General features: G+C 47.2%; 3 protein-coding genes across 23 annotated transcripts; 1 reads left to right on the top strand and 2 right to left on the bottom strand.

Annotated features, from left to right (window-relative positions):
• The first annotated feature begins 386 nt into the window (after positions 1 to 386).
• On the top strand, positions 387 to 13,923 carry MTFR1L (mitochondrial fission regulator 1 like). 15 transcript variants are annotated; one of them, XM_015440580.3, is made up of 7 exons: positions 387 to 458; positions 2,988 to 3,097; positions 3,611 to 3,715; positions 6,609 to 6,718; positions 6,924 to 7,135; positions 10,280 to 10,492; positions 12,896 to 13,923. In XM_015440580.3, the coding sequence occupies exons 2-6, from the start codon at positions 3,083 to 3,085 to the stop codon at positions 10,444 to 10,446; spliced, it is 609 nt and encodes a 202-aa protein (XP_015296066.1). In that variant the 5' UTR covers positions 387 to 458; positions 2,988 to 3,082; the 3' UTR covers positions 10,447 to 10,492; positions 12,896 to 13,923. The 15 variants fall into 15 exon arrangements, with proteins under 15 accessions (XP_015296066.1, XP_015296058.1, XP_005544439.1 ...); XM_015440572.3 differs by having other exon boundaries at positions 10,207 to 10,492; XM_005544382.3 differs by having other exon boundaries at positions 10,171 to 10,492.
• Positions 13,924 to 14,981: 1,058 nt separating this feature from the next.
• Positions 14,982 to 41,073, bottom strand: AUNIP (aurora kinase A and ninein interacting protein). Of its 5 annotated transcripts, XM_005544388.5 has the most exons (4): positions 40,902 to 41,073; positions 40,226 to 40,450; positions 18,707 to 18,848; positions 14,982 to 16,811 (listed from the first exon to the last, which is right to left on the bottom strand). In XM_005544388.5, exons 3-4 carry the CDS (start codon positions 18,819 to 18,821, stop codon positions 15,976 to 15,978), a joined length of 951 nt encoding a protein of 316 aa, XP_005544445.2. In that variant the 5' UTR covers positions 18,822 to 18,848; positions 40,226 to 40,450; positions 40,902 to 41,073; the 3' UTR covers positions 14,982 to 15,975. The 5 variants fall into 5 exon arrangements, with proteins under 5 accessions (XP_005544445.2, XP_005544442.2, XP_073872432.1 ...); XM_005544385.5 differs by lacking the exon at positions 40,226 to 40,450; XM_074016331.1 differs by lacking the exons at positions 40,226 to 40,450; positions 40,902 to 41,073 and adding an exon at positions 35,678 to 35,696.
• A 2,117-nt stretch (positions 41,074 to 43,190) lies between these two features.
• On the bottom strand, positions 43,191 to 57,804 carry PAQR7 (progestin and adipoQ receptor family member 7). Of its 3 annotated transcripts, none has more exons than XM_005544378.4 (3): positions 57,416 to 57,804; positions 52,257 to 52,373; positions 43,191 to 45,562 (listed from the first exon to the last, which is right to left on the bottom strand). In XM_005544378.4, the coding sequence occupies exon 3, from the start codon at positions 45,538 to 45,540 to the stop codon at positions 44,500 to 44,502; it is 1,041 nt and encodes a 346-aa protein (XP_005544435.1). In that variant the 5' UTR covers positions 45,541 to 45,562; positions 52,257 to 52,373; positions 57,416 to 57,804; the 3' UTR covers positions 43,191 to 44,499. The 3 variants fall into 3 exon arrangements, with proteins under 3 accessions (XP_005544435.1, XP_005544437.1, XP_065383440.1); XM_005544380.4 differs by having other exon boundaries at positions 56,663 to 57,477; XM_065527368.2 differs by lacking the exon at positions 57,416 to 57,804 and adding an exon at positions 52,934 to 53,003.
• Between the last annotated feature and the right edge of the window lie 2,028 nt (positions 57,805 to 59,832).

The raw sequence follows: 59,832 nt of genomic DNA, 5'->3' as shown, positions 1-59,832 counted from the left end.
ATGAACTGCAAAGGGGGCCAGGGTGAGGATTCTGAAGTTTGCCCTAGGGGTAGGAGCATACTTTAGGGGATGAGCGACACATCCCTCGGCTTCCAGAAGTCGTATGGGGCTAAACGTGGAGAGTAACAAGCAGGGAGACGCGACGAATATCAGGCTCAGGGATCTCCAAACGCAGCCAACTCCTCCCGGGGACACAGACCCCGCGGAGACACAGTCTCGACAGAGGGGGAGTGTGCTCCGCGGGATCTGAGCGAGCCCCCGCCAGCGCCCCGCCCACTCGGGGGCCGCCCTCCTCTTGCCACCCGGCTGGACCCGCCTCCCGACGGTGCGCGGAGGTGCGGCTCGGTGCGCAGCTGCGGAGGATCGCTTCCGGGGGGCGGGTCAGCGGAAGTGAGGGCGGTAGCCCACGGTGGAAGGAGGGGCCGTGAGGTGAGAGAGTCCCGGAGCCCGAGACTGAGGTGAGAAAGGTTCTAGGGCGGCGTGGAGACGGGAGTGCGGCCTTCCAGCCCGTTAGTAGACTGGGTCTAGGTGCCAGGCGCTGTGCGGAGCTCGCGGCTCCTGTTCCCGCGCGAGTTCTCGCGGGAGCCGCTGGTGTCCGTTTCACTTGGCCCGGGGGAAACTGAGTCCCCGAAGGGTAGTTGCTCGTCGGAGTACCCCAGCAAACAGTGACCAAGCCAGACCTGAGACTTCTAGTTTCGGCTTCGCTGCTTGACGGGCCGGGCTGCCCCGCCGCGCATTCTGAGACCTGGCCGTGGCTCGGAGGCTTCCGCGCACTCTGGTCCAGGCCTGTGGGTCCAAGGGCCGCTGGGCAGGCGGCGAGGACTTGGCCGACCTTGGCCCAGGTCGGGGCGGCTGCCGCGGGGGAGGGGCGGCGCGCCCTGACCGGTCCCCGCAGGGAGAGGGTCCACGCGGGTCTCCGGGCGCTGCTGCGAGCGGCAAAGTTTCACTGAGCGCGGCGGCCTCCGTGGGGTCCCCCGGGACCAGGGGTGCTGAGCGGGGCCCTGCGCTGGAGGAGCTCCCGGTCTCCTGAGGGGGACGCCTGTCAATAGACAGCAACGGCAGCCTCAGTGACAAGACCCACCGGTGCTGCCAGAGAACGGGGGAAGATCTTCTAGCCAGTGACACTTGGGGGCGGGGGTGACAGCTGAGTTGGTGTTCTCCTTCATTCGGTTAGTTAGTTCGGCGCGTTGAAGCGCTTACTGTGTCCTAGGCAGACACCGTGCTGTGCGCGGGGATCACAGTTATCTAGTTCCTCTCGCGAGGACTCCGAGGGACAGGCAGGGTGCTGCGGAGCGCACAGGAAAGGACCTGACCCTGTCGCAGGGAAGGAAGGTGATGCTTGAGCTGAGCTCTGAGGAATGAAGAAGAATGAGCTCGGCGAAGGGGGTGCTGGTGTTTGATGCAGGGCTCAGAGGTGGGCCCAGTGTTGGGGGTTGAGGGCCAGTGTGACTGGAGGGCAAGGGGGAGAGCAGGAGGGCTGGCTGCGAAATGTGCAGGCCTTGGTACTCGGTGTGGTCTAGAGAGGGCAGAGAAAGATGGGTTTGGGACTGATTGTGGATTTTATCCTGTGTTGGCTTTAGTAAGCCAGTTTTAAACGGAAGAGCGATGTGATTAACAGTGTGTTTGGGAAGGATTCCTCTGGCTGTGTGTGAGGGTTAGGCCCAGCTGGGTCTTTGGAGGTAAGGTCGGAGAGAAAGTGGCAGTAAGCATTGTTAGTGCAATTCGTGGCCGACATGGACATTCAGCACAGAGCCTGGCACACAGAGGGACTCTGATAATAAAGGCTTGAACTGAGCCGAGAAGATGGAGCCCAGGCAGGAGGTGGCAGGACCTGGACCAGGCTTTGGGTGCTTTCCACTGGCATGACCATTGAGTGACCTTAGACAAGTGCCTTCCCCTCTCCAACTTCCTTTCCCCATGTGTATCGTAAAGTGAGTGACACCTCCTCTCCTATGGGTAGAAGAGGGGACCCTCCATGGGAGGTCTCCAGAAAGAGCTGCTTTGTCAGTCTAGTCTGTCCCCCGTTCAGAGCCTGTCCAGGGCTCCCCCAGTGACCTCTCACCCGGACCTCATGACTTGACCCCTACTTTAGTAGCTTTATCATGCTCTGCTCCTCTTTCCACATCCTTCACCCTCCTGTGCTGGACCTGTGCTCTTGCTGTTTTGTCTTCATTTCCTACTCCCTCGAAACTCACTACAGGGCACTAGGGCCAGAGCTCTGACCTCATCTGGCCACCTGCCTAGTGATTTTCAGCCTTTGCTAGAAGTACGTATTCATGTCCTATCACTCTGCTGGACAGCGAGTTCCTCGAGAGCATGACTGTGTCTTACTCCCCCCATAGCCCCTACAGTGCCCAGCACAAGGCCTGGCACAAGTGGGTACTGTTGGTGTTTGATGAACAAGTGAATGAACGAGCACACTGCATCTGCTCACCATGCAAGAACTGCTATGAAGAGCAGTCAGATGTCACCTCACCCATCTGTGTCATGTTTTAATAGTTCATTAAGCACTCAACCCCATTTCACTCATTGACCCTTAAGGTAGCCTCCAGTGGCAGCTTTTCCTGTCCCCTTTTCCCAGATGGAAAAACCAATGTTCAGCAAAGTTAAATAACTTGCCTGTAGCTACACAGCCAGGAGGTGGCTGAGCCAGGATAAACTTTTTTGGCTCTTTTCCTCTATAGCTCGGGAGACTGAGATTGGCAAGAGCTGGTGTTTGTTCTCCTATTTTCTCTGATCTCTCTCCTTGCAAGGGCCCAGGAGTGCTTTTACATCTCATCTTCAAGAATGAATCCTGGGCTTGGATAGTACCTATAACTTGGCTCGATGAGCTTTCTAGCTACCAAAGGGTTCTATTTGCATCTTCAGAGAAGTCTTGGTGTTAGTCATGGCTCTGCAGGGCCTGGTTTTGTGGGGCTTGTGTGGTGACCATTGAATCCCCACTGTGGGGGGTTGTTTCACAAGAGGGAAATCTGGTGCTCCTCCAGATGGCCTGATATGAAGGAGTCACGCCTCCCACCTCCCGGAGCTGCCCTGTGGCTGCCTTGTCCTTCAAGTGCAGGAGCTGGTTCACGTGTCGGGAATGGAAGCCAGTGTGGTAAGGGGCATTCCTACGGCAGGGGTATGGTGGGGGAAGGTTGCGTGCTGGGCCTGCTGAGGTACAGTATAAGGTTCTGAGACTCTCCAATTGAGCACTCCTTTCTCCAGAGGCCTGGAATTGGAGCAAGGCCACCATTTCACTCCCCTGCCCTAAGAAGAACCAACTATGATCCTGGGGCACTTCAGAAGTCAGTGTATGTCTGCCTTTCTGTACAGAGGGCTGGAAGGAAAGCCTGGATAATCTCTACACTTAGCTACTTCCTCTTCCCTTCACTGACCCTCCCAACATTGACTGCCTTAGCAGCAGCAGGTATTCCCTTGGGTGGCTGGCCAGGGTGTAGGCTGGCAACTGGGGAACCTGCCCTCACTATAATTGAGAGTTGACTTGCCCCTAGAGTGTGCCCTGTCCCTAGGTTTGTGGAATTCAGTCTCCCTGCTAGAGAGAAGAGGACAAGGACGGTAGTTGGATTCAGTCTCTGAGGTTGTGACTGTCTCTCTTTCTTTGCTCCAGACCATACCAATCTGGCAAAACAAGCCGCATGGGGCTGCTCGAAGTGTAGTAAGAAGAATTGGGACCAACCTACCCTTGAAGCCGTGTCCCCGGGCATCCTTCGAGGTGAGTATGTTGGAAGGGCAGGAGGGTAGAGGCTCAGAGTGCTGCTTCTGTGCCCCAAACCCCTTGGTACTGCCCAAGTAGGTTGTTTCCTGGTCACTTTTCATTCTGTTATGAAATATTTGTTAAATGCTTATAATAGATCCTGGTCACTGTGCCTTCCTGAGTGCATACAAACCTGTGACCACAAGGAACCTGATAGGTCTCCACATGGGACAGTGAGTGTTGTGATTTTTGAGTTGAACTCTGCTTTTCTTCACCAGCCCTAAGAATTGGCCATGTCGCCAGTCTTTTTATTTATTTTATTAATTTTTTAGATGAGGTCTCCCTATGTTGCCCAGGCTAAGTCTTAAACTCCTGGGCTCAAGCAGTCCTCCTGCCTCAGCTTCCCATGTAGCTGGGATTACAGGCACAAGCCAAGCTCCACTATTTTTTTTTTTTTTTTTTTTTTTTTTTTTTTGAGACGGAGCCTCGCTCTGCCGCCCAGGCTGGAGTGCAGTGGCCGGATCTCAGCTCACTGCAAGCTCCGCCTCCTGGGTTCACGCCATTCTCCGGCCTCAGCCTCCCGAGTAGCTGGGACTACAGGTGCTGCCACCTCGCCCGGCTATTTTTTGTATTTCTTAGTAGAGACGGGGTTTCACCGTGTCAGCCAGGATGGTCTCGATCTCCTGACCTCGTGATCCGCCCGTCTCGGCCTCCCAAAATGCTGGGATTACAGGCTTGAGCCACCGCGCCCGGCCACCAAGCTCCACTATTTTTAGTGTTTCTCTGAGGCCATAATTCCTCAGCCTGCTCTTTTTGGCCAATCTGGGCCTCCTTTACTGGGGTGCTTCGGTCTTACCTCTGTGTCTAGGGATCCTTTAGCACCCACTCTGCAGCAGAGATTCCTGCCTGGCCCAGGTTTCTTGAGACCCCTTCTGTGGTAGAAAGCTAAGTAGCATTTATTAGTCCCAGCTTCCTCCCTCTGGGAACTAATGGTTAAGCACCAGCCCCAAACTATGTGGTTCAGATGTGTGCATTTGGGGAGCTGGGACACAAAATAAATACTTCTGCTTTCTACCCACACAGAGGAGATAGAAATATGTGCATAAAAGGATGTGGCCCAGGTAGAAACAGAAAGGAGGGAGCCAAATCTGTATAAAAGATGCTAAGCAGCAGTCTGTAGGAACTGGATCTGGAATTAGATGAGGTGTCAGGGTTGATATTAGGTCAGGAATGGTGTTGGAAGTATACATGTTGCAGGGGTGGGTGGCAGGAAAAGCTGTCCCAATATTCAGATTGCCAGCTATCCAGAATTGCCTAAAGGTCCTGGGCAGGAACTGGTCCTAACTGCCTCAGAAGCATCAGGAAAAAAAAAAGGGAGACAGCTAGGGAGTGTGGCTCACTCCATGGAGGCTGCCCCCACACTTGGCTGTACCCTTTGGCCAGATGCTGGCAGAGACGGTCAAGGGGACAGGCTCTCACAGAGCAGGAATATATGTGAGTAGTATTAGTAATACTAGATAACATTTACTGAGCACATACTATGTGTCAGGCACTGTGCTGAGTACTTTGTGTTTACTCATTTAATTGCCAAGAGCAAAGGAGCATTCAGCGCTAATCAGGAAAACAAATGGAGGCTTCCCCGAATGGCCTGTTTTAGCACTAGTTCCTGGGTCAGTGGAAGTTCTCTGTGTGACCTTGGAGTATCACTTCACTCCTGGGAGTCCCAGGTTTCCTATCTGAATGCAGGAGCTATCAATCCTGGATCCATCCACCATACCAAATAATTTGTAGCAGAAACAGCTGAATTTTACTTGTATGTAGATATGCATTTATTACTATTATTAAATTACCTTAAATATTAAGGGACTCTTACCAATTTATTTTGAAAATTTAAGCACATGAAATTTAAGCACATGAAAATATTAAAATTTTGAAGAGTAAAAGGAAAATAAATTACCTATAATTACACAGTAATAATACAGTAACTATTAATGTCTTAGTGTAGTCCTCTCTTTTTCTAGATGTTTTTTACTTTGTTGTAATCATAGTCAACATGATTGAATCCTAATTTTTCACTTTACTCATCTCTAGGTTGTTGCTCATTTGGGTTGAGGAGCTATTTTAAGAAATCCTATTATGGTTCCTTTTGTATAATTAATTTCTTTTTATTTAAATCTAAATATATTCAAATTATCAGGTTTGTTTAAAACACCATTGCTGTGACATTGTCAATCTCAATTAGCTATACAGGATTATAAAGAGCTAGTCAGGAAAAATTTCCTATTGCTGTAACAGGTTGTTGATGACCTTGTACTTGTATTTTCACCAGAGGGCACAGTGGTTTTAGACAGTAGCCATCTCTATTAAAAGGTGACTCAGGCCTGTCCCACTGAAGACACAGAACTGTTTGTAATCACATGGACTCTCATGCATCTGGCCTCTTTTTGTTTTTATTTTGAGACAGAGTCTGGCTCTGTTGTCCAGACTAGAGTGCAGTGGCGCAATCTCGGCTCACTGCAACCTCTGCCTCCCAGGTTCAAGCCATCCTCCCACCTCAGCCTCCTGAATAGCTGGGACTACAGGCATATACCACCATACCCAGATAATTTTTGTATTTTTCTTTTTGGTAGAGCAGGGTTTTGCCATGTTGCCCAGACTGATCTCAAACTCTTGGTCTCAAGCATTCTGCCTGCCTTGGCCTCCCAAATGCTGAGATTACAGGTGTGAGCCACCATGCCTGACTATCATCTGGCCTCTGTTCAATGTTTTCGACCAGGAACCTTCTTCTGCCCCGTCTAGGAAGCCTTCCTGACTCCCAGTGCCAGATTAGGTACCCCTCCTGTATATTCTGCAGTTTCTGATTGGCTTATCATGGCGCCTGTAAATGTTGATGAATTTTGCTTCTCCATAGACCCTGCCCAACATCTCTGACCTGTGTTTGAGAGACGTGCCCCCAGTCCCTACCCTGGCTGACATCGCCTGGATTGCTGCAGATGAAGAGGAGACATACGCCCGGGTCAGGTAGTTGAGGCAGTAGCTGGTCTGCTGAGGAATGGAGAACTTCCCAGAAGAGGTGGCAGGCAGCAAGGAGAGAGGAATGAGAACTGTGGGGGCTCAGAGAGGAGCAGAACCTTACTGTGCTACTCTTATAGGAGTGGGGGAAGGAACTTAGGGAGCACAGTGGCCTGCCATTCCTAACTGACCTACTTGGTTTTCCCTGGTCCAGGAGTGATACGCGCCCCCTGAGGCACACCTGGAAACCCAGCCCTCTGATTGTCATGCAGCGCAATGCCTCCGTTCCCAACCTGCGTGGGTCCGAGGAGAGGCTTCTGGCCCTGAAGAAGCCAGCCCTGCCAGCCCTAAGCCGCACCACTGAGCTGCAGGATGAGCTGAGCCACTTGCGCAGCCAGATTGCAAAGATAGTGGCAGCTGATGCAGGTAGGAGCCCCTGTGCCAGGGCCAGAACATAACAGGCTGTTCCTTTCCCCTGGCTCTTGGGCAGGATGGGGGTAAAGAAAATGGTAGTCCTTGGTTTGGAGGTACTTAGATTCCGGGCCCTGGAGTTGTCTTGAAACCTGGCTAGCCTATAGTGCCTCTTAGATGGTTTCTACCAGCCATTTTGGGCTGAATGGTTTGGTTAGGAACAAAATCTTCACTTAACCTGTGACCCCAGGCAGAGTCCCTCCCTTAGCCCCAAAACTGACACCCTCTTCCAAGTGTCTTTAAGATCACATCTTACATAAGCCCACAGTAGCTTTTTTTTTTTTTCTCCCTCAGTCTTGCTCTGTCGCCCAGGCTGGAGTGCAGTGACACGATCTCGGCTCACTGCAACCTCTGTCTCCCAGGGTGCAAGCGATTCTCCTGCCTCAGCCTCCTGAGTAGCTGGGACTACAGGGATGGGCCACCAGGCCTGGCTTTTTTTTTTTTTTTTTGAGGCGGAGTCTCGCTCTGTTGCCCAGGCTGGAGTGCAGTGGCACGATCTCGGCTCATGGCAACCTCTGCCCCCCGGGTTCAAGCGATTTTCCTGCCTCAGCCTCCCCAGTAGCTGGGACTACAGGCGCCTGCCACCACGCCCGGCTAATTTTTTTGTATTTTTAGTAGAGACGGGGTTTCACCATGTTAGCCAGGATGGTCTCGATCTCCTGACCTCGTGATCCGCCCGCCTTGGCCTCCCAAAGTGCTGGGATTAGAGGCATGAGCCACCGCACCAGCCATAATTTTTATATTTTTAGTAGAGACAGAGTTTCACCATGTTGGCCAGGCTGGTCTTGTATTCCTGACCTCAGATGACACCCGCCTCAGTCTCTCAAAGTGCTGGGATTATAGGCGTGAGCCACCAAGCCTGGCCAGCTTTCCTTTTTTTGGAGACAGGATCCTGGGACTTGGTCTGTTGCCCAGGCTGGAGTGCAGTGGCACAATCTTGGCTCACTGCAACCTCTGCCTCCCAGGCTCAAGCGATTCTGATGCCTCAGCCTCCTGAATAGCTGGAATTACAGGTGTGCACCACCACGCCTGGCTAATTTTTGTATTTTTAGTAGAGACGGGGTTTTGCCATATTAGTTAGGCTGGTCTCGAACTCCTGACCTCAAGTAATCCACCCAGCTCGGCCTTCTGAAGTGCTAAGATTACGGGCATGAGCCACCATGCCCGCTGGCTTTCCTTTTCTTTTTGTTTTTGAAACAGTCTCACTCTGTCACCCAGGTTGGAGTGCGGTGGCATAGTCTTGGCTCACTGCAACCTCCACCTCCCGGGTTCAAGCAATTCTCGTGCCTCTGCCTCCTGAGTAGCTGGGATTATAGGTGCACACTACCATGCTCAGCTAATTTTTTGTATTTTTAGTAGAGATAGGGTTTCGCCATTGCCCAGGCTGGTCTCAAACTCCTGAGCTCAAGCAATCTGCCTGCCTCAGCCTCCCAAAACGCTAGGATTACAGCCATGAGCCACCGCACCCTGCTTTCCTTTTCAATACAAGTAAACATATCCCCCACCACTGCTGAGACTTACCCTTTTTAAGCACCTATCTTCCCTCGCCTTGTCGTTTCTACCAGGGATCACAAGTGGCTTCACCACTTCAGTTCTCATACTGCTAGTGACATTGTCCCCATGCCCCACCCTTCAAAGTGGGGAGTTGCATGACATTATGTTACGTTTTCTTATCTCAAATTAGTGGACTTTTTTGGTGGAAGGAGAATTTCATAAAGTTGGAGATTTTGGCCTTAAAAATACAGTGGCCGGGCACTGTGGCTCACGCTTGTAATCCCAACACTTTGGAAGGCTGAGGCGGGTGGATCACCTGAGGTCAGGAGTTCGAGACCAGCCTGGCCAACATGGTGAAACCCTGTCTCTACAAAAAATACAAAAATTAGCCGGGCGTGGCAGTGTGTGCCTGTAATCCCAGCTACTTGGGAGGCTGAGGCACAAGACTCACTTGAACCTGGGAGGCGGAGGCAGAGGCAGAGGTGGAGCTTGCAGTGAGCTAAAGTTGCACCACTGCACTCCAGCATGGGCAACAGAGTGAGACTTTGTCTCAAAAAAAAAAAAAAAAAAAAAAGGTCCATTATGCAAACAAGCCTTGTAACCCATCCCTCCAGCTTTCTGTCTACAGTTAAGGCAGAACCACTGGAAATGGATGGGAAGCCTGCCTTGACCAGAGGCATGGACAACCAACAGGTGGATCTCTCTCAAGATGCTCAGGGCTTATCTTCATATTCCTCCCATCCTCATTTTTTCACTCTGCATTGACTCAGAGTCATAGCTCCTAAATTTATCAGTTGGTAGGACGCATGAAAATCATGGTATTCTTTGAAATCTTCATGTATTTAATTTCTTCACATGGAAGTTTTATGAAGAATTGCACTGAAACTCCATTTATATTTCTTGGCTACTTTTTTGTCATCCAAGAGACAAACTGAAGTAACACGTTTTTTAGAAACATAGTTTTTAGTGTATTTAGTGTTTTCAAAGTATTTTTAGAAATGTAGAAATTAAGGAAATTCTCTCCACTGAAATTTGGGAAGGTTGGGAGGTCTGTCACCATTCTCGTTTTGCTCGGAACATGTCTTTTAGTTCACAGATAGCAAGATACAAAGGAGCACAGTCAAAAGCACGAGCCTAGTTAGAGAAAAGGACAAATTCAGGCCTTAGCTGTCACTGCTGCTTTGGCCTATGACAAGGCTATCACTCCACAGCCTATTGTGGAATGGCAGTTTTAAATGCCAAGGCCTTTATGGGCTGGGTTTTCCTGCCCTCCTGGAACACTGGAAAAGCCCAGTGCTTCTACAGCTTTCTGAGCCCCTGAGTGAGAAGCATAGTGGAATGACCCTCCAGTGGCTACAGATACCATCCTGGCTCTCCCAGACTGTCATGGCGTCAGCCCAGGAAATGAATGTTCAGTAGGCAGGGCTGTGGGGAGAAGATATTCCTACTGTGTTCTAGCCCCAATGTCCATCCATGCCTATTGTTTTCTCTTTCAGCTTCGGCTTCATTAACGCCAGATTTCTTATCTCCAGGAAGTTCAAATGTCTCTTCTCCCTTACCTTGTTTTGGATCCTCATTCCACTCTACAACTTCCTTTGTCATTAGTGACATCACCGAGGAGACAGAGGTGGAGGTCCCTGAGCTTCCATCAGTCCCCCTGCTTTGTTCTGCCAGCCCTGAATGTTGCAAACCAGAACACAAAGCTACCTGCAGTTCGTCTGAAGAGGATGACTGCATCTCTTTGTCCAAGGCCAGCAGCTTTGCAGATATGATGGGTATCCTGAAGGACTTTCACCGAATGAAACAGAGCCAAGATCTGTAAGTATCTGATGAGGAGCTCTAGTATCTGTTTACTCTGAGTTGCCCATGGCCAATGATCTAATGCAACATAGTAAGTTCTTAGTAGTACCATATGTTATGTCATTCATAAAGCTTGCTGACTACCTGCTTGCCAGTGCCTGGGGCCCCAATTTGAGGAAAGAGCAACACTTTACATTTATTGGGTTAGGTCACCCCAACCAAATATGAGGCTAGTAGGGACTTTTATAAGGCAGCTCATCTAATCCAACTTCTGTCCTCAGGTGGCTTTATCACTTCAGTTCTCATACTGCTAGTGACAGTGTCTTCATGCCCCACCCTTCAAAGTGAGGGGTTGCATGACATTATGTTTTGTTATGTTTTCTTATCTCAAATTGGTAGGCTTTTTTGGTGGGAGGAGAATTTCATAAAGTTGGAGATTTCTACTTTAAAATACAGTGGTCCATTGTGCAAACCAATCCTGCATATTCAGTGATTTGAAAACAAGGCTTTTGAGACTCGCCAGTAGTTCCGAAACGTAGCTGCCCATCAGAATTGCTCGGATTTGTTAAAAATACACCTTTAACTTAATAGTAGAACCCCAAGGAGTGGAGCTCTAGGTTTTTCCGATGGAGTATGAGGGACTTTGGGGAATACCTACCTTGAAAAACTTTATCTGGCAAAGAAGCCTCAGGAAGTCACCCCATTGCATAGTGTTTCTCCAGTTGTGGGTTGTGATTTCAACAGCTGCACAGGACTCACCAGAGGAGCTTGGTTTGAATGTAGGTTCCTGGGCATTGGAGAGCCAGACCTTGATGGCCAGCGCCCAGCTTGTGCAGCTCTGTTTGTTAATGCAGATGAAAAACTGTTTTGGGGACGGGGAAGTGAGGTCTCCTGAGTTGATGTTAAGTTCCTGTTAAAGGGAAAGTTATTTGCCCTGGATCCCTTTTTGTCTCCTGGGATCCATTTCCCTCTGAAAAGTAGACCAAGCTAAGTGACTCCCTCATTGCTTCCTGGCAGTTGACCCGTTTAGGGAAGTCACTCTTAACCTTCCTTCACTGGCCCTAGTCAGGTTGGTCATACTCACCCATATCTCTTTGGTCTTCCACGTTCCCAAATTCAGTTGCTGCTGCTTTTGGTCTTCTCTGAGCTGTTTTCTTCTGAACACAATGTTTTTTAGGTTGACTCTCAAACTTTCTCTTACTTGCCTTTTGGACCAAATTAGATTCAAGACCCTTATTGCCAGCCCCCTCCTCCCACTTGTGTCTTCGGATCAGAAGAAGCTGGGTTAGTGAATAAGACTGGGAAAGTACCCCAGTCAGCAAAGGTTCAGATATGTCACCAACCAAACGCAGTCCCTCTTGTTGCTTTGAAGGTTGAATAATCAGTCTTGGCTCTTATATTTAGCTTACTCCCCAGTAAAACACCTTCTTGAGGATGAATGTATATATAAGTTCACTAGGATTTCTTTTTTTTTTTTTTTTTGAGATGGAGTCTCTGCCGCCCGGGCTGGAGTGCAGTGGCTGGATCTCAGCTCACTGCAAGCTCCGCCTCCTGGGTTCACGCCATTCTCCTGCCTCAGCCTCCCAAGTAGTTGGGACTACAGGCGCCCGCCACCTCGCCCGGCTAGTTTTTTGTATTTTTTAGTAGAGACGGGGTTTCACTGTGTTAGCCAGGATGGTCTCGATCTCCTGACCTCGTGATCCGCCCGTCTCGGCCTCCCAAAGTGCTGGGATTACAGGCTTGAGCCACCGCGCCCGGCCAAGTTCACTAGGATTTCAAGCAACTATTTTCCGGGTATCTAGGACCCTCTTATATGATGTATCAGATAATTTGGGCCTACTTCAGTCTGGAGTTGGTTTTGTTCCAATGCGTTTCTTGTGTGAATGTTTTGCTCTAATTCTGGCTCTCGTAAAAAATCATCTACCCTGAAGGGGAGACCGGGAAGTAGGAAATCCCAAGCACACCTTTTCCCTAGAACTATTAAGGGTTAGAATAGCCAAGAGTCATCAGTCATTTCCCCTGCTGACCCTCTGGGGAAATGCTACTAAGAAAACATAGGGCCAGAAGGCAGAAGCAGAAGCTTAGCCACCAGAGGGCAACTCTAACCGATTGATGGTCCTTTACTTTGCCCACACTTCATAGCTATTTCAGGAAATAGTAAAGCATTCTAGTTAATAGAAGAGATCTGGAACCAGCTAGTTTGGTTTTGAACTCTGGATTCACCGCTTACTTGCTGAGTGACTAGTGACCTTGGGCAACTTGTATAACCTTTCTGTGCTTCAATTTCCTTATCTGTGAAAGGGAATTGTAATAGCACCTACCTAGTAAGATTGTTGTGAGGATTCCATGAGATAATGTATTCAAATATATACAACACTACCCAGGAAAGAGTAAGTACTCAAGCTATTACTGTGTCTCTAGGAACCGGAGTTCATTGAAGGAGGAGGACCCTGCTGTGCTTATCTCTGAGGTCTTACGAAGGAAGTTTGCTCTAAAGGAAGAAGATATCAGTAGAAAAGGAAACTGACAACCCTCAGCTCTGCAAACTCAGTCTCATGCTCCTGGAATACCTTCAATAGCTGCCTTCCTCACCACAGATGTTTCTGCCTCTAAAGGAGAAATCTTCTGCAACAGTCTTGCTAACAAGCTAGAGCTCGGACTGAAAGAGAAGAGCTGGATTATATGTTTCCCAGACTTCAAACCCTGGCAGAAGCTAAGGCTTGTGATTTGACCTGAGACATTTGTTTCAGGTAATCGTATAGAATGAAGTATCTCAGTTTAAAGGGTAAGAGAGAAGTTGTTTCTGGTTTTTCCTTGCCCCTGTGTGAAAACAGGTCCGAAATGACTGACTGACTTCACTGCATTAGACCCTATAACTGGTCTCACAAGACACTTTGTGCCCAGCTGTCACTCACTCTCAGCAGCTTCCTTGCAGCAGAGCAGGGCTGAGGGGAAGGGGCTATAAATGTTTGTATACACGTTCACAGGGCATGGAAAATTTTATGCTGCTCCATCATAAACCTACACCAATGCCCAGCAATCACCCTCCTCACTTCCTTGTCTACATGTAGAGGTCAGGCTGCTGAACCAGCCAACACATGGGCTACTGCTGGGAAGCCTGGGCTGTTTTTTTTCTTAAACACATTTTATATTACTGAACAACCAAATCTACCCTCCATGGCCCTGAGGCCTTATCAGTTCCACTGATTAAAAACTTTCTCTTTCACGGACTTTAAGCCCGGTAGGAAAGAGAAAGGAGGAGGGGGAAAGAGCATACCATCTTTCTTCCAGGCCCTTGACTGCTCCTTTGGGTTGGGCCAAGGTTTGTACCTACCACACCATGCATGACTCAGATGCCCTCAGGTCCCTTTCTCTATGGTATGTATACTGTGTGTGTTTGGGTTGAAGCACTACCTGACATTAAAGGAAGGACTTGGAGAGAGAATGCATTTACTGTGTCCATCTCTTGAGTTGTGATTACCCAGTATCCTTCAGGGGATAGGATTATTGTTCATTTTAAAGTGTATGAACTTAAACAGGCTACTGGCTTCTCCTCTTTCCTTATAAGGTCCTGCCCTTCTAGGGGTTTTCTTCCCCCTTTCTGTAGAGATTTTGCCCTATACTCTTTTTCTTTTTTTAGAAACAGTATCTAGCTCTGTAATGCCCAGGCCAGAGTACAGTGGTGGGATCATTAGCTAACTGCAGCCTCGAAGCTCCTGGGCTCAAGCGAGCTTCCCACCTTAACCTCCTGAGTAGCTGGGACTACAGGTATGCACCACCACACCCAGGAAATGTTTTAATTTTTGTGTAGAGATGGGGTCTTGTATGTTGCCCAGGCTGGTCTTGAACTCCTGGTCTCAAGCAAACCTCCCACCTCAGCCTCCCAGAGCATTGAGATTACAGACATGAGCCACCGCACTAAGCCCCATACATTCTTAAAAAAGCAGGTCTTCCAGGAAAATGACCGGAGAGATGACATAGAACACAAAAGTAGAATTTAACATTTAAATTAGGCCAGGCACAGTGGCTCACACCTCTAATCACAGCACTTTGGGAGTTCAAGATCAGCCTGGGCAACAAAGCAAGACCTCATCTCTACAAAATATTTTAAAAATTAGCTGGGCATGGTGGCATGTGCCTGTAGTCTCAGCTACTCAGGAGGCTGAGGTGGGAAAATCACTTGTGCCCAGGAGGTCCAGGCTGCAGTGAACTGTGTTCATGCCACTGCACTCCAGCCTGGGCAACAGAGCGAGACCATGTCTCAAAAAACTAAAATTTAAGTTAAAGAAAAAAAGCAGTTCTATGTTATAACCTGCAAGTTTGTCCCCTAGAGATTGTTTAAGCCTCTTAGGTACCATATCAACAACAAAGGATAATGCCTTGGGTAGAAGACAGGTCAAACTAGACTCTGGCTCACATCAGACTCAGGGCAATGACAACATACACTATTACAGTTGCATTTTCAAAAATAAAATTGATAATCGTTTAATTACCAGTTACCACAAGAGCCACTTTGTAAACATTTATTTGGATTCATAGTTTTACAAAGGGGATTCCCTCCTATCTTGTGGGAAAAGGGTAACACAGTCACATCCAGATTGTTATATAGCTCAGGCTTTTTAAGGGGTATATTTAAACATAGAGTATATAACTTTAAAGTGCTGTACAGTTACCACAAAAATAAAATACGAAACTAGCACCATTCTACCTCTCTTCTGCGCACACCTGGGTTGTGGGGAGATGTGCTAATCACTCAAAATAAGGGTCAAGAGTAATCATCCCAAGCTTAGGTCGAAGTGGGTTAAGATCAGCCAGAGATTAAAAGCTCACACATCTGGCCCGGCACGGTGGTTTACACCTGTAATCCCAGCACTTTGGGAGTCCGAGGCGGGCAGATCATGAGGTCAGGAGATGGAGACTATCCTGGCTAACACGGTGAAACCTCGTCTGTACTAAAAATAGCAAAAAAAAATTAGCTGGGCTTGGTGGCATGCGCCTGTAGTCCCACTACTCGGGAGGCTGAGGCAGGAGAATCACTTGAATCCAGGAGGCAGAGGTTGCAGTGAGCTGAGATCGCACCACTGCACTTCAGCCTGGCAACAGAGTGAGATTCCATCTGAGGAAAAAAAAAGAGAAAAGAAAAAAAAAAAACCCCACACATCCATAAGCAAGGTCCCAGTCAGACATCTGGAAGGCTCTGTGCAGGCTAAGTAAAAGGTGCTTTCATGGAGAGATAAATACCCACCGTGCTGCCTCAGTGTTCATCATAGACTTGTTCAGGGAATTTATCAGCCACCATCTTCCTGAGGGAAAGCCATGATGGCAAACCCAGTGTCTTAACAATGGTACTGCCCTTTACATAGGGAAGATGCTCAGTAATGATAACTTCATCCCATGCCACCTTCCCACCTAAACAAACTCACTCGCCTCTCCACCCACAACTATATTTTCCTACATCTCTGTCATTTCAAGGTACTTTTAGGAACAAAGCTTCAAAACATTTAGAATTGGTGCCTGATAACTTGATTACCTTCAGAGTCCTGGGTAAAGAGCAAATCAGGCTTCAGATTTTGAGTTGGCCCATCCTCCTGGCACTGAGTCCAAGAACTGTCAGGAAACGGCCCTAAGTCCCAATTCCAGTTATTCGTTACATCTTGAAAAGGAGCTCTAGTGTTGTGGGCAATGACCCGCTGACCTTGAGAATCTTCAGTGAAAAGCTGACTCCAGGAGTCCTTGTCATTGTTTTCATTGTCCCAGGAAAACACAGAAACCGGACAAGAGCTTTGTTTCACTGATTCTACGTTTTCTCCATTCCAGGATTCCCTGTATGTTTGAAGGAGGACAGGGGCCTGCCTGTTTTCTTTGGCAGACACCTTTCTTTCCAATTTAGTCTTGCCTAAAGGCTGACAGCATTTGTCCCCAGGTAGTTTGGTATATTTCTTCATACTGTGACAGTTCTTCTTAGACCCATGAAGCCATTCCCATTTCCTGGCAGAATCCCCTTTTTCTTCCTTTTGGTCTAGCAAACAAGAACTTTCCAAGTCCTCAGTGAAGGAAAAAGCCAATGGGGTATTACTCTCTCCAGCACAGTCTAGAGTATCAGGCTGGAGCAAAGATAGCTCAGTTCTGTGGTGGCCAGAAGTCTGGAGGGACTGAGGAGAGAGTCCAGCTTCCTGGATGTCTGCAGTGGTTGAAGTGGCTAAAGGGGATATCATGCAATCATGTGCTAAGCCTGGGATCAAATGGTCTAGCTGGGTCACATTTTTCTTGGACTCTTTGTTGAGCTGACTTTCTGTATGAGATGAAACACTCTTCTGGTCACTACCATTTGTCTTTCCTAATAAAACAGGAATGAACAAATATTATTCTGCAGAAAAACTGCCCTAAGCAGGATTCAGTTGGCTTTTTCTGAAATCAGTATCAGCTACTATTACTACCTAGTGCAGGAGTCTTAGCCTCTTCACATAATTTTGTAGCCAATCTCCCTGTTTTCAATCTTGCCAGTCTCTCATGAATGAACTCTAAAACATCAGATCTTATATTCCCTACTCAAATACATGGATACTTCCCATCACCTACCTAATAATGTCAAACATCACATACAATCAGACCACAGCCTACTTTACCAGCTGAGTTTTCATTTGTAGGTTTGTTTAACATAGGGCACATCAGTTTTGCTTTTGTTTTTTATTTAATGTAGTTTTTACTAAATGATGATCCTCTGGCCAAATATACATTCCTGGACATTATCCTTAAAGAAACATGCTAAACACATACAAGTTTTGTAAGGTCTTAAAGATGACATTAACCATCCAACTCTGAGAAACCTTCTGGTGACAGTATGAAAAACGTGGGTCCTCCACTCCCCAGGCATTTCATTGGAAAGGGAGTGAAGACACAATTAGGATGCTAAGTCAGTCAGTACGTAGAATAGTGAAACAACTACTAGTGTCCAGCCTGTTAATTTTATCAGGCATAGAGTGGATTCTTTTCTGCCTTAAGATAAGGATGGAGGACATGGAATTCCCAACTTGGCTCAAATTACACCAAGATCTAATTATAAAAACAAAGAAGAATAACTCCAATAAGAATTATACTGCAGAAACTAGGTTTTGTGAGAATTCTCAACTTTTCCTTAGAATTCAATATAGATTATAAAATACACCAGAATTTATAAGTGGAAGAAGTTTTTTTGTTAATTTTTTTTTTTTTAATTTAAATCTGCCCTTACATAAAAGAGTATAAGTTTTTGTTTGGAGGAGGGAGAGGGCATTTTGAAGGTTTAGGCAAAGCAATCCTGAGAATCACTCCCAGCATTAGAGCACTCTTCCCAACACCCTCCAAGTGGCAGGAACCCTGCTGCTTAAGGCCCAGCCTGCTGAGTCAGCTGCTCCCCTGAACAGGGACCTGGAAGCAAAGAACTGCCAAAGGATGAGACATAAACCAACTTTATGTGAGGCTTTCTAAGAACAAGCATCTTTGAACCTTGCACTAATTTGAGAAACTTCACACAAAAATATCAATTACCAATTAACCTTAGACAGAGTACCCATTGTGGCCAACCCAAGATATATACCTCCTAACTAATGGCAGGGCAACTCCCCAGTGCACCTCCAACTCCCAAGTGCACCTCCAACGCCCAAGTACACCTTTCCTGACTGCTCTGTCAGCAAATACAAATATTTAAGTTGAGCAAAACAGAACCAGAAAAGTATGTTTGTAAAAGCACACATATATTGCTTTTCAAAAGGCAATGATTTTTTATGGTTTTTTGTTTTTTTTTGTTTTTTTTTTTTTTTTGAGACGGAGTCTCGCTCTGTCGCCCAGGCTGGAGTGCAGTGGCGGGATCTCAGCTCACTGCAAGCTCCGCCTCCCGGGTTCCCGCCATTCTCCTGCCTCAGCCTCCCGAGTAGCTGGGACTACAGGCGCCCGCCACCTCACCCGGCTAGCTTTTTGTATTTTTTAGTAGAGACGGGGTTTCACCCTGTTAGCCGGGATGGTCTCAATCTCCTGACGTCGTGATCTGCCCGTCTCGGCCTCCCAAAGTGCTGGGATTACAGGCTTGAGCCACCGCGCCCGGCCGATTTTTTATGTTTTATAACCTCTTCTAATAGGCTAAGTTTAACATAATGCACTGGTTTCATCATTTCTCATAAATGTTCTAACATGGACAAATGAACACACTCCTTTTTTGCCCTGGATAATGAAGTATTCCCACATGGGCCACCATACCTGGCTGCAAGGTGAAGAAGGAAGCAATGCTTCTCTGGTGAATGCCTGTAGATGGAGCTCTTCTTTGAGTAAAATAAATACTAGCCTTTCTTTCTCCAGGAAGGAGTGTTAGCATTTTGGTGCCTGGTTTGATTAAATGTGTCTGAGAAAGGAGAGAAAAAAGAATAATGAGCCTATTAATATTAAAAGACAGACAGTAGAGATTCAGTACACACCAGTGACCCTCTGAGAACCACACTAGACCCTCTGTACTCCACTTACAGCCTATTCTCAAGGTAGTTGGTGCTAGACATCATCTTCCATTTCCAGCCATCCTAACGGTGTTTTTCCCAGGAATCACATATTCCAATGATAGCCCAATCTTTCTGCTTCCCCATGGAAATCAGTCATGCTGACTAAACAAACAGGATTTGTTAACAGGATGGCAGAGATTATGCTCTTTTATATTTAAGTATAATTAATGATTCTATATCAGCAGCAGTTGATGCATTTTCAGTAGTTTTTAGGTAGTCACATAGTGATGGTGAAGAACATGGCTCAAGAATCAGTCCTAGTTCTGCCTCTGCCACTTTGCTATGTGACCTTCTCCAAGTTGCTTAATCTCATTCTCAGGTGTCAAGTGGGGACAATAATAGTACCTATCCCTATGGCAGTTACGAAAATTTAGTAAGGCCGGGCGCGGTGGCTCATGCCTGTAATCCCAACACTTTGGGAGGCTGAGGCAGGCGGATCACAACGTCAGGAGTTTAAGACCAGCCTGACCAATATGATGACACCATGTCTCTACTAAAAATACAAAAATTAGCCAGGCGTGGTGGCAAACGCCTGTAGTCTCAGCTCCTTGGGAGGCTGAGGCAGAAGGATCGCTTGAACTCGGGAGGCAGAGGTTGCAGTGAGCTGAGATTGCGCCACTGCACTCCAGCCTGGGTGACAGAGTGGGACTCCATCTCAAAAAAAAAAAGAAAATTTAGTAAATTTATTCACATAAAAGGCTTACACAGTTCCTGGCACATAGAAAACATTCAGTAGCAGTTGGCTAATATTAAGAGGAGAAGCTGTGAAACAGCACCAGTCTCACTACACTTTTAACTCAGGCACTTTTATTCTTTAGAGAATGGAACTGGAAGATAGGCAAGAGAGGTTTGAGAAGTGAGTTGTCAACTAACTATAAATATAACTTCATCCTTATTTAATGTGATTTGTTTTTATTTCTATTTGCTTGTTACAGAATGCCTGAGAAATAGGGCGAATAGGATTATATTCAATTCAATTTTGCTGTGTCTGCCAAAAAACAAATAAGATTTGCCAATATTCATGCAGCAAGTTAGAGGTAGGCCTGAAACTTGAAGCCAAGTTATTTATTCTAACTCAAAGTTGACTTCATTTTTACATTTGGAAACTAAGTTGTACTTTAAGTGGTTAAAAGAAGAAAGAAATCCTGGAGGTAAAACTCATACTTCAACATGTATTACTGGTACAGAATCTTCTCTTCCACCACATACAACCAGAAAACTGGATCAAAGATACATGAAAAAATTGATATAAACAGCAGACAATAGGCAGTAAAGAATTGTGATCCTTGAGAAAAGGGAAACAAGTAAGGTGAGCCCGAAGATCATTCCAGCTTTCTGCCTGGAAGTGCTTTGCAGACCACAGTATATCCTTTTTTGATGAATTGAGTAGACTGAGATTGGAATTTGTAGAAACTGAGGTGGCTGAGATTTGCAGCGCAGAGAAAGACCTCCAGAAGGGAGACCTCCGCATGGGGATCCCTTTAGTTCCATTACTGAATACTAACCTACACATGTGTTAGGTGAAACCCCACAAAGCCAGGCAATGAAACTGCAAACTGGAATTGCAAGCCGAGCAATTCCCAGAGCTCACACAGGCTGGGGGACATCTGTGTTCCCCCTATCCGGATAGGACGACCTTGAATACCAGGGACATTCATTAGAGCTCTAAGGAGAATCATCCTTTAGTAGTAGAACTAAACTAGCCCTAGAGCAAAAACTATTCCAAACACTTACCTTAACAAAGCTTAAAAGCAAGCTTTGAAAGTATCAAGCTGACTAGCAAGTAACTACCTGCCAAAACAATTTTCAATTTTTTTTTTGAGACAAAGTCTCATTGTTGTCGCCTAGGCTGGAGTGCAATGGTACAATCTCGGCTCGCTGCAACCTCCGCCTCCCGGGTTCAAGCGATTCTCCTGCCTCAGCCTCCTGAGTAGCTGGGATTACAACAGGTGCCTGCCACCACACCTGGCTAATTTTTGTATTTTTAGTAGAGACAGGGTTTCACCATGTTGGCCAGGCTCAAACTCCTGACCGCAGGCGATATGCCCACCTGGCCTCCCAAAGTGTTGGGATTACAGGCGTGAGCCACCACGCCTGGCCAATATTCTTTAAAGACAACAATATCCAGATACTTAATGTAGCACTTGTAATGTCTAGCATGCAATAAAAAATTACTAGATATGTGAAGCAGAAAAATACTGTAATTGGGATAGGAGTGATCTGTTAATAGAAACAGACCCAGAAATGTGATAGATAAAGAGAATTAGCTGACAAGTAATAGTTAACTTAAAATAGAATAAATATGCACAAGGATTTGAAGGAAAATATGAACATAATAAGGCGAGAAAATAGAAGATATAAAAAAATTCAACAGATGAGCTTAACAACAGACTGGAGACTACAGAAGAAAATAACAGTAAACCTGAAGACAATAGTAATACAAACTACACAAAATGAAGCAGAGAGAAAAAAATAACTGAAAAGGAAGAAGCAAAGTCTTAATCAGTGAGATATAAAGCATACATTTAATTAGTCTCAAAAAAAAACAATGTGGAGGGGGACAGAAAATATGTTTGAAGAAAGAAGGGCCAAAAAGTTTTCCAAATATGGTGAAAATTAACTGTAACATTCTTTTTCAAAGACAGCCAATACAAGATCTCCCATTTCACATATTCTTCTTATGTAACTATGACACTCTTCCCATCAAGTGATGAAGTCCTTATTCCCTGACCTTGAACTTGGAAAGTACTTTGTGACTACTTTGACCAATAAGGTATGACAGAAGTAACAAACACTATACATGATTTCCAAAACTAAGTCATAAAAATGCCATGCACTTCTGCCTTGCTCTCTTGAGGTGCTCACTCTTGGGACCTACCCAACACATTATGAGGATGCACAAGCTGCCACTTGGCTCTCTAAATTTTATAGGAGCCACATCCTAGATATGTGAGATAATGCGGTTAGTATGCCAACAAATATTTGAGTACCTATATGCTAGGACTGGGAAGATAGTGATGAACAAAATAGACTTTCTGCTTCAGTAAAGTTTATAGCTTAAGAGAGAATAACAGACTGGGAATAAAGCTTTTTGCCAAGTTGGCAGGAGCCGAAGGATGTACCTTCCTTAGGCCAGAGTGAGGTCAGAAGTGATACTGTCCCAGTTATAGCTCTCTTAGAAGACCCATGGCTTCAAGGATCTATGTCTATCTCAGTGGACTGTTAAGACTGTGTGAGAAAAGGTTATTTGGAACTGAGAAAGACCCCAGGTAAAAAGTCCTTCAGCTGATTATCCCTACCTCAAAATAAAGGCAGCTGTTTGTACTTTATACAGTATAGGCATACCTTACTTTATTGCACCTTGCTTTACTGCACTTTGAAGATGTGTTTTGTTTTGTTTTTTACAAATTGAAGGTTTGCGGCAAGCCTGTGTTGAGCAAGTCTTTCAGTGCCATTTTCCAACATCATGTGCTCACTTCATGTCTCTGTGTTCCATTTTGGTACTTCTTGCAGTATTCCAAACTTTTTCATTACTAAATCTGTGATCAGTGATCTTTAATGTTACTATTGTAATTGTTTTGGGGCACCATGAACCACATCTGTATATGATGGCAAACTTAATCGATAAATGTTGTGCATGTTTTGACTGTTCCACTGACTGGCCACTGCCTCAACTCTCTCCCTCTCCTTGGGCTGCCCTATTTAATACTGAAATTAGGCCAATGAAGAATTCTATAATGGCCTCTAAGTGTTCAAGTGAAAGGAGGAGTCATGGGTCTCTCACTTTAAATCAAAAGCTAGAAATGATCATGCTTAGTGAGGAAGACATGTCCCAAGAGGCCAAAAGCTGAGCCTCTTGCACCAAACAGCCAAGTTGTAAATGCAAAGGAAAAGTTCTTGAAGGAAATTAAAAGTGCCACTCCAGTGAACACACAAATAAGAAAGCAAAACAGCCTTATTGCTGATACGGAGAAAGTTTGAGTGGTCTGGATAAATGATCAAAAGCCGCTACAACATTCCCTTAAGTCAAAGCCTTATCCAGAGAGCAAGGCTCTAACTCGAATTCAATTCTATGAAAGCTGAGAGAGGTGAGGAACGCCACAGAAGAAAAGTCTGAAGCTAGCAGAGGCTGGTTCATGAGGTTGAAGGAAAGAAACTGTCTCTATAACATAAAAGTACGGGTGAAGCAGCAAGTGCTGATGTGGAAGCTGCAGCAAGTTATCCAGAAGATCTAGGTAAGATCACTGATAAAGGTGGCTACACAAAACAACAGATTGTCCCTGTAGATGAAACAGTCTTATATAGGAAGACGCCATCTCGGACTTTCATAGCTACAGAGAAGTCAATGCCTGGCTCCAAAGCTTCAAAGGACAGGCTGACTCTCTTGTTAGGGACTAATACAGCTACTGATTTAAAGCCAATGCTCACCTAATATTCTGAAAATCCTTAGGCCTTAAGAATTATGCTACATCTACTCTGCCTATGGTCTATAAATGGAACAACAAAGCCTGGATGACAGCACATCTATTTATAGCATGGTTTACTGAATATTTTAAGCCCACTCTTGACCTACTGCTTAGAAAGTAGATTATTTTCAAAATATTACCGTTCATTGGCTGGGCACAGTGGCTCACACCTGTAATCCCAGTATTTTGGGAGGCTGAGGCAGGCAGATTGCTTGAGCCTAGGAGTTTGAGACCAGCCTGGGCAACATGGTGAGACTCTGTGTCTACAAAAAATTTAAAAATTAGCCAGGCGTGGTGACATGCACCTGCAGTCCCAGCTACTTGGGAGGTCAAAGTGGGAGGATGTCTTGAGCCCAGGCTGGAATGTAGTGAGCCATGATCACTACATGAGCCACAGCACTCCAGCCAGGGTGACAGAGACCCCATCTCAAAAAAAAAAAAAAAAATATATATATATATATATATATAAAAATATATAAATGCTCATTGACAATGTTCCTAGCCACTCAAGAGCATGATGGAGATGTACAAGAAGATTAATGTTTTCATGCCTGCTAACACAATATTCATTCTGTAGCCCATGGATCAAGGAGTAATTTCGACTTCTATGTCTTATTATTTAAGAAATACATTTCATAAGGCCACAGGTGCCATAGATAATTCCTGTGATGGATCTGGGCAAAGTAAATTGAAAATCTTCTGAAAAGGATTCACCATTCTAGAGGCCACTAAGAACATTCGTGATTATCTGGCCATGGTGGTGCTGCCTTATAATCTCAGTTACTCGGGAGACTGAGGCTAAAGGATCACTTGAGTTCAGGAGTTTGAGATCAGCCTAGGCAAAATAGCGAGATCCTGTTTAAAAAAAAAAAAAAAAAAAAAAGGATTCATGATTCATGGGAGGAGGTCAAAATAACATGAATAGGAATTTAGAAGAAATTGATTCCAACTCTCATGGATGACTTTGCAGCATTTAAGAGTTCAGTGAAGGAAGTAACCATAAATGTGATGTAAATAGCAAGAGAACTAGAATTAAAAGTAGACCACGAAGATGTGACTGAATTGATACAATCTCCCAATAAAAACTTTAATGGATGAGAAATTGCTTCTAATAGATGAGCAAAAAAAAAGTGGTTTCTTGCAATAGAGTCCACTCCTGGCGAGGATGCTGTGAACATTGTTGAAATGACAACAAAAAATTTAGAATATTACATAAACTTAACTGAGAAAGCAGAGACAGGGTTTGAGAGGATTGACTCCAATTTTGAAAGGAGTTTTGTGAGTAAAATGCTATCAAACAGCAACATATGCTACAGAGAAATCTTCCATGAAAGGAAGAGTCATCAAGGCAGCAAGTTTCATTGTTTTTTTTATTTATTTATTTATTTATTTATGAGACAGAGTCTCGCTCTGTCGCCCAGGCTGGAGTGCAGTGGTGCAATCTCGGCTCACTGCAACCTCTGCCTCCCGGGTTCAAGCAATTGTCCTGCCTCAGCCTCCTGAGTAGCTGGGATTACAGGTGTGCGCCACTATGCCCGGCTAATTTTAGTGTTTTTAGTAGAAACAAAGTTTCACCATGTTGGCCAGAATGGTCTCGATCTCTTGACCTCATGATCCACCTGCCTTGGCCTCCCAAAGTCCTGGGATTACAGGTGTGAGCCACTGCGCCCAGCCAAGTGTGACCCTTTCTTATGCTCAACAACTCTATTATCAAAAAAGAGCTGGGATCATATACATAACTCCTCTCACTATTAGAAAATGTTCTCATGGTTCCACAGCACTTAAATTCAGTTTAGCTCTTATTTTATCTTTTATCTCTTCTGATAATTTATGAGTTTATCTTAAAGTTTTGCTTCAAACAAATATAATTCTTTTTTTTTTTTCATGATTCACTATGACCTTCAACTCCAGTAGATAATTTGATCTAATTCCTTTTTTCATAATGGTCATTCTGGTCTTAAATTTGTATATGAACTCTCATGTTCCACACATTGACACAATGAAAGTATTATTCCTTTTTGCCATGCTCCTTCTTCCTTTATGCTTCCCAGGGCCTACTCATTCTCCTCCCACTTTTAGAGTCACTGAGAGCATCATCACCAAGTCCCTCTTTCTTTTTAGTCTTTCCCAGCATTAATTTGATAACATTTAGGATGAAAACCTTTCTAGTCAGCACTGTCATGCCCCACTGAGTCACGCTGAAAGGATGACTCTACCTCATAAGCACGCCCTAAGGAGGACTGTTTAAGAAGTGTTACCAAGAAAAGCTATCAGGGGTCTCATCATTATACATCTCCAACAACTTAAGTTAGCTCTGTTGAATTAGTAACAAAGTATTCATTCAAAACTTGCTTCAAAGCTCTCTTAGTTCTCTGCAGAACTAAAAACACACTACCTTAGTTTAGGATCTCATAAACTCTTGCCTAGCCCTAAACTATGACAATAGTCTCTTAGCTAGTCAGGCCTTCATTCACCACCTATTTCAATTCATCCCCCACATAACCTCTAGATTAATCTTAAAGGAAAGCTGTGATCACGTCATCTTGCTCAAAATCTGTCAATAGTTTCTCTACTACCTGTAATATAAAGTGTAGACTCACACTGCACACATTGATGATTCCAGTTTACCTTTTTCTCTACTACCAAAAGCCCTCCATGCATCCCGTAACATAATACCCAACTACATGCCAGTACCTGTTGATGGCCTCCAACCTCCTCATTTGTATGCCTCACGGAGAAAGGCATTTTTCACGCCCAGCTCGGAAACATAGTCTTCAGCTTATCACCAAGCATTCCTGATTCCCCCAGCCATGTGTGGTCTCTTCCTCTTCTGAACTGGCCATTTATCACTTGGTGTCTCAAAACTTACCATCCTACAAAATCCCGGCATCAGCATGTGATCCACATACCCTTTTCCTATCCTGCACAGAATTTAATATAGCTTAATACACATAATAGGTATTCGATTCAATAAATAGGTAGATATGCAGGAAGGATTTCCCATTTTCGTTTTATTTACAGCTACTTATTACATATTCAGCACAACAGCAATAGAGCTGACAGAAAACACTAAGGCTTTTCTAGTGCTGTGATCCAAGCTAAGATGAACTCCTGTCACTATAATTGATGTCACATATAAGGTCCAGAACACAGATAGGATGGAAGTGTACACCCACTGAGAACTATGAAGTTTTCTATCCCAAAGTAATCTAACAACACAAAATTATTGCAGGAATCTTCAAGAACCACCCTGTATTGGTTTTTCATCTAAACCTCATGAAAACTCAACAGGGAAAAGAGAAAAGCAAATTTCTTCTATCACAATTCCTAACTGGAGACCTGATATGTCTACATCCACTGGCATTACTAAGTCTCATAAAAGGGTGCTCCCAGGCCAGGCGCGGTGGCTCACGCCTGTAATCCCAGCACTTTGGGGGTCAAGGCAGGCAGATCACTTAAGGTCAGGAGTTCGAGACCAGCCTGGCCAACATAGTGACACCTCATCTCAACTAAAAATACAAAAAAATTAGCCAGGCATGGTGGCATGCACCTGTAGTCCCAGCTACTTGGGAGGCTGAGGCAGGAGAATCACTTGAACCCAGGAGGTGGAGGCTTCAGTGAGCAGAGATTGCGCCACTGCACTCCAGCAGGCAACAGAGCGAGACACCATTTCAAAAAAAAAAAAAAAAGCCGGGTGAGGTGGTTCACACCTGTAATCCTAGCACTTTGGGAGGCCAAGGTGGATGGATCACCTGAGGTCAGGAGTTCAAGACCAGCCTAGCCAACATGGTGAAACCCTGTCTCTACTAAAATACAAAAATTAGCCAGGCATGATGGCGGGTGCCTGTAATCCCAGCTACTCAGGGGACTAAGACGGGAGAATCTCTTGAACCTGGGAGACAGTGGTTGCAGTGAGATCGTGCCACTGCACTCCAGCCTGGGCAGCTGAGCAAGATTCCTTCTCAAAAAAGGGTACTCCCTGCTAATGAGATTTTTTTCACTTAAAGGACATAATGCATGCATGTCAGAGGTCACTGTACATTTACTCTCAGTTTTGCTCTAATAAGGACTACTTATTGAATATCTGTTTAAACCTTCTCTCATTTTAACTACTTCCATTATAGCAGTGGCTGCATGTGGCTCTCTCAGTCACACAGACGACAGTCCTATAAAAGAAAGACGACCATTTTGCCTCAACTGAAATGCAGTGGAGGAGGAATCCTCACTCTGGAGCAAATCCTGAATCCCCCTGGAAAGTGTTAACTTCAACAGAAGTATTGTAGTATATGTATACAATCAGCAGCTATATACCTGTTCTCCCAATTTCCAAATACTACTTCAAGTCATATTTTCTATTTTTATTTTTCTCTATCCTTTACCTACTCAGGTACCAATTTCTGGCTGCTAAATGTAATCAGATGTGAAGATGCAAAAGGGCTTTAAAAGACACTGAGAGCTGGTCCAAATAACTGGACCAAATTATAGTTTAAAAAATAGTTTTGTTTTTTTTTTTTTTTGAGATGGAGTCTCGCTCTGCCGCCCAGGCTGGCTGGATCTCAGCTCACTGCAAGCTCCACCTCCCAGGTTTACACCATTCTCCTGCCTCAGCCTCCCAAGTAGCTGGGACTACAAGCGCCCACCACCTCGCCCGGCTAGTTTTTTGTATTTTTCCGTAGAGACAGGGTTTCCCGTGTTAGCCAGGATGGTCTCGATCTCCTGACCTCGTGATCCGCTCGTCTTGGCCTCCCAAAGTGCTGGGATTACAGGCTTCAGCCACCGTGCCCGGCCGGTTTTGTTTTTTTTTTTTTTTGAGATGGAGTCTCACTCTGTCACCCAGGCTAGAGTACAGTAGTGCGATATTGGCTCACCACAACCTCTGCTTCCTAGGTTCAAGCGATTCTGCTGCCTTAGTCTCCCGAATAACTGGGATTACAGACGTGTGCCACGATACTAGCTAAATTTTTTTTTGTATTTTTAGTAGAGATAGGGTTTTACCATGTTGGCCAGGCTGGTCTCAAACTCCTGACCTCAAGTGATCTGCCCACCTCGGCCTCCCAAAGTGCTGAGATTACAGGCATAAGCCACCATGCCCGGCCTTAAAAAACATTTAAGCAATCCCCTACTAAGCCTATTTAGGTCCTTCTTGAGTGTATATATACTTTTATACATATAATTATAGAGACGAATAAACCAAAATAAAAATAAACAACTGGCCAGATACAGTGGCTCGCACCTGTAATCCCAGCAGTTTGGGAGGCACATCACTTGAGCTCAGGAGTTCAAAACCAGCCTGGCAACATGGTGAAACCCGGTCTCTACCAAAAAGCCAGGTACAGTGGCGCACGCCTGTGGTCCCAACTACTTGGGAGACTGAGGTGAGAGGATCCATTGAGCCTGGGAGGCAGAGGTTGCAGTGAGCCAAGATCATGCCACTGCACTCTAGCCTGGGTGACAGAGTGAGACCCTGTCTCAAAAATAAAATAAAATAAAATAAACAACTAAAAATAAACAACTTTCAACTTCTACCATCCTGGACTAAGTCCTTGTTACTTCTTATCCAAACTTCAGCAGTATCCTCCAAATTCCTCTAGCCTGTCAGGATACTATACACTCTCAAATAACCACTAATGGGTTAATCTTCTTAAGAGATACCTCCCATGACAACAAATTCCAACAACATAGCACTAGTTTACCCTCCTAAACTCACCTTCAACTCCGGGGAATAGTCTACACGTTAGCCAAATTGAATTACTCCCTATGTGGTAAAGGATCTTGGCCAGGTACAGTGGTTCGTGCCTGTAATCCCAACACGGTAAAACCCTGTCTCTACTAAAACTACAAAAAAAATTAGCCGGGGTTGGTGGCACACACCTGCAATCCAGCTACTTGAAAGGCTGAGGTAGGAGAATCGCTTGAACCCAGGAGGCAGAGGTCGCAGTGAGCCAAGATCGCGCCACTGCACTCCAGCCCAGGCAAAGTCTTTTTGAAACTCCATCTCAAAAAAAAAAAAAAAAGGCCAGGCGCGGTGGCTCAAGCCTGTAATCCCAGCACTTTGGGAGGCCGAGACGGGTGGATCACGAGGTCAGGAGATCGAGACCATCCTGGCTAACACGGTGAAACCCCATCTCTACTAAAAAATACAAAAAAAACTAGCCGGGCGCGGTGGCGGGCGCCTGTAGTCCCAGCTACTCGGGAGGCTGAGGCAGGAGAATGGCGTGAACCCGGGAGGCGGAGCTTGCAGTGAGCTGAGATCCGGCCACTGCACTCCAGCCTGGGCGACAGAGCGAGACTCCGTCTCAAAAAAAAAAAAAAAAAAAAAATTCTTACCCAAGAAGAGGCCTGGAAGCTCCTGAGAGATAATCTCTAAATCCTTGGAATGTCCCACCTGGTAGCAGTGTTGTTTTGTTTTGTTTTTTAACCTGGGAGTCTTGGGCCACACCAAATAATCTATGCTAACAATGTGATTTATAGAGGGGTCTTTAGGCCATGCATTATCAGCATGACCTCTATAAGGGCTGAAAACTAAGGTCAGCCAGGAAGGTAAGTCAACCACATGCATGTGACCGAGCCCCCAAAACAACTCTGGACATCAAGGCTCAGGTGAGCTTCCATGATTGGCAGTACTCTGTGTATACTGTTATATATCACTGCTGAGAGCAGTTGGCATTGTCTAATCCTTCACTGGGAGAGGACGCTGGAAGATTCAGGCTTGGGATTCTCCTAGACTTGGCTCTCTATGCCCCTGCCATTGGCTGATTTTCATTTGTATCTCCTCACTGCAATAAACTGTAACCATAACAGCTTTCGGTGACTTCTGTGAGTACTTCTAGCAAATTATGAAACCTGAGAATGGTTTTGGGGACCTCCAAACTTGCAGTTGGTGTCAAAAATTATGGTGGTCTTCGAGACTCCTTAACTTTTATTTCGTGTTTCACAAACATCCCTTATACTTCCTGCTTCTGTGGCACTATTCATATTGTCCCACTGCACTCCCATTGCTTTCCAACAAAATCTGGCCCTTCGTTTAAGGTCTAACTCTTCCACAAAGAGTCTTTCTTTTCATTTTAACAGCTTTATTAAGATACAATTCACATACCATAAAATTTGCCCATTTAAGTATATAGTTAAGTTTTAGTATACTTATGAAGTGGTGTAATTATCACCAAATCTAATTTTAGAACAGTTCTCATTTCCCCCAAAAGAAACCCTCTAGCCTTAGCAGTCATTCCTCACTCCCATCCCACCCCAGGCCCAGGAAATCACTGACTTTCTTTTCTACGGATTTGCCTATTCTGGACCTTTTATGTATCATACAATATCTGGTCTTTTGTGACTGGCTTCTTTTACTCAGCCTGATGTTTGGAGGTCTATCCATGTTGTAGCATGTATCAATACTTCATTCCTTTATATTGCCAAATAATATTCCATTGTATAGATATATCATTTTGTGTTATTTTGTTTGTTTGTTTGTTTGAGACACGGTCTCACTCTGTCACCCAGGCTGGAGTGCAGTTACACGATCTTGGCTCCCTGCAACCTCCGCCTCCTGGGTTCAAGCGATTCTTCTGCCTCAGCCTCCTAAGTAGCTGGGATTACAGGTGCTTGTCACCATGCCTGGCTAAGTTTTGTATTTTTTTGTAGTAGAGACGGGGTTTCACTATGTTGGCCAGGCTGGTCTCGAACTCCTGACCTCAAGTGATTCGCTCACCTCAGCCTCCCAAAGTGCTGGGATTACAGGTGTGAGCCACTGCACTCGGCCCTAGATACACCATTTTGGTTACCAATTGATGTTCATCAGTTGATGACTACTTGGATTGTTGCCACTTTTTGGCTATTATGAGAAATGCTAAGAACATTTGTGTGCAAGTTTTCATGCAGACATATGTTTTCCTATCTCTTGGGGGTACATACTTAAATGGGCAAATTTTATGGTATATAAATCATATCTCAATAAAGCAAATTTTATGGTATATGAATCATATCTCACTTCAGTCTGGGTGACAAATTGAGACCCTGACTCAAAAAAAAAAAAAAAATTAACTGACCATAAATGTAAGGGTTTAATTCTGGACTTTCAATTCCTTTGGTCTATAATATGTCTATCTTTATGACAGTATCAAACATCTTAAGTACTGTAACTGTATAGTAATTTTGAAATCAGTACATGTGATTCCTCCAACTTTGTTACTCTTCAAGCTTGTTTTGGCTTTTCTGGATCCCTCAGATGTCATGAATTTCTGGATCAGACTGTCAGTATCTGCAAAAAGGACAAGTGAGATGTTGATAGGGATTGCACTGATTCTGTAGATCAATTGGGGAGTATTCCTATCTTAAGTCTTCTGATCAATGAACATGTAATGTCTTTCCATTATTTACATTTTTAATTTATTTCAATGAGTTTTATAGTTTCCGGTGTATGTCTTGCAATGTTTTGTTAAATTTATGCCTAAGTATTTTATTCTATTTGATTCTACTGTAAATGAAATTATTTCCTTAGTTTCGTTTTTTGGATAAAATCCTACCATATAGAAGCATAATTGATTTTTGTATCCTGTCACGTTGCTGAACTCATTTTTTCTAATTTTTTAAATGGATTCCTTGGGATTTTCTATATAAAAGATCATATTTTCTCCAAACAGATAATTTTACTTCTTCCTTTTCAATCTGGGTATCTTTTATTTATTTTTCTTGCTAAATTTCCCTAGATAAAATCTCTAGTGCAATGGTAAACAGAGTGGCAAGATCTTTGTCTTGTTGCTGATCTTAGGAGTGGAAACATTCGGTCTTCTTAAGTATGATGTTAACTGGGTTTTCATAGATGCCCTTTGTAAGGCTGAGAAAATTCCCTTTTATTCCTGGTTTGTTGAGTGTTTTAATCACAAAATGATGCAGTCAAAATGCTTTTTCTGTGTTTATTGAGAAGATTATGTGTTTTTTGTATTTTATGCTATTACTATGGTATATTAATTGGTTTTCAAATTTAAACCAGCCTTGCAGTCCTAAGATAAATTCCTCTTGGTCATGATTTATAATCCTTTTTATGTGTTGCTAGATTTGGTTTGCTTGCATTTTGTTGAGTATTTTTGTAACTGTATTCATAAAGGATACTGGCCCATAATTTTCTTTTCTTGTGATATCTTGGGTCTAATTTTAGTATCAGAGTAATACTGGCCTCAAAATGAGTTGGAAAGTGTTCTCTCCTCTTCTATTTTACTTTTTTGGGACAGTCTGAAGGATTGGTATAATTCTTTAAATGTTTGGTAGAATTCACCAGTGAAACTATCTGGACCTGGACTTTCCTTTGCAGGAAGTTTTAAAATTACTAATTCAATCTCTTTGTTATAGGTCTATAGACCAAAGGGATTGAACTGAAAGTCCAGAAGTAAACCCTTACATTTACAGTCAGTTTATTTTTATCTATTTCTTCTTGAGACAAGTTTGGTAGTCTGTGACTTCCTAGGAATTTGTCCATTTCTTCTAAGTTATCTAAATGTGTCAGCATACAGTTGTTTATAGTATTATCTTATAATTATTTTTATCTCTTTTTATTTTCTTTTTTGAGATGTAGTCTCACTCTGTCACCCAGACTGGAGTGTAATGGCACAATCTCGGCTCACCTCAACCTCTGTCTCCCGGATTCAAGTGATTCTCCTGCCTCAGCCTCCCGAGTAGCTGTGACTATAGGTGCATGGCACCATGCCCGGCTAAGTTTTGTATTTTTAGTAGAGATGGGGTTTTTTGAGCCACCTCACCTGGCCTCTTGGTGACTGATTGAGACAAGGTCTCACTGTGTTACCCAGGCTGAAGTGCAGTGGCTCAATCACCACTCAATGCAGCCTCAACCTCCCTGGGTTCAGTGATCCTTACACCTCAGCCTCCTGAGTAGCTGGAACTACAGGCATGCCCCACCACACCAGGCTAATTTTTCTAATTTTTGGTAGAGACAGGGTCTCCCTGTGTTGCCCAGGCTGGTCTTGAACTCTTGGGCTCAAGGGATCCTCCCACCTCAGCCTCCTAAAATGCTGGGATTATAGGTATGAGCCACTGCATTCTCTTTTATTCTTGATCAGTCTAGCTAAAGTTGTGTGGAGTTTGTTGATCTTTGCAAAGAACCAACTTTTGATCTTCATTTTTTTTTCTTTACTATTTATTTTCACTCCAAATTGTATTATTTCCTTCCTTCTGGTTACTATGGGTTTAGATTTTTCTAGTTTCTTAAGGTAGAAGATTAGGTTATTTGAGATTCTTTTTTTTTTTTTTTGAGACAGGAGTTTCATTCTTGTTGCCCAGGCTGGAGTACAATGGCATGATCTTGGCTCACTGCAACCTCTGCCTCCTGGGTTCAAGCAGTTCTCCTGCCTCGGCCTCCTGAGTAGCAGGGATTACAGACGCCCGCCACCACGCCCAGCTAATTTTGGTATTTTTAGTAGAGATAGGGTTTCACCATGTTGGCCAGTTTGGTCTCAAACTCCTGACCTCAGGTGATCCACCCACCTCAGCCTCCCAAAGTGTTGGGATTACAGGTGTGAGCCACTGTGCCTGGCCGAGATTCTTTTTAATAAAAATATTTACAGCTATAAATATCCCTCTTAGCATAGTGTTAGTTGCATCCCATAAATCTTGGTGCATTGTGTTTTTCTTTTCATTTATCTCAAAGTACTTTCTATTATAATTTTCCTTTTGATTTCTTCTTTGACCCTTGGTTATTTAGAAATGTGCTGTTTAATTTCAACCTATTTGTACTTTTTCTTCTGTTACTGATTTCTACTTTCATTCCATTATGGAGAATATACTTTGTATGATTTCCATCTTTCTAAATTTATTGAGATTTGTTTTGTGACCTAGTATTTGTGGAGAATGCTCCATGTGTCATGGAGAAACCTATGTATTCTGCTGTTGTTGAGTAGACTGTTCTATATTTTTATCTGTTAGGTCTACCTGGTTTACAGTATTGTTGAAGTCTTTTTTTCTTGTTGATATGCATAATTGAAAGCGGGTATTAAAGTCTCCAAATATTGTTCACAAAATCGTTCTTAACATTAGCTGTATTGGCCGGGCGCGGTGGCTCAAGCCTGTAATCCCAGCACTTTGGGAGGCCGAGACAGGCGGATCACGAGGTCAGGAGATCCAGACCATCCTGGCTAACACGGTGAAACCCCGTCTCTACTTAAAAAAAAAAAAATACAGGCCGGGCGCGGTGGCACAAGCCTGTAATCCCAGCACTTTGGGAGGCCGAGACGGGCGGATCACGAGGTCAGGAGATCGAGACCATCCTGGCTAACACGGTGAAACCCCGTCTCTACTAAAAAAAAAATACAAAAAAACTAGCTGGGCGAGGTGGCGGGCGCCTGTAGTCCCAGCTACTCGGGAGGCTGAGGCAGGAGAATGGCGTGAACCCGGGAGGCGGAGCTTGCAGTGAGCTGAGATCTGGCCACTGCACTCCAGCCTGGGCGACAGAGCGAGACTCCGTCTCAAAAAAAAAAAAAAAAAAAAAAATTAGCTGTATTAGTGTTGTATTGCTGTGTAATAAATTACCACAAAACTTAGAAGCTTAAAACAATAAACATTCGGCCAGCGTGGTGCCTCATGCCTGTAATCCCATCAACTTTGGGTGGCTGAGGCAGGCGGATCACCTGAGGTCAGGAGGAGTTTGAGAACAGCCTGACCAACATGGTGAAACCTCGTCTCTACTAAAAATACCAAAATTAGCCAGGTGTGGTGGTGGGCGCCTGTAATCCCAGCTACTCAGGAGGCTGAGGCAGGAGAATCGTTTGAACCCATGAGTCGAAGGTTGCAGTGAGCTGAGATCGTGCCATTGCACCCCAGCCTGGGTGACAGAGCAAGACTCTGTCTCAAAAAACAAACAAAGGCCGGGCGCGGTGGCTCAAGCCTGTAATCCCAGCACTTTGGGAGGCCGAGACGGGCGGATCATGAGGTCAGGAGATTGAGACCATCCTGGCTAACATGGTGAAACCCCGTCTCTACTAAAAAATACAAAAACTAGCCAGGCGAGGTGGCGGACGCCTGTAGTCCCAGCTACTCGGGAGGCTGAGGCAGCAGAATGGCGTGAACCCGGGAGGCGGAGCTTGCAGTGAGCTGAGATCCGGCCACTGCACTCCAGCCTGGGTGACAGAGCGAGACTCCATCTCAAAACAAACAAACAAACAAACAAAAACAAAAACAAAACAAAAAAATAAACATTAATCTCACACAGTTTCTCACGGTGGTTAGCTTGGTGGTTATGGCTCAGGGTCTCTCATGACGTTGCATTCATGATGTTGGCTCAGGCTACAATCATCTGAAGCCTTAACTGGGGCTGAAGGATCCACTTCCAAGATGGCTCACTAACATGGCTGTGAGCAGGCTTCATGCAGCAACATGGAAGCTAGCTTTTCCCAGAGTGAGCAATCAAAAGAGGTCATAATGCCATTTATGACCCAATCTGAAAAAATCACACACCATCAGTTCCCGCAATATTCTGTTCATTAGAGGCAAGTTACAGCCGGGCGCAGTGGCTCACGCCTGTAATCCCTCTGGGAGGCCAAGGCCGGTGGATCACCTGAGGTCAGGAGTTTGAGACCAGCCTCACCAACATGGTGAAACCCCGCCTCTACTAAAAATACAAAAATTAGCCAGGCGTAGTGATGCACGCCTATAATCCCAGTTACTCGTAAGGTGAGGCAGGAGAACTGCTTGAACCTGGGAGGTAGAGGTTGCAGTGAGCCGAGATCACGCCACTGCACTCCAGTCTGGGCAATACAGTGAGACTCCATCTCAAAAAATAATAATAAATAAATCAATATATAGCAAGTTACCAAGTCCAATCCAAACATAAAGGCAGGAGAATGAAGCTCCACCTCTTGAAGGGAAGAGTGTGGACATATTTTAAAACCATCACAGTCCACCTTCTGGCCCCAAATTACTTACATTCTTCCCATATGCAAAATATACTCCCTCCCAAAACTCTACAAAAATCTCATCTCTTTACAGCATTAGCTTAATATCAAAGATACTAGCATCTAAAACAGGTAAATGTGAAGTCCAAAAGTGTAGTTTAAGTACAGTTCCTTTAGATCTGCAGGCCTGTGAACTAAAGACAAATTATCTTCCCTCATACATCTAACATAAAATTTGGAACAAGCATAACTGTTACAGACATTCTGTTCAAAAAGGGGGAAATAAGAGGTACAAGTGGGTCACCAGTCAATGGCAATTCTGAAATCCAGCCAGGCATTTATTATCTCACAACTTCTGTGCATGAAGAATTTGAGTTAAGCCTAGATGGATGGGTCTGTCTCACAGTCTAGTGAGGTTGCATTCAAAATATCAACCAGAGGTGCAGTATCCAATTTCAAGATGACTCCCTCACTCACACAACTGTTGACAAAAGGCCTCAGCTCCTCACTGCATGAACCTCTCCACAGAGCTGCTTGAGTGTCCTCACAACATGACAGCTGGCTTCTCCCAAAGAGACAATGAAGCTAAAGCTGCAATGTCATTTATGACCTAGATTCAGAATTTTTTTTTTTAGATGGGGTCTTGCTCTATCACCCTGTCTGGAGTGCAGTGGTGCAACCTTGGCTCACTGAAACCTCCATCTTCCGGCTTCAAGCAATTCTCCTGCCTCAGCCTCCTGAGTAGCTGGGATTATAGGCACCCGTCACCAAGCCTGGCTAATTTTTTTATTTTTAGCAGAGATGGGGTTTCACCATGTTGGCCAGGCTTAGACTCAGAATTCTAACACTATAACCTACCACATTCTAGTCATCGGAGTCACTAAATACTGTCTGTGCTCAAGGAAAGGGGAATTAAGTTCTATCTTTTAGAAGGAAAAGTACTGAAGAATTTGTGGACATATATTAAAACTGCCACACTCCTACACCCATGATAAACTTTTTTTATTTTTTGTGGAGTTGGGGTTTCATTATGTTGCCCAGGCTGGTCCCAAATTCCTGGCCTCAAGTGATCCTCCAGCCTCAGCTTCCCAAAGTACTGAGATTACAGGAACGAGCCACAGCCCTATTTATTATTTTTTAAACAAACATATATTACTTTCATAATATAAAAACAAAATGACTAGTATACATACAAGGCCTAAGTAACGAGGCCAAATGGGTAGTTCAAATTAGGAGAGAAGCAAACTCACTCCAAACATAGACCACTATTGTCTACTGGCCAGACTACAAACTACTTATTCTCTCATAAATAGCAAACAATTCTGTGTAGAGATCAAGTGGGAAGAGGCATGTTTTCAAAAACACCGCCACTAGCTACTGCCCATCCATCCCTGACATTAAATCTCAAAGGACTGTATGCCTATTTGATAGCCACTCTAGGAAGAGGCACCTTGTGAAAGGGAATCTTTAGTACTCTTCTCTGGGTTGGAAGTCAGAGTAATAGATAATAGTCAGGAACCAAAGATTTTAATGAGTATCTTTGGGAATCAAGTAACAAGAAGGAGAAATGGTGTTAGTGAGTATGGTCATAAGGTCCAGGCCTCCAGAAATCAGAGTAAGGTAAGGGCCTAGAGATGTTGGAGGATTCCATACCTGCCATGCACTACATCAACAAGACAAATGTTTTCACCATAACACTGCCAGGGAAAAAGGTAGGATTTGGGGGTATAAGAATTATAAACAGACCAAGCACGGTGGCTCATGCCTGTAATCCCAGCACTTTGGGTGGCTGAGGCAGGCGGATAACTTGAGGCCAGGAGTTCGAGAACAGCTGGTCAACATGGTGAAACCCTGTCTCTACTTAAAATACAAAAATTAGCCAGGTGTGGTGGCACATGCCTGTTATCCCAGCTACTCGGGAGGCTGAGGCAGAGGCTGCAGTGACCCGAGATCACGCCACTACACTCCAGCGTGGGTAACACAGCAAGACTCCAAACAAAAAAACAGAATTAGGCCGGGCATGGTGGCTCACACCTGTAATCCCAGGACACTAAGGCAGGTGGATCACCTGAGGTTGGGAGTTCAAGACTAACCTGACCAACATGGAGAAACCCCATCTCTACTAAAAATACAAAATTACCAGGGCCAGGTGGTGCATGCCTGTAATCCCAGCTACTCGGAAGGTTGAGGCACGGGAATTGCTTAAACCTGGGAGGTGGAGGTTGCAGTGAGCCAAGATCGCACCATTGCACTCCAGCCTGGGCAACAAGAGCGAGACTCCTTTTCAAAAAACAAAACAGAATTATAGACAGAGAGACAAATATTGGCTGTCCTATTCCCTGTGGAATATTCCCTTTCTCTCTCTCCTGAACTCTTCCTAATTCTATTTTTGTCTTCTTTCTAAATTAAACTGGTGGCTGGGTGCAGTGGCTCACACCTGTAATCCCAGCACTTTGAGAAGCCACAATGGGCAGATCACTTGAGCTCAGGAGTTCAAGACCAGTCTAGGCAACACAGCGAAACCCCATCTCTACAAACAAAAAACACAAAAAATGAGCTGGGCTTTGTGGTACTATGCCTGTAGTCCTAGCTATTTGGGTGGCTGAGGCAGGAGGATCACCTGGAGCCCGGGGACAGGACTGAGGCTGTAGTTAGTCGTGATTATACCACCACATTCCAGCCTGAGTGACAGAGATCCTGTCTCCAAAATCAACAAATCAAAGTAGTATACAAGTTTCTCACCCATCCCATATCATTCAAGAATGTATTCTAAGGGTACAAACGGCATATTCCTAATTCAAGGAGTAATAAATAGCTACTGTACATTTTGATCTTTTTTTTTTTTTTGAGACTGAGTCTTGCTCCGTCACCCAGGTTGGAGTGCCTTGGCACGATCTCGGCTCACTGCAACCTCCACCTCTCGGGTTCCAGCAATTCTCCTGTCTCAGTCTCCCGAGTAGCTGGGATTACAGGCGCCTGCCACCACGCCCGGCAAATTTTTGTATTTTTTTTTTTACTAGAGATGGGGTTTCGCCATGTTGGCCAGGTCGGTCTCCAGCCCGCCTCGGCCTCCCAAAGCACTGGGATTACAGGTGTGAACTACCGCACCCAGCCATTTTGATAATTTTTTAAAAAATAAAACGAACGGCCAGGCACGATGGCTCACACCTGTAATCTCAGCACTTTGGGAGGCCGAGATGGGCGAATCATTTGAGGTCAAGAGAGCGAGAGCATCCTGGCTAACACGGTGAAACCCCATCTCTACTAAAAATACAAAAAATTAGCCGGGCATGGGGGCGGGCGCCTGCAGTCCCAGCTACTCTGGAGGCTGAGGCAGCAGAATGGCGTGAACCCGGGAGGCGGAGCTTGCAGGCAGCCGAGATCGCGCCATTGCGATCCGCCTGGGCAACAGAGCGAGACTCCGTCTAAAAATAATAATAATAATAATAAATAATAATAAAACGATCAAATTTTTCATCTATAAAACCAGGATAATGACAAAATCTACTTTATTGAATTTTGGTGAGTACCTGCCATTGATGAGTCCCGGCAAAGTGCCTGATACATAGAAAGCACTCAATAAAGGTCAGGTATTGTTGTTATTATTTATACACCTCTTTTTTTCCCTGTAAGACTGTGAGCAACTTGAGAGCAAGAATCTTGCCCCTAGTGTCTGTTTTGAGCCTGTTTCCGTATGTAAAATGGGTATCATTACACTATCTACCATATATAACTGTACCAAACAAGATAACATACCTAAAATACTTAGCACCAGCATAAGATGCTCAATAAACATGAACGATTATTATCTCACACTTTTGTTTCTTTATAGAAACTGAAGAGCATCTTGCCTAGGTGACAGACCTGAGTGTGATTTCCAGCTCCTTCTAGTTAGGCGGGCCTAGGTTAGTTCCTGAACCTGTTTCCTCATTTCCAGGAAGAATGACGACACATATAACGCATATTCAGCATCGAACGCAGTATCCGGCACCCAGTGACTGCTCAGTAGATAGAAGGCCAGCTCCCCTTCCCATAGCTTCTACTCTTCCCCTCAGAGTTACCGGTTCTTGGCAGGTAGAAGGCCTAAAACTTGGCAAATTGGGTGGAAACAGACCCTGGGGTGAGAATTTCCCAAATTTGCATTCGCATGCATCTCCCAATGCTCCAGCATCTACTAGGACGTCTCGCGGGGACTCCGGCCTCCTTGGGAGCCTGCTCAGTTAAACTACTCCGGGCGAACTTTCCCTCCGCCTCTCCCACACCTGAACCCTCGCCGCCCGTCCCTGCGCACCGCTCCTCCACACCCCTCAACAGCACGCTCCTTTCTTCCGTCCCTCCCACCCTCTCCAAGCCCCATTTTTCAACCTTCTTCAGACCCCAATCCCTCTTGCCTGTGAATCCCCAATGCTGTTCCCTCTGTCCCCGACTTCGCTTCCAGCACCTCCGGGTGTCCCCCAAACTCCTCCCGTCTTACTCCTCCCGCCTTACGCCTCCAGGCCCTACCTTGTCCCCAACCCCCTCTCATCCCCCAGCGTCCCACCTGCACTTTCCGCCTCTTCAGCGCCGCCGCGTCCAGCCACACGCCGCAGGCCTCCTCCTCGGGGCCTGTCCGCCTCATGGTCGCTGAGGTGACCAAGCCGGCAGGACGCCGACTCACGCTCCAGACACCTCAGCAAACGCCACTGCCGCCGACGTTCGGATCTCGCGCCAACGCTGGGGGCGGGGCTACGTCGCGACTGCCCCGGGCGTCAGCTCCGCCCCGGCAAGGCCCCCGCCCCCGGCAAGGCCCCCGCCCCCGGCAAGGCCCCCGCCCCCGGCAAGGCCCCCGCCCCCGGCAAGGTCCCCGCCCCCGGCAAGGCCACCGCCCCCGGCAAGGCCACCGCCCCCGGCAAGGCCCGCTCCCTTTGCTGTGCCCCGCCCACTCACTAACCTTCGCCGCCGGTCCTTGAGTGCTTGCGGCGCCTTTCCCTGCGCCGAGGAGTGCGTTTTCTTTCTGATCTGTTCATTCAAGAGCGGATTTCGGAAACTGCTGTGTGAACGGTTCTCCACAGCCTCAGAAACGTACATTTTCTTTTTGCTGCATTGAAAACTTCTTACAGTAAATACAATAACTACCCCGGGCTTAGGAATTTGTTCGTGTCATCGCTGAATCTTCGCGATCACCCCAAGAAGGAAGCGGCTGATACGAGATCAGGCCCGTAGACTCCAGACCAGGGGTCCTCGCCCTAAGTGGTTACTAGACACTCGAGTGTGCGAACAACTTTGGTAATTTTTTTTTTTTTTTTAATGTAAGCGTAACTACGAAGCCACATGGAAGAGGATTTTGAAAAGGTTAAAATTTGGGGTCCAAAACTAGCTTTCAGTCCTGCTTTCACTGTTTACTGTGCCTTGGATTTTAAAAGAGGATCAAATGAAGTTTGTGAAAGCACTTTGTGAATTCAGAAAACCCCTTGGAAATGCAAAAATTCTGGCACCCCACCCATCCTTCTGTCCCTAACCACAATCTACATAGATGGAATATATGTATATTATATGTAATTTTTACATATTGTATATATATATAAAAAAAATTTTTTTTGAGACAGAGTCTCTCTGTCGCCCAGGCTGGAGTGCAGTGGCACGATCTCAGCTCACTGCAGCCCCGCCTCCTGGGTTCAAGCGATTCTTCCGCCTCAGCCTCCCGAGTAACTGGAAGTACAGGCACACGCCACCACACCCAGCTAGTTTTTGTATTTTTAGTAGAGATGGGGTTCCACCATATTGGCCGGGCTGGTCTCGAACTCCTGACCTCGTGATCCGCCCGCCTTGGCCTCCCAAAGTGCTGGGATTACAGGCGTGAGCCACCGTGCCCGGTCAAAAATTTTTAAATTTTTTTTTGGCCGGGGGGAGGATCAGAAGCTCAGCCACCTCTTGCCCAGTCTGTAGCAGGTCAGCCAGGAGCCTCACCCATCTCTGCAGCCAGAGCCTGTCTTCACTGTGGACAGAGCCATCTCGCTTTGTCCCCCAGGCACAGTCTCGGCTCACTGCAACCTCAACCTCCTGGGGTCACGTGATCCTCCCACCTCAGCCTTCCAAGTAGCTGGGACTATAGGTGTGCGCCACCACGCCTGGCTAATTTTTGTGTTTTTAGTAGAGATGGATTTTCGCCATATTGGCCAGACTGGTCTCAAACTCCTGCCCTCAGCTGATCTGCCTGCCTCAGCCTCCCAAAGTGCTGGGATTACAGGCGTGAGCCACTGCACCTGGCCTATATCAAAATATTGATATACACATATTTTACGTGTGTGTGTATTTCGTAAGGTCCCCCACGATATTTTAGCAGTGAAGTGAAATTTCTAATTAATTTGGGTTTTCTTATCTTCCCAATTTTCCTTCATTGTATATATATTGCTGTGTACTATGGAAAAAGCAATATTATAAAAGTTAACATAACATACTCCTTTGGTGCGCATGCGAGGGGGCTCAATATGCATGGTGGAGTGTGCACGCCTCTGCCCCCTTCAGTAAAAACAAAAAAACCTTCCTTAATTGAAGAACAAACAAAAGTCTTTGTCAGATTATAAAGTGGGATTATATATATTTTAAACACATTTTAACTACTTCTAAAACTTTAGTAATAAAACTGCCCCCTACTCCCTTACCAAACAAATTTTGTATATATAGATATGGTATATAAGGCTCCAACCCCATCCCCCAGCAAAGATAAAACAAGAACTGCTCCCTCCACCCTATGTCCACTCCCAGGGGCCCCAACTTCCTCCGAAAACCTCCTCCAGTAATGCGAGCAGGGGCCCCTCCCTGAACAGGAGACAAAAAACAAAGAGGCGGCTACTGTCACAGTCACTTTATTGCATCCAGGCCATAATCCAGACCACCCCAGCCCCAGCCCCACTTTTCCTTCCGCACCTCTGGGTCTCTGCACAAGTTTCCCTCTGCCTGGAATGCCCTTCCTATTCTCCATCTGCAAACTCCTATTCACACTCCCCAACCCAAGACCCCGAGGGTCCCAGGCAGCACAGGTTAATCCCTCCTCAGCACTTCCCTTGACAGTTCATTCTGGTATCAAAGCCTTTGTCGGCCAGGCACGGTGGCTCATGCCTGTAATCCCAGCACTTTGGGAGGCCAAGGCGGGCGGATCACCTGATGTCAGGAGTTCGAGACCAGCCTGACCAACATGGAGAAACCCCATCTCTACTAAAAATACAGAAAATTAGCCAGGCATGGTGGTACATGCCTGTAATTCCAGCTACTCGGGAGGCTGAGGCAGGAAAATCACTTGAACCCAGGAGGCAGAGGTTGCAGTGAGCCAATATTGCACCATTGCACTCCAGCCTAGCCAACAACAGCAAAACTCCTTCTCAAAAAAAAAAAGTCTTTATCATCTTGCATTGATCCTCAGGGCCCAGCGGTGACCTGCCTCTGAGCAGAGGCCCAGGCCATTTATCCATTCAACACTGAATAGATAAATGAATCCTTAACAAGGGAACCAGGAAAGAAGCTGGGAACAGGCTGTGTGGGACACAGAAGCCAGAACTAGAAGATCTGGGACTCACTGTCTGGGATGGTGACTGAAGGGGTATGAAGCACTGGATGGGACCCATTTCTGTCTGGCACAATCTACTACCTTTGGGGTCTCTCTGCAGCGCCAACACTTGTGGCTGGGCTTCAAGGGACAGTAAGATCCTGCATATATTTTGGGCCTGCCCCTTCCGCATCCAGCAATGAAATCTGAGTAGAAGTGGGTTGCCAAGGCCTATCCTGGCTCAGCTCAAATCTGACTCTGGCCTAAGTTTCACCTCCTGCCTAGACAATCTAGAAGCCCCAATCCTCACCAAGCTGATCCCCAGCCTCACCCCAGTGAGTGGCAGTGGAGGGGCAAGCTGGAGTGGCCCACATCTTTAACTCTTTCCCTCTCCCTGGACAAGGAGCTGGGGCAGGCCCAGAAGTGGACCCCAGCAACTCCCAGCCAATCCGTAAATCCAAGAATTGGCCAGTGACGCCCTTGAGTTGAGTGGTGCACAAAGAGTCACTGTGGGCCAGACACAAACAATTTTTACCAGGACTTGTTCCCCCCTGGAGCCAAGCCCAGACCCCTGTCCCCCCACAATACCTCCCTCCCTACTAGATGCCAGCCCCCTTCACTTGGTCTTCTGATCAAGTCTGCGCTGTACCAGCTGGCTCAGGAGGAACGCGGTGAGGACGCTGCTGCCCACCGTGAGCAGGAAGAGACCGGAAAAGTTGTGAGGCCAGTGCGTGTGCAGAGGCTCATAGATGGGCCGTCGGGCCTCATAGTCCAGTGCCACAGCCTCCAGCTGAGCCAGCGTGCACAGCACCAAGAAGATGTGGAAAAGTTGGTGGCCCTGCCCGAAGACATGGCAGCTGCCAGGGAACCAGCGCTCAGGCATGAAGGTAGAGAAGAAGGCAGCAGCCAGCAGAAAGAAGACCACCTGGCACTTGTGGTAGAGAAGAGCTGGGTCATCTATGGCAGGGTCGGAGGACACGAAGATACGATGCACCACAGGACTGATGTCCAGTGCATAGGCCAGGGCGGAGGGCACTTCCTGGCATGTGCGGCCCAGCAGGCCTGGTTTCTGGATGTATTTGTTATAGCAGGAGCCAGTGCAGGAAAGCCAGGCGAGAAAGGCAGCCATGGGCAGAAAAACGGCCTGCACCCGGGCATGCCAGGAGGGCTCGATAGCATAGTAGAAGTGTGCCAAGGCACTGCCAAACTGGTACACGGCCACCCCCACGTAGTCCAGGAAGAAGAAGCTGTAATGCCAGAACTCGGACTTGGCCTGCAGGAGATGAGCCAAGGCACTGAAGGAGAGATAGGTGAAAGAGGCAAGGACAATGATGAAGAGGGGCAGGGCATGTGGGTCTCCCCAGAAGTCCACAGTCTCCACAAAGAGGGCCAGTCGCAGCAGCAGCACCAGGGCCGCCAGCAGATGGGTCCAGACATTCACGGCCTCGTTGTGCTGCTGGAACAGTGTGCGGAAGTAGAAGCGCCAGGTCTGATGCAGCGGCCGGTAGCCCGCATAGATGTACGGCTTCCAGAAGAGCGGTGGCACCTCAGCTCGGTCCACCGTGAAGACAGGCTCTGGCTGCAGAGATAGCTGAGGCTCCTGGATGACCTGCCGCAGACTTGGCAGGAGGTGGCTGAGCTTCTGGGCCATGGCCATGGCTGTGGGCCTTGGCAGGGAGCTGGGAGAGAGACCAGAGCAAAGTCAGGGGCCTGGTGTCCTGACCCCCATGAGCAGCAGCTGGGGGGCTCTGATGCCCAAATCCTACTCCCTCCTTCCCAGTGGCCTTATCCTTACACTGGGTTTAAGAATAGAAGACTCGTCCTATGGAATTCCTCATTTCTGACCTCATGAGAGCAAGGATCCCAGGTACCTAGAACAGTGCCTGACACATAGTAGGTGCTCAATAAATGTCTAAGGAATGTATTAATAAGGCTCCCTGCCTCGTTAATTTCCTTTCCGGTCCAGGCTCTACACAGCAGCACCAGCTGTTTTCTCTCCTAAAGAACAGATCTGGCCATGTGAAACACATGACAGGGGTCAGGCTCTCTCAGCCCCTGTGTTCGCGCCACCATTAGTGTTCATCTGGTGGCAGTAATGACCTTGCTAACAGACCCACTGCCTCTACCTATCTAGCTCCTCGAGAGTGGCCAGGGTCCCCTATTGACCCTCCACTACCCTGCATGACCTGGTCCCTGCTACCTTCTCCAGTCTTGTTGTGTAACCACAGTGCACATCAAATCCAGTCAGTGCCACCAACCCCTGGACTGCGCTTTCACATGTCTGTAGCTTTATACAAGTCGCTCCCTCCGCCTGAGACATTTTCCTCATCTCGCCTACCAGGCAAACCCCTATTCATTCCTCAAAAACCTATTTCTTGGCTAGGCATGAGGCCTCACTCCTGTAATCCAAGTGCTTCGAGAGGCCAAAGCAGGAGGATTCCTGAGGCCAGGAGTTCAACACCAGCCTGGGCAACATAGTGAGATCCTATCCCTATAAAAAAAGTTAGCCAGGCGTGGCGGCATGTGCCTATAGTCCCAGCTACTGGGGAGGCTGGGGCAGGAAGATCCCTGAGCCCAGGAATTCGACGTACAGTGAGCTATGATCACACTACTACACTCAAGCTTGATCAAGTTTGCTCTCAAGCGAGATCCTGTCTCTTAAAAAAACAAAAAAAACCCCATTTCTTCTAGGTTGCTTTCCCTGGCCTCCTGAACCTCCTACGATGACCCCTCCACTTGAGTGCTTATCATCAGACCATCCTTTGACCATTATCACACTTCTCATGATTGTTCATGTGAGCTCATCAAGGGGAGGCAGTTTGTCTCATTATTTTGTGAATCCCTGGTGCTTAGCAAGTCGCTGGCACTCAGTGCTGCTGAATGAAAGAACAACATGGCCAGGCGCGGTGGCTCACATCTGTAATCCCAGCACTTCGGGAGGCTGAAGCGGGAGGATCACCTGAGGTCAGGAGGTCGAGACCAGCCTAACCAACATGGAGAAATCCCGTCTCTACTAAAAATACAAAACTAGCCGGGTGTGGTGGCATATGCCTGTAAGCCCAGCTATTTGGGAGGCTAAGGCAGGAGAATTACTTGAACCTGGGAGGCGGAGGTTGCAGTGAGCTGAGATCACACCATCGCACTCCAGCCTGGGAAACAAGAGGGAAACTCCATCTCAAAAAAAAAAAAAAAAAAAAAAAAGAACAACATGACACCATTCTGATAATACTTCATATCCTTCCAGGCCCAACTCAAAAGACCACTTTTTTCCTGAAAGTACCCAGTTAACAACTGATGAACCATACCCCCACTCTCAAAATCCCCTCTCCAGACCCTCCCCCAACTGCCCATGGTTGCTAGTTCCAAATAAATCCAATATAACCCCTTACCCTGGCATTCAAGGCCCACATGACCTGCTCCTACTACCCTTATTCCCCACCTAACCCCAATGTCACACCCTGTGCCACCTTCCTTTCCCTGCACTGAAATCCTTTAAGGCCAGTACAAGCTGCCACCTCTGGGGCCTACTTACTGCTCCCCCAACCCCACTTTCCCCTCACCTATAATGGGTTACACAGTTTAACCTTGATTCATTCATTTAGCAAACACTTACTGAGCCCTTCTTTGCCTCAGACCCTGTGCTGGATGGGACAAGGAACAGAATGGAAGATTTGATCCCTGCCCTTATGAATGTCATGATCTGGCAAAAGATATAGAAACAAAAACAAATCACAGCAAATGCTCACACAGCACCTGCTAGAAGCTTCCCAGCAACGCTGCGAGGCAGACACTATCATTATTCCCATTTTCCAGGTAAGGAAACTGAGGTACAGAGAAGTTAAGTGCCTTGCCCAGCCACCTAGCCAGGAAGTAGCAGATGGCACAGGCATGCTCTGAACTCAAGTCTCTTTTTTTGTTTGTTTGTTTTTGTTTGTTTGAGACAGTCTTGCTCTGTCAGCCAGGCTGGAGTGCAATCTTGGCTCACTGCAGCCTCCACCTCCTGGGTTCAAGCAATTTTCCTGCCTCAGCCTCCCAACTAGGATTATAGGTGCCTGCCACCACGCCCAGCTAATTTTTGTGTTTTTAGTAGAGACGGGGTTTCACCACATTGGCCAGGCTGGTCTCAAACTCCTGACCTCAGGTGATCCGCCCGCCTTGGCCTCCCAAAGTGCTGGGATTACAGGTGTGAGTCAGAGCACCCGGCCTTGTTTTATTTTTAGATTATGTCTTGCTCTGTCCCCCAGGTTGGAGCACAGTGGTATAATCACAGCTCACTGCAGCCTTGACCTCATGGACTCAAGCAATCCTCCTATCAGCCTCCCAAGTGGCTGGGGCCACAGGCGCATGTTCCCATGCCCAGCTGATTTTTTAAATGTTTTTTTTTTTTTTTTTTTTTTTTTTTTTGAGACGGAGTCTCGCTCTGCCACCCAGGCTGGAGTGCAGTGGCCGGATCTCAGCTCACTGCAAGCTCCGCCTCCCGGGTTCACGCCATTCTCCTGCCTCAGCCTCCCAAGTAGCTGGGACTACAGGCGCCCGCCACCTCACCCGGCTAGTTTTTTGTATTTTTTAGTAGAGACGGGGTTTCACCGTGTCAGCCAGGATGGTCTCGATCTCCTGACCTCGTGATCCGCCCGTCTCGGCCTCCCAAAGTGCTGGGATTACAGGCTTGAGCCACCGCGCCCGGCCTTTAAATGTATTTTTACTTTATTGTAGAGTCAGGGTCTCACTTTGTTGCCCAGGCTGGTCTCAAACTCCTGGCTTCAAGCGATCCTCCCACCTGGCCTCCCAAAGTGCTGGGATTACAAGTGTGAGCCACTGTGCTCTTAACCACTACCCTAAACTGCACTTTGCAACACAAGGTGGCAAGGGCTATTCATCATTTCCTAATTATATACTGTTTTACCTGGCTTCAATTACCATCATTCACTGTGTCACTCATTAACTCAAACATTTATTGAAAAATCTGCCAGACACTCTCTCCCTGCCCGCCAAATAAATTCCCTCCAAGCTTACTTATTGGACCCAGTGTTCAGGTTCATCAGATATTTATTGTGACTACCTTTGCACCAGTCACCAGACAAGGAAAAGAGATTCAGGCAGGATAAAGCATTCATGTTCTCTGCCCCCAGAGGCACTGTGATCACCCCCAAAACCAATCAAATAAGTCACACGCAGTCCAAGTAAATGCAGGGTGCTTGCTATATGCAAGGCAGCATCAAGACGACCCCAACCCCCCAAACCCACATCTCCGGAGCCTGATTTGCATTCCTAAGCTTCTCCTGCATTAGGATTCTGGCATCAGCCCTGCTCCCCAGCCTTTCCTAGTCCAGTGGGGAAGCAGGAGTTGTTACACTGCTGCACAAGGGCTGCTGCTTAGGACAACAGGCATGTGCAGGACTCTTCCATTCCCCAGCAAGCCTGGCACAGGGCAGATTTGGGAAGCAGACATTACTGCTGCACTAATTAATGGGGCCACTTCCATCCAGAGCACAAGACCCCCATTGGCCAGCCTTGCTGGTTGGGGAGCCAGTACTGGATTTCTCCATCTCCCCAAGAGATGGCTTCAACCTCAACAATCTGGCCCCTTACTCTTGTCCACAACTTTGTCTTCCCAACTGAGAACCTTGGAGGGCCAGAAAAGACCTCTGAAAGCATCTTGTGCAGCTCTCTTGTTTTACACTTAGGAAAGCAGAACCCAGAAACTGGAAGGCCTTCCCCAGAGTCCTCCCACCCAGCAAGGTTTCTATTCTACTATTGCGTCAAAGACCAGCAAATGATGGTGATGGTTGTGCCCTGTGGACACCTAGCTCCTGTGTGCTTGTGATCTGGTAAGTCCAGTCCTGTGCTCCATATCCCACTCTTGGAACTTCCCAAGATATAACAGCACATTAAAGACTCTTAGAAGGGCTGGACACGATGGCTCATGCCTGTAATCCCAGCACTTTGGGAGGCCAAGGCAGGCAGATCACTTGCAATCAGGAGTTCGAAACCAGCTTGGGCAACATGGTAAAACCCCGTCTCTATGAAAAAATACAAAAATTAGCCAGGTGTGGTGGTGTGCACCTGTAGTCCCAGATACTTGGGAAGCTGAGGCAGGAAGATCCCTTGAGCCTCAGAGGCGGAGGTTGCTGGGAGCCAAGATCATGCCACTGCACTCCAGCAACTCTTGTCTCAAAAAAAAAAAAAAAAAAAAAAAAAAAAAAGCTCCAAGAAGTCCTGCAGTGAAGAAGTCAGCTTAGCTTTGTTGAATCAACATTTGCCAAGCTTATGTGACCATGGATTCCTTCCCTAGTAATAATTATAAAGCCAGCTGAGGCTGGGAGTGGTGGTTTATGTCTGTAATCCCAGCACTTTGGGAGGCTGAGGCAGGTGGATCACGAGGTCAAGAGATTGAGACCATTCTGGCCAACATGGTGAAACCCCGTCTCTACTAAAAATACAAAAATTTGCTGGGCGTGGTGGCGGCCGGCTGTAGTCCCAGCTACTTGGGAAGCTGAGGCAGGAGAATGGCTTGAACCTGGGAGGCAGAGGTTGCAGTGAGCCAAGATTGCAGCACTGCACTCAAGCCTGGGCAACAAAGTGAGACTCCACCTCAAGAAAAAAAAAAAAGCCAGTTGCAATGTAGAAAGTGTTTACTATATGCCCACTCTTCACAGTCCTGTTGCAATTAACTCTCATAACTTGCCTGTGAGGTAGGTACTATTCTGCCCATTTTGTTGTTGTGAATAATGAAATTCAGAGAAGTTAAAAGCTCCCAGCTGGGCGCAGTGGCTCACACCTATGATCCCAGCACAATAGGAGGCTGAGGTGGGCGGATCACCTGGGGTCAGGAGTTCGAGACCAGCCTGGCCAACATGGTGAAACCCCATGTGTACCAAAAATACAAAAATTAGCCGGGCATGGTGGTGCATGCTTGTAATTCCAGCTACTCAGGAGGCTGAGGCAGGAGAATCACTTGAGCCTGGGGAGCTGAGATTGCAGTGAGCCGAGATCATGCCACTGCACTCCAGCCTGGGCGACAGAGTGAGGCTCTCTCAAAAAAAAAAAAAAAGGCCGGGCGCGGTGGCTCAAGCCTGTAATCCCAGCACTTTGGGAGGCCGAGACGGGCGGATCACGAGGTCAGGAGATCGAGACCATCCTGGCTAACACGGTGAAACCCCGTCTCTACTAAAAATACAAAAAATTAGCCGGGCGTGGTGGCGGGCGCCTGTAGTCCCAGCTACTCGGGAGGCTGAGGCAGGAGAATGGCGTAAACCCGGGAGGCGGAGCTTGCAGTGAGCTGAGATCCGGCCACTGTACTCCAGCCTGGGTGACAGAGCGAGACTCCGTCTCAAAAAAAAAAAAAAAAAAAAAGCCAAAAAAAAGCTCCTTACCCACGGTAGGAGGATGGGGGAGGGAGGAGGGAGAGCCAGGACTGGTCTGTAGATGCTTGCAGACACGGCTGTTGCCCTGCTCCAGGCACCCTTGTCTGCATCCTACAGAACAACTGTGCAAAATCCTGGTCTAAAGCAGGCAACCAGGCCCTTTCTTATAAATTACTTTCTTAGGCTTCTAGCAATTCAGTCTCCCTAAGTTGCTAGCTACCCGCTTGCTCCCAATATTCTCCAGGGAGAATATTGGGCTCACAGCCACCTCCTTAGCTTAGTGACAGCGCTCCCTTACACCTCTCTCCCCCAGACATAATGGGCCCTATGGACAAAACCTGGAGGCAACATGCTAGGATGACAGAGGCCCCGCCACCCTATTTTCTTTAGACCTCAGCTAGAGGCCTCACTCCATCTAAATAGTTCTGTTTTCAGAATTAGTTTCCACCTCCTGACTCCATGGAAAGGGACTCTGATCTAGGGGAAAGGAAAAAGCAGGGGCAGGGGTCAAGCCTGAGCCAGCAGGATGAGGATGGGTATCCAGAGGGCACCATCAGGGCATCCTCTGAGTGGTCAGCCTCTGAGTCATGTGCCCACCAGGCTGCTGGGCCCTGTCTATTCAGGCAGCTCAGCCCAACTCACCTCCATAGGCCCCTCCAAGTCTGGCAAATTGCACTGGGTACCTGGGGGTTTCTCTCGAGCCTGGCAGCTGGTGACCTCTACTGTGGGACTGGGCAAATTCACCAGATGCTGAGCACTTCCACAGATGAGGGGCACTAGGGGCGGGGCTTCCAGGGACTAGGGGTATCTTGTGTGATGTCACCAGAGGGTGGGGCTAAAGACAACCTCCCACACCTCTCCTCCCCCGCTTCACCACTCCCGTAGTGGGGAAATCCATGCTAAACTGTGTGTCTTCCTAGCCAGGCCTCCGCTGCAGCAAGCAGCTCACCATTCACCTCTGCATGAGACTTATGGGGAAACCGAGGGCCAGCTGAAAAGTTTGACTTACCTGAGATCACACAGCAAGGCAAAGGCAAAGCCAGGTGACTAGGGCCTGGTTGATGGTAGGGCCTGCTTGATGGTGTCAGGCAAACTTCGGTGGCTCCGGTCCACTACTCAGTGGGAACTAGAATGGAAGGAGGTTAGGAATAAAGGAAAAAGAAGACACTATAAAAGCGCACAGAGATGGACTTCAGATTCAGACAAACCAGGTTTGACTCCTGTTTCCATAACATGCTAGCTGTGTGACCTTAGACAAGTGACTCACTTTCTCTGATTCTTAGCTCTCTCATGGGAATGACAACATTATCTACCTCATAGGTTGCTGCAAAGATTAAATTTAATAGAACAAAGTTTTGGCTTCATTTAGGGACTCAACAAATTATTGCAATTATTATTAATAATAGTAGTAGTCTTTGAAATATCCCCAGCCTGAGAGATTTGGAGTTTTCTAAAAAACTCTCTTCTTTTAGCCCTCAACAGCTAGTTCCATTGGATTTGGGGGCCTCAGGAATTTCACTGTGTTCTTAAACATTTACCTTATCCCTGGGGGTGTAGACCAGGGAAATTTGGCTAGAGTTTGGACTTCCAAGGACACTGACCTTACTTAATCATTAAACTGCTCTTAGCAAAGACCATTCAGAGTAACTGTTCTGAATTAACACAGCCCTGAAAATTGGTGCTTACCCACAGGCCCAAGAGACGTAGCTAAGAAGTGACAGCCCCAGGGGAAGGGGCCTCAACTCCAGCAGCTCAGCCCTGGAGAGCAGGAGGGCACAAGAGGGAGAACCGAATTAGCAGGTGATCCAAATGGCATGCGGTCTGGCCTGGACATGTCTTACAGAAGGTTTGGGAGGCTTCTGGGTTGGCTAAACCTCAGAAGTGCGATCTCCAGGGCTCCAGTGGGAATGCCTCTGTCAGCCTGAGCCGCTCCTTCCTCCCTTCCCCTCCCCTTCACTTCCCCACCCCTCCCAATTCATATTCCTCAACTCAGGGTCAGCCCTGCTCACCTCCCTCCTTAACCAAGGCTTGCCAGCCCCAGCCTGCTCTCCAAGGATACACACTGTCAAAGGTTCCCATAACACCCCTGGGGCAAAACAGACCAGGCTGCAGGGATGTGCTGGAAAATGGGCTTATGGAGAGGGAGAGCCCTGGGTTACCCCCATCTCACAGATTTCACTCAGTGCTTACTATATGCCAGCCTCAATGCGACCCAGGCATTCTATGTGTTGGGGCACACAGAAAATGAAGCAGACAGGCTCCCTGCCCCGACAGGCTCACCCACACAAATGCCCATGGGGCCTAGGAAGATCCAGCCTGGAGGGAAGCCAGCCAGGTGGTGAGCCTGGAGAACTGGAGAAGGCTGCTGCCCTGGGGGGTGGACATCCTCCACTAATCTCCAGCAGGCTGTTTCAAGAGAAGCCAGAAGCCTCATTTTTATGTGAGGATGAAATTTCGGGTCTGGAATTCACCTGCTGTGTGATTCTGCAAGAGTCCCTCAACCTCTCTGAGCTTGTTTCCTCTCTGGAATCAGAGGACTAAAATAGCTGCCTCTTGGGCTCCTGTGGTAGCAAAACAAAGCCATGGATGCCAGGTGTTCGCTCTGGCACAGTGCTGGCTCTGCCGTTTCTGTGGGGTTCTCATCCTGACTCAGCCACTCAATCCCTGTGTGACCTTGGACAAGTCCCTTCCCCTCGTGGCCCTGTTTTTCCAAATGTCAAAGGAAAGAGTATATTCACCAGTGACTTCCAAGGGCCCTTAGGCCCTGGGACAGTCCAAGAATATTTACTTTAGGCCTCCTCTGTGCCAGGCACTGGAGCTTCCTCAGTGACAGAGCCACTTAAACCACTGCCCTCATAGAACTAACAGCCCAGGGAATTCATACCAATGCTAACACCACAGGATTTTTTTTTTTTTTTTTTTTTTTTTTTGAGACAGGGTCATGCTCTGTCGCCCAGGCTGGAGCGTAGTGGTGCGAACACAGCTCACTGCAGCCTTGACCTCCCAAGCTCCGGTGATCCTTCTTCAGCCTCTTGAGTAGTTGGGATCACAGGTGCATGCTACCATGCCTATTTTTTAAAATTATGTGCAGAGACAAGGTCTTGCTACGTTGCCCAGGCTGGTCTTGAACTCTTGGTCTCAAGTCATCCTCCCACCTCAGCCTCCCAAAGTGTTGGGATTGTAGGCGTGAGCAACAGTGCCCAGCCAACACCTCAATATATTAATACCCTGCCCTCCTTGAGCTTATAGCTCAGCTAAATAACACCTATTATAAGCATTACTTGGTTACAATTCCACTTCCTCTTTAGTTTCCTTCTTGGCATGCAAAATATTCATTGTTGCCTCTCTGGGCCCTGATTGTTCCAGCACATTCTCTTAAAGATAACTTTTTCTCAGCATGGAAGGCAAAGTCTAACCCCATTAGATACAAATAATAAGGCCAGACCAATGTTAACACTGGGGCTGTCAGAAGAAAATCCTCTTGAAGGGTCTTTAGTGAGGATGACCCAATATGGCACCTGAAATATCATTAATGAGATTAGGTGCTACCATTCATAATATATAGTGGCTGGCTGTTGACAAAGAACTTTCACACACATTTTACCTCTCCCTCACAACTCTCTGGATCCACAGCCAACCTGGAGGCCCAGCTCCGGAGGCGGGAGGGCACAGCACATCTATCTGACTCCAAAACCAGTGCTCTTGCCCTTTGTCCAGCACGGGCAACTCCCAGGCACCCAGTGGTGACCACAGATTATACAGAAAGTTTTCATCCCTGGCTGGCCTCCCAGTCTCTTAGCAACTGGGTCACCTCCCTCAATGCAAGCTAACTCCCCAACTTGGTCCAAAGTGTTTAAAGAAAAAGTCCCTACATGTCTTCCAAAACTGAACAGAAACTGGTTTCTTTTTGGAACTTTAGCACTTGGGGCCTCCATGTATTTGTACTGGAAAATGTGATCAGAATGAAATAAGTAATTCTTTCTTTTCTTGAGATAGGGTCTCACTCTGTCACCAGGCTGAAGTGCAGTGCAGCGATCACTGCAGCCTCAACTGCCCAGGCTCAAGCGATCCTCCCACCTCAGCCTCCTGAGTAGCCCTAACCACAGGCACACAATACCATGCCTGGCTAATTTTTTTATTACGTGTAGAGACAAGGTCTCACTATGTTGCCCAGGCTGGTCTTGAATTCCTGGGCTTGAGCAATCCTCCTGCCTTGGCCTCTCAAAGTGCTGGGCTTACAATCATGAGCCACTGTACCCAGCCTCATTCATTGCTTTTTTTTTTTTTTTTTTTTTTGAGACAAAGTTTCGCTCTTGTTGCCCAGGCTGAAGTACAATAGCATGATCTTGGCTCACTGCAACCTCTGCCTCCCAGGTTCAAGCAATTCTCCTGCCTCAGCCTCCTGAGTAGCTGGGATTACAGGCATGCCCCACCACGCCCAGCTAATTTTGAACTTTTAGTAGAGACGGGGTTTCTCCATGTTGGTCAGGCTGGTCTCAAACTCGCGACTTCAGGTGATCTGCCTGTCTCGGCCTCCCAAAGTGCTGGGATTACAGGTGTGAGCCACCGCGCCCGGCCTTTTTCTTTTTTTTTTTTGAACAGGGTCTATGCTCTGTCCCCCAGGCTGGAGTACGGTGGCACCATCTTGGCTCACTGCAACCTTGAACTCGTGGCTTAAGCCATCCTCTCACCTCAGCCTCCCAAAGCACTAGGATTACAAGTGTGAGCTCCCACAGCTGGCCTGAAAAAACAATTCTTTTTTTTTTTTTTTTTTTTTTTTTGAGACGGAGTCTCGCTCTGTAGCCCAGGCTGGAGTGCAGTGGCACAATCTCAGCTCACTGCAAGCTCCGCCTCCCGGGTTCACGCCATTCTCCGGCCTCAGCCTCCCGAGTAGCTGGGACTACAGGCGCTGCCACCTCGCCCGGCTATTTTTTGTATTTCTTAGTAGAGACGGGGTTTCACCGTGTTAGCCAGGATGGTCTCGATCTCCTGACCTCGTGATCCGCCCATCTCGGCCTCCCAAAGTGCTGGGATTACAGGCTTGAGCCACCGCGCCCGGCCAGAAAAAACAATTCTTAAAGAAATTATTCTGTGGAGCTGAGACTCACAACTGCTCTGAGGAGGGGGAATCTCTCAGGCCCAGAGAGGTTGGGTGAGCTAACTACAGTCACTCAGCATGGGGCACAGAAAAAGGACCTGAGCTTCACTGCTGACCAGCAAGGAACCCTCTGGGCAGAGAAACTAAGGCAGGAGAGGGGCAGTCTCTCAACAAGAGGACCCAGAGGTACCACAGGCCTCATGACCAGAGGCTGGGTCCCTCTCTCCGATAGGAGCTCAGACTTGGGGTCCTGGGCTGTCCACCCAGGAGCAGCCAGACTCAGAATCCATCAAACTCTTCAGACTCGGAGGCCTTACCTTGGCCTAGCCCCACAGGCTTCCTCCAGGGGCTGCCACAGGGAAATTTCCGGGGATCTTCAAAGCCTGCAGCCTTGAGGCAAGTGCTGTGGGTTTTTCCCTTCCCACACTGTGTGTGGGGAACCCCAGGCTCTCCTGACACCGGGGAGGCTCCCTCATCCCCCAAGGTGTCTAGGCTGCTTGGGACCATGGAGCAAGTGCCCCTCTTGGCCCCCAGCAGTGCTATTCCCACTGTTTCTGGATCCCTAAGTGGGAATCCTTCACATCAGCCGGTTCTGGGCACCCACACCCCTTCCTGTCCCGGTCTCACCTAGATTCCCCCTCCAGAAAGCAGTGAGCTCCCTGACTGTCCTCCTCCAGGAAGGCAGCGGCCTTGCCCGGACCAGACGCCACTGCCCACTCCCTGCCCTCCATCCTTCACTCTACCCAAGCAGCCCTCCCCTTCCCTGCTCACTAGGCAAACAGGCTCTCAGGCCCCCCATCCGCATCCTCCTCAGTCGTGCTCCTTCTGTTCCTCCCACCCTTCCCAAGACACCCCCATCCAGTGAGCTCCTCCCTCCTGCGCCCTCCGCTGGCTGCTTCCCCGGGCGGGCGTCCTCTCACTTAGCCCGGGTGCTCCCCTCCGGCTCCGCGTCCTCCCCTGCCCCGAGAAGCCCTGCCCTTCCCACGTCCAGCCCCGCAACCCCGCCGCGCCCCGTGGGGAGCCCCCTCGTCTGCGGCCAGCCAGGCCTCCCCGTCTTGGCAGCCCCGTACCTGAGCCGGAGCCGAGCTGGGAAGGCCGCGGTGGCCGGGTCGGCGGAGCCCGCAGATAAAGGGGCGGCCGGGCAGCGGCTCCGCCCCAAGCCGGGGGAGGGCGGGCGGCCTCGGGCGCTCCGGCTGCAGCCGCCTCCCCGGGCCCGGGCTATGCCGAGCGTCCCGCACCCAGCCCGCTGCGCACAAGCAGCTCTGCCCCGCCAGGCCCACGTGTTGCACGCGCGGGAGAGGGGTCGGCCGCGTCGAGGCGGCGTCTCAGGACTTCTTGTGGCGTCACATAGATGGGGAGACTGAGGCCCAGGAGTGGACTCCCGGGGCTCCTCGGCGCGGGGCTGCGGCCGCGCTTCTCGCACTTCGGGACGACGGGAAGCGCAGCTTCCGGCTTCTGCGCCCGGCTGACCCTGGGAGGGTTGGGGAGGGCGGCCGCAGGAGAGTGGCTGAGTGTCCCAGCTAGAGCCCGGCCGGCCCCCACGCTCACTCAGCGCACCCCGCTCCACCGCTCCCGAGGCCACTCTGCTCGAGATACACCCCAGCGTTCGCACCTTCATTTCTCTGCTGGGGCAGCTCCAACCCCTCCTTGGGCACCCCTGGCTTCTTAAAGTTCCCACCCGAAACCCGCCCCTCGGGCAGCTTCCCCAGCTCTGTCCAGCCGAGTGCACCCAGCCTGGACCTGTATTCAAACACCCACTCTCTATTCTCTGGTGTTACACCTTCCCAGCTCTAGGAGCACCTGAAGGGTGAGGAATCCCTCCACATAGCAGGCCCCCCGTAAATACTGGATCAACAATGCCACAGATTGCCCGTTCCTCTAGTATGCAAAGACCTGGAACAGGCAGAATGGGGAGACCCCCACTCTCACGGCTCTTGGGAGCACACAGTCTGCCGGATGGGAGGCCAAGAGGAGACAGTCTAGGAGAAGACGCCGCTCTGCCCTTAGGGAGTTCTGAGACCGCTGGGAGAGGCGGTTGTGCCTAAACACGATGCCAAGATCCCAGTCCTCGAGCTCCCGTAGCTCACCATGGAACCTTGGGACAGTCTCCTTGTTCTCTCTGGGCCACAGGTTTATTAACTGTAATAAACTGTAAAACAGAAATAATACCACCAATCTGCCAGCACTGTTAGAAGAATTAAATAAAGCAATGGGCATGAAGGGTCTTTGTCCACTGCAAAGTCCTAGAGGAAGATATATTTCTCTATTATATTTGAAATTAATATAGTCAGGCCAGGCAAGGTGGCCCATGCCTGTAATCCCAGCACTTTGGAAGGCCAAGGTGGGAGAATTGGTTGAGCCCAGGAGTTCTAGGTTAGAGAGAGACATGATTGTAGCACTGCACTCCAGCCTGGTTGACAGTGAGACCCTGTGGAAAGGAAAGGAAAGGGAAAGGGAAAGGAAAGAAAGAAAGGAAGGGAGGGAGGTGGGAGGGAGGGAGGCTAGTTATGTAATCTTAATAGCATGAAACCGGTCTCTCCTTCAACAGGTTCAGACAAGCCCATAAGAATTAGTTAAATCTGTTACATGCATGAATAGGAAGAATAGCGTAGAACATCTTCATTTAGAGCTGATAGAGAACAGACAACGAAAACAAGTAAGGACATTATGGAGAAGATATTCTGCATAATAGAATATATTCTGTTATCGTGAATAAAAATTAAAAACTTGGAAGGTGACTTGGACTCAGCCTTCATTTTTGGAACACCTGCTCCATGCTGGGCTCCTTTCGAAAGCTACAGTTTGTTAATCTCTTGCCATGTGCCAATCGGTGCACTAAATGGTTACAGTGACTACCTCCTTTGATCCAGACAGCTCTATAAAGTACATACGATAATTAACCCATTTTACAAATTGGGAAGCTGAGGCTCAGAGAGGTGACAAGAGATTTTTCTGTTATCTCATTTAACCCTCATGCATTCCTTTGAGGTGAGTGTGATGATCCTGTAGGGGCTCAGAAAATAATACACCAAAGTCCCCAAAGTGAGGGCCTAAGAAGCAGCCTCAGTCTGGTCCAAAAGTAGTGAATTATCTCAGTTTGATTGTTTAGTCAGTTACAGACCAAACTCCTTGTTCAACTCTTCACCCCTTCTCACTACTGCACTTGATGGACGGACGGAAGGAAAGAAACAAAAAAAAAAAAGGAAAAAGAAGAAAAGAAAAAGCAAACTCCTGTAATCCCAGCACTTCGGTAGGCTGAGGTGGGTGGATCACTTGAGGCCAGGTGTTTGAGACCAGCCTGGCCAACATGGTGAAACCCCATTTCTACTAAAAATACAAAAATTAGCTGGGCGTGGTGGCACACACCTGTAATCCCAGCTACTCAGGAGGCTGAGACAGGAGAATCGCTTGAACCTGGGAGGCAGAGTTTGCAGTGAGCTGAGATAGCACCACTGCACTCCAGCTTGGGCAAGAAAGTGAGACTCTG

This window comes from Macaca fascicularis, chromosome 1 (genome assembly GCF_037993035.2).
Source record: "Macaca fascicularis isolate 582-1 chromosome 1, T2T-MFA8v1.1".
NCBI lineage: Eukaryota > Metazoa > Chordata > Mammalia > Primates > Cercopithecidae > Macaca > Macaca fascicularis.
Note: the sequence above shows the minus strand (reverse complement) of the source record. Positions and strands in the feature narration are given on the sequence as shown.

Bases quoted from the DNA above. Each gene is read 5' to 3' on its own strand.
- MTFR1L (XM_005544382.3), top strand. The intron at 3,716-6,608 runs GTGAGTATGTTG...GCTTCTCCATAG, and splicing joins GTCCCCGGGCATCCTTCGAG to ACCCTGCCCAACATCTCTGA. The intron at 10,493-12,895 runs GTAAGTATCTGA...CTGTGTCTCTAG, and splicing joins ATGAAACAGAGCCAAGATCT to GAACCGGAGTTCATTGAAGG.
- AUNIP (XM_005544385.5), bottom strand. From the start codon at position 40,979: ATGAGGCGGACAGGCCCCGAGGAGGAGGCCTGCGGCGTGTGGCTGGAC. The intron at 18,849-40,901 runs GTGGGACGCTGG...CTCCTTTCTCAG, and splicing joins TGAAGAGGCGGAAAGTGCAG to ACACATTTAATCAAACCAGG. The intron at 16,812-18,706 runs GTATGGTGGCCC...CTGTTTTATTAG, and splicing joins CTTCTTCACCTTGCAGCCAG to GAAAGACAAATGGTAGTGAC.
- PAQR7 (XM_005544378.4), bottom strand. From the start codon at position 45,540: ATGGCCATGGCCCAGAAGCTCAGCCACCTCCTGCCAAGTCTGCGGCAG.